This window comes from Myxocyprinus asiaticus, chromosome 13 (assembly GCF_019703515.2).
Source record: "Myxocyprinus asiaticus isolate MX2 ecotype Aquarium Trade chromosome 13, UBuf_Myxa_2, whole genome shotgun sequence".
In the NCBI taxonomy this organism is placed as follows: Eukaryota; Metazoa; Chordata; class Actinopteri; order Cypriniformes; family Catostomidae; genus Myxocyprinus; species Myxocyprinus asiaticus.
The window spans coordinates 51,133,497-51,201,089 of NC_059356.1; the positions used below are offsets into that span (position 1 = coordinate 51,133,497).

General features: G+C 41.7%; 2 protein-coding genes and 1 long non-coding RNA gene across 4 annotated transcripts; 1 reads left to right on the forward strand and 2 right to left on the reverse strand.

Annotated features, from left to right (window-relative positions):
* The first annotated feature begins 29,249 nt into the window (after positions 1-29,249).
* Positions 29,250-54,991, forward strand: LOC127450070 (uncharacterized). The gene is made up of 3 exons (XR_007898905.1): positions 29,250-29,359; positions 54,306-54,371; positions 54,906-54,991. It is a non-coding gene; the product is annotated as an uncharacterized LOC127450070 (long non-coding RNA).
* LOC127450063 (G-protein coupled receptor family C group 5 member B-like) lies at positions 31,962-45,402 on the reverse strand. 2 transcript variants are annotated; one of them, XM_051713788.1, is made up of 4 exons: positions 45,342-45,402; positions 36,182-37,273; positions 34,064-34,098; positions 31,962-33,968 (listed from the first exon to the last, which is right to left on the reverse strand). In XM_051713788.1, the coding sequence occupies exons 2-4, from the start codon at positions 37,185-37,187 to the stop codon at positions 33,876-33,878; spliced, it is 1,134 nt and encodes a 377-aa protein (XP_051569748.1). In that variant the 5' UTR covers positions 37,188-37,273; positions 45,342-45,402; the 3' UTR covers positions 31,962-33,875. The 2 variants fall into 2 exon arrangements, with proteins under 2 accessions (XP_051569748.1, XP_051569749.1); XM_051713789.1 differs by having other exon boundaries at positions 36,182-37,341; positions 45,342-45,392.
* LOC127450069 (retinal cone rhodopsin-sensitive cGMP 3',5'-cyclic phosphodiesterase subunit gamma-like) lies at positions 45,949-48,720 on the reverse strand. The gene is made up of 4 exons (XM_051713798.1): positions 48,666-48,720; positions 46,804-46,961; positions 46,673-46,713; positions 45,949-46,504 (listed from the first exon to the last, which is right to left on the reverse strand). The coding sequence occupies exons 2-4, from the start codon at positions 46,947-46,949 to the stop codon at positions 46,428-46,430; spliced, it is 264 nt and encodes an 87-aa protein (XP_051569758.1). The 5' UTR covers positions 46,950-46,961; positions 48,666-48,720; the 3' UTR covers positions 45,949-46,427.
* Positions 54,992-67,593: the final 12,602 nt, after the last annotated feature.

Consider the following 67,593-nt stretch of genomic DNA (forward strand, 5'->3'; position numbering starts at 1 on the left):
AATACTGTATACTAATATATATATATATATATATACTGTATATACTCTGGCAGCCAAAGGTTCAGAATAATGTAAATGTTTTGCTGTTTTGGAAGGAAATTGGTACTTTAATTCACCAAAGTGGCATTCAACTGATCACAAAGTAAAGTCAGGACATTACTGATGTAAAAAACAGCACCATCACTATTTGAAAAAAGTCATTTTTGATCAAATCTAGACAGCAGCCATCACTCCAACACCTTATCCTTGAGTAATCATGCTAAATTGATCATTTGGTACTAGAAAATCACTTGCCATTATATCAAACACAACTGAAAGCTATTTGGTTCTTTAAGTGAGGCTTAACATTGTCTTTTTGTGTTTTTTTTTTTTTTTTTTACAACAATGACTTTTATTTCCCTTCAAACAAATAACAGTAAAACAGCAGATTATCAGTTCATAAACATTTCTCACTCTGTTGCTTGCACAATTCTATCTTATGACATCTAAACATTTTTTTTTTTATATTAACATTTTATTGATTCAAAAACAGGATTGAAGAAACAGAACATACACACAGAGTATCAAATTATATCAAATTGTAATGTCCCTCCCCCTGAACAGTAATCACCACTCCCAGAGTATCTGCCGCTTTAGGGGGGTGTATGCTACTTCCAAAAACAATACAGAGGAGGTGGTGCAGCTGTAAATACCTAAAGAACTGAGATCTGGGAATCCCAAAATGTTGAACCATATTTTCAAAGGATCTCAACACTCCACTCTCATATAGGTCACCGAGTGTAATAACCCCCCTCACAATCCACTCTGACCAACAGAAAGGGGACTTATTAATACATAATTTTGAGTTCAGCGATATGCTCGAGGCAACATTTAAATAAATGTCCAAATTAAACACTCTGGACACTTTTGTCCATACCGAGTGTAAATGCGAGATAACGGCGTGTAACTTAACTTCTCTGATTAGTTTGATAGAAATGCTTTGCAATGGCAGAATATGGGCAAGAACATCCTGTTCAATACAAAACCAGGGAGGGGCTCTCTCAGGTGGAAGAGACCAATGAGCCAAATGTCTGAGACCGAATGCATAATAATAAAACTAAATCTTGGGTAGGTCTAGCCCTCCTTTGTCAATTGGCCTATGCAACTTATTGAAATGTAATCTGGGACGTTTACCATTCCAAATGAAGGACTTTGCTATAAAATTTTTTGAAATAAGAGAGGGGGATATCTACAGGGAGAGATTGTAACAGGTAGTTGAATTTTGGAATATAATTCATTTTAATAACATTAACCTTCCCAATCATAGATAAATGTAATGAAGCCCACCTGTGCACATCGCTCAAAAAACATTTTATTAAGGGGTCAAAATTAACTCTAACTAAATCACACAAATTTGCTGGGAATAAAATGCCCAAATACTTAATGCCCTGTTTGGGCCACTGGAAGGCGCCCGGCTGAAAAGCCGTTACCGGGCAGTACACTGTCAGAGCCAAAGCTTCGGATTTAGACCAATTAACTCTGTATCCTGAGATCTTATAAAAGGAGTTAATAATTCTGTGGAGGCAAGGCATAGATCTAGTGGGGTCCTTTGGGACAAATGGATTCCAGAAAACTAGTATGACATTAACACGGCATGGCAAGAAAGTACTGGTCTCACCCCTGCTGAGATTGCACTTGGATGCAAGCTAAAAGGTCCAATAGTGCAGCTGATTCACAAACCACCAAACCCGGACCATGTAGCCTACTGCACTGTTGAATGACAGAAAGATCTCATCAAGCAGGTGAAACAACGGACTAGCCAAGCTCAAGAGAGACAAGGCAAGTACTACAACATGCGGAGAAAACTAGTGTGGTCCTTACTCACCCTCTGTCTTGTGCTGCAGATTCCTTTATAGCCAAACTAGCACCCAAATGGCAAGGACTGTCCGAAGTCCTGAAAAGGGTTAATACTGTCAATTACCAAGTAGTAACTCTTGACAACCCAGATCAAATAGATACTTACCATGAAGAAAAGTTTGAGTTTTTTGGAATGATTTAACTTACTTTTTAAGGGGAGGGGTGTGTGAGTTTCACTGTCCCATGAATCCCAGTGACCTTTTCTATGAATATACCTGTAATTTTTAACCTGATCACCAGGGGAATGCTCCAGTGTTAATCAAGCAGTCAGTCAGCCTATTAAAGGGTAAGAGAAGCAGTGTTAGGTAGGAAGTCAATTTCTATGCAGATGGAGAAACTTTCTCACCCTTGCTGTCTAATACCAGTGCCCTGATTTTGAGGAACTTGTTTGTTCTTACACTCAAATGTAAGTACTATCCTGAGTACTCTTTCTATGTATATATTTTTGGTTTGTAACTATGGTTTCTTAGCACAGAGCACATGTTTATCATCTGTTTGTTCTATTACATGCAGAGGGAGTCTGTCCGAGGAAACTGAATGGCTTTATATCAGCTGGAAATTGTTTTGTGGAGGAACACACCTTCAATTCTGTGAATGAATCTACATGTTCTTTGTGTTTATTCTGCCTGTTGGCTGGGGTCTGTTTTACAAAGCATTTTCTGTTATGTAATTTTGCCTCAAAAAATTTGTATAGAAGCACCGGACTTGAGCAGTCTGATGGCAAAGTTGTCACGGGGGTTCTCGTATTCGTACATGGACCTTTTGAGTTTAGAGGGATCGACGCTGGTTGGCGCTGTCATGTGCGGGGTTAATGCGCACGTTTTTTTTAAATTTTTTTTAGTGCTCACTCAAGTAAGAGCAGGGGAGTCATTACACTGATAAGTAAACATCTACAATTCAAATGTCTCAAACAGATTAAAGATAAATTAGGAAGAGTTATTCTTTTTTTAGCAGAAATTCAGGGGCAAAGGTTGATTTTGGTTAATATATACGCACCTAACGCTGATGATCAGGGCTTTTTTGTGGATCTTGAAGGGATGTTGCAAGCCACTGACACCCCTCATGATACAATATTGGGAGGAGACTTTAATCTTTTGATGGACTCAGTCCTTGATCATAGTGAAGCAAAAGTGTGTAAGCCCCCTAGAGCAACATTGATGCTTCACAGGATGTGTAAAAATCTTGGTCTTACAGATATTTGGAGACTTTTGAACCCATCTGGTAGGGACTATCCATTTTTTTCATCAGTTCATAAGATTTATTCTAGAATAGATTTTTTTTTTATATCTAAATCCCATAGTTTCACTGTTGTTGATTGCTCAATTGGAAACATTTTAGACTCAGATCACACCCTGGTGTGTTTAGAGGTGTTGCAACATATGGAGAAAAAGAGATCATATAGTTGGCGCTATAATGTATCCCTTTTGCAAAATACTGATTTCCAACAAATGTTAAAGACTGAAATCAATGTTTATATGGAGACCAAGTGGTCCTCAGTATCCTCTGTGGGCGTGGCTTGGGTGGCACTTAAAGCGGTTCTTAGGGGTCGGATCATACAGTATGCCTCATTCATCAAAAAATCCAAAGCACAAGAACTAGTGGAATTGGAAGGGAATATTAAAAGTGCCGAGGCAGAGCTGAAGCGCCGAATGTCGTCTGATGGCCTCAGAGAATTGACCCGATTGAAATACAGATATAATACTATTTTGTCGTGGAAAGTGGAGTTTTGGTTTTTCAGGGCAAGACAGTCATACTTTGAGTCAGGGGACAAAGCAGGGAAGCTTTTGGCTAGATACATAAAACAGAGAGAGTCTTTTTCTACTATTCCCTCAGTGAAATCTGCTGGTGGTGAAATATTTACCTCGGCCATTGATATTAATAATGCTTTTAAAGAATTCTATCTTGATCTCTATAGTTCCATGTCTTCGTCTACTGATGAGGATATTAGAAACTTTGTGGAACCATTAGAACTTCCTAAATTGACACCCAGCAGGGTTGCCCTCTTTCCCCATTATTGTTCTGTCTTGCCCTTGAACCATTAGCAGCCACGATAAGAAAGGAGGAGGATTTTCCAGGGGTGATGGCGGGAGGTGTGGCGCATAAGCTTTTGCTTTATGCAGATGATATTTTATTATTTGTCTCTGACCCTACTAGATCTATGCCTTGCCTCCACAGAATTATTAATTCCTTTTCCAAGCTCTCAGGATATAAAGTCAGTTGGTCTAAATCCGAAGCTTTGGCTCTAACAGCGTACTGCCCGGTAACAGCCTTCCAGCCGGGTGCTTTCCAGTGGCCCAAACAGGGCATTAAGTATTTGGGTATTTTATTCCCAGCATTTTTGTCTGATTTAGTCAGAGTTAATTTTGACCCTATAATTAAAAGATTTTCGAGTGATGTCAGCAGGTGGGCTTAATTACATTTATCGATGATTGGGAAGGTTAATGTTATTAAAATGAACTGTATTCCAAAATTCAACTACCTGCTACAATCTCTCCCTGTAGATGTCCCCCTCTCTTATTTCAAGCAATTTGATAACATAGCGAAGTCCTTCATTTGGAATGGTAAATGTCCCAGACTACATTTCAATAAGTAACATAGGCCGATTGACAAAGGTGGGCTTGGCCTACCTAAGATTTTGTTTTATTACTATGCATTCAGTCTCCGGCATCTGGCTCACTGGTCACTTCCACCTGAAAGAGCCCCTCCCTGGTTTTCTATTGAACAGGATGTTCTTGCCCTTATTTCGCCATTGCATTTCTATCAAACTAACCGGAGAAGTTAAGTCACACCCCGTTATCTCACATTTGCACATGATTTGGACAAGAGTGGCCAGAGTATTCAATTCGAACATTTATTTAAATGTTGCCTCGAGCATATGGCTTAACCCAAAATTATGTATCAACAAGTCCCCTTTCTGTTGGTCAGAGTGGATTGTGAGGGGGGTTGCTACACTCGGCGACCTGTATGAGAGTGGAGTGTTGAGATCTTTTGAGAATTTGGGTCATCATTTTGGTATTCCCAGATCTTAGTTTTATAGGTATTTACAGCTGCGCCACATGCTCTGTACTGTTTTTGGGAGTAGCACACACCCCCCTAAAATGGCAGATACTTTGGGAGAGGTGATTACTGCTTTTGGAAAAGGTCATGAGGCATCAGTGTATTACACCCTGCTAATTCAGAGTCTGGGGGATGGAGCTTTAACCTCTATTAAGAGATTATGGGAGAAAGATTTGAACTTGGTACTGGAGGATGGAGTGTGGACTAAGATTCTGAAAAATGTCAAGTCTGCATCTAGAGATGCAAAGGTTCACCTTATGCAATTTAAGATTTTACAAAGATTTTATTGGACCCCCTCTAGATTATAGAGGCTTGGTCTTAAAGACACACCCACCTGCTGGCGATGCCAATCAGAAGTTGGAGACACAATCCATGTTTTTTGGGGATGTGATAAGATCCAGGATTTTTGGTTAAAGAATTATTTGTGTGACATTCTGGGCACTCAAATTTTATTTTGCCCCAGACTTTGTATTTTGGGCGATGGGGAAGTTATAAATTTGTGGGACAAATATATAAAAAATTGGGTTCTGACTGGTGTGATGATTGGCAGACAAATTATTTTAAGGGGTTGGAAGTCAGACGGAGCGCCACCATTTCCGGAGTGGGGTGCGGAGATGGGGAGGGTGGCGGCTTTTGAGAAGATGACAGATGGAAGGCTGGGGCTGGAGGACTTGTTTTTCAAGAAATGGGGTAGGTATTTGGTGGTTTTGGGGGACTCTAGGGGAAGGGATGAGGAGAGAGATGTTTAATTATGCATGTTTATTACATATTTTATTATTTATTTATTTATTATTTTATTGTTTGTGTGTGAATGTGTACTATTTTATGTGTCCACAGGGGTGATCTTTGGGGTAGGGTGGGGTTGGTGTTTGGGGAGGGACATTAATGAGGGTTAAAAGTTAAATGTTGATTCGGTGTGTATATGTTGTGTTTTTCTCTGTTGTGTTATTTTCTTTGAATCAATAAAAAAAATTTAATAAAAAAAAAAAAAAAAGACTACAAGGACCACATTCCAACATTGGTGCAGCCGTCAAAACCCGAACATCCCCCAGAACCAAAAAAAAAGAAAAACGTGCACATTAACCCCGCGCACAACAGCGCCAACTGGCGTCCATCCCTCCAAACACAAACAGTCCATGCATGCCTACGAGAGCCCCCGTGACAACCTTGCCATTGGATTGCTCAAGTCCAGTGTTTCAATACAAATTTTGTGAGACAGAATTTCACAACAAAAGATAATATATAAAACAAACTCCAGCCAATAGGCAGAACCAGCACAAAAAAAGTGTGCAGATTCCCAAAACAGTCAAGTGAATGTTCAGTGAGCCAGTCCATTTGGCTGCAACATGAGTGCAAGCAAATGACTTACTCCAATGACTTTGCAAGAAATACTCCGCAAAACAAACTCCAGGTGTGTTACTCTACAAAATAAACTCCAGCCAATAGGCGGAACCAGCGCAAAAAAAGCACGTAGACTCCTCAAACAGTCAAGTGAATGTTCAGTGAGCCGGTTCACTTGGCTACAACGTGAGTACAACAAGATGACTCACTCACTCACTCCATTGACTTTATGAAGGATATCACTTGATGTGGGCATGTGAATTGTTTTATGGCCATCCATAGCATCTATTCTCAATTTGGCTGAGAATATCAGTGCAAAAGCAACGTTCCGTTGTTTCTTGCCTGCCTTTTTTTTTTGCGATTAACTTTTTTTATTGATTCATCTATTAAATAATGAACAGCAAAACATATACATACAGAATCAATATTTAATCCGACCCCCAACAACACCCCAATGGTCACATATTTATTGACACACAAAAAAAAAAAAAAAAAAAATATATATATATACTAATCACACATCCACACCTCTCTCCACTGTCTCTCTGTCCCTGAGAGCCCTCCAAAAAAAGAAAGATATTTGCCCCATTTCTCCACAAACAGGTCTAGACACCCCAGTCTTCTGGATACCTCCTCCTCAAAAGCTGCCGCTCTGGCCATCTCTGAACGTCACTCCTGAAATGAACAACTCCTTTAAATAATCTGTCTGGCAATCATAATACTAGTTAGGACCCAGTTTTTCACATGCTTATTCTTTAAATTAATGACTGCCCCATCTCCTAAAATACAGAGTCTGGGGCAAAATAAAATTTTAGATGCCAAAACCTCGCACATAAAACTCTGAATCCTCAACCAAATTTCTTGAATCTAAATACATCCCCAAAAGACATGGGTTGTGTCTCCATCTTCTGATTGGCATCGCCAGCATGTGGGTGTGTCTTTAAGACCAAGCCTATGCAATCTAGAGGGGGTCCAGTAGATTCTATGTAAAATCTTAAATTGCATAAGGCGAACCCTTGCATCTCTAGATGCAGACTTGATGTTTTTTAGAATCCTAGCCCACTCACCCTCCTCCGACATCTAGATCTCTCTCTGACAATCTCTTAAGAGAAGTTGAAGTTCCGTCCCCCAGACTCTGAATTAGCAGGGAGTAATAAACTAATGCCTCATGACCTTTTCCAAAAGCAGTAATCACCATTCCCAGAGTATCTGCTGCTTTAGGGGGGTGTAAACTACTCCCAAAAACAGTGCAGAGCAGGTGGCGCAGCTGTAAATACTTATAGAGCTGAGATCTGGGAATCCCAAAAAGCTGAACCAAACTTTTAAAGGATCTCAACACTCCACACTCATAACCCCTGGGATTTGCTAGTTCGCTATTTCGAATCCCAGGGCATGCTGAGTGACTCCAACCAGGTCTCCTAAGCAACCAAATTGGACCGGTTGCTAGGGAGGGTAGAGTCACATGGGGTAACATCCTCGTGATCACTATAATGTGGTTCGTTCTCGGTGGGGCGCGTGGTGAGTTGAGCATGGATGGTGTGAAGCCTCCACATGCACTATGTCTCCGTAGCGACGCGCTCAACAAGCCACGTGATAAGATGCGTGGATTGATGGTCTCAGATATGGAGGCAGCTGGGATTCGTCCTCTGCCACCCAGATCGAGGCGAGTCACTACACCACCACGAGGACTTAAAAAGCACATTGGGAATTGGGCATTCCAAATTGGGAGAAAAAGGTTGAGAAAAAAATAGAAAATACATAAAAAACACTTCACACTCATAAGTCACCGAGTGTAGTAACCCTCCTCCCAATCCACTCTGTCCAGCAAGAAGGGGACTTGTTGATACATAATTTGGGGTTCAGCCATATGCTCGAGGCAACATTTAAAAAAAATTTCCGATTTAAATACTCTGGCCACTCTTGTCCAAATTCCATGCAAATGTGAAATAACGGGGTGTGACTTAACTTCTCCAGTTAGTTTGATAGAAAGGCTTTGCAATGGCAAAATAGGGGCAAGGACTTCCTGTTCAATAGAAAACCAGGGCTCTCTCATGTGGAAGCGACCAATGAGCCAAATGCCTGAGACCGAACGCATAATAATAAAACAAAAGCTTGGGTAGGCCTAGCCCACCTTTGTCAATCGGCCTATGTAATTTGTTGAAATGTTGTCTGGGACGTTGACCATTCCAAATGAAGGACTTTGCTATGCTATCAAATTTCTTGAAATAAAAGAGGGGGACATCTATAGGGAGTGACTTTAGCAGGTAGTTGAATTTTGGAATACAGTTCATTTTAATAACATTAACCTTCCCAATCATCAATAAATGTAATGAAGCCCATCTGTCTACATCTCTCAAGAATCTTTTAATTATAGGGTCAAAATTAACTCAATCAGACAAATTTGCTGGGAATGAAATACCCAAATACTTAATGCCCTGTTTGGGCCACTGGAAGGTGCCCGGCAGGAAGGCCGTTACTGGACAGTACACTGTCAGAGCCAAAGCTTCAGATTTAGACCAATTGACTTTGTATCCTGTAATTCTGTGGAGGCAAGGCATAGATCTAGAAGGGACAGAGACAAATAATAAAATATCATCTGTGTAAAGCAGAAGCTTATGCGCCACATCTCCCACCATCACCCCTGGAAAATCATCCTCCTCTCTTATCGTGGCTGCTAATGGTTCCAGGGCAAGACAGAACAATAATGGGAAAAGAGGGCAACCCTGCCAAGTGCCCCTATTCAGAGTAAAATAATTTGAAATTAATCCATTTGTTTGTACCGCTGCTACAGGCTCTCTATATAGTAACTTAATCCAACCAATAAATGTACTCCCGAACCCATACATTTCCAAAATCTTAAAAAGATAATCCCATTCTACCATATCAAAAGCTTTTTCAGCATCAAATGAGATGGCAGTGACCGGAGACTGATCATTCGCTACTGACCACATGATATTGATGAAACGCCTAATGTTATCAGAAGAGCTACGGCCCCGAATAAACCCCACCTGATCTATATATATAAGAGATGTCACAACTTTATTTAACTGATTAGCCAAAATTTTGGACAATTTTTACATCTAGTTGGATCAGGGAAATTGGACGGTAACTTTTACACTCGTTTGGATCTTTGTCCTTTTTAAGAATCAGACTGATCCGGGCTTGTGTCATGGTTGGGAGAAGCTTTCCATTCTTTAATGATTCCGTATAAACTTCTAACAAAAGTGGAGCCAGTACTGTAGCATAAGATCTAAAAAATTCAGCGGCAAAACCATCTGGCCCCGGAGCCTTGCCTGTAGGTAAGGCCTTAATTACCTCCTCAAGCTCCTCCAAGGTTATCTCAGAATCAAGAGAATTCTTTTGCTCCGTCGTCAATTTAGGGAGTTCTAATGGTTCCACAATTTTCTGATATCTTCATCAGTAGACGAAGACATGGAACTATAAAGATCAAGATAGAATTCTTTAAAAGCATTATTAATATCAATGGCTGAGGTAAATATTTCACCACCAGCAGATTTCACTGAGGGAATGGTAGAAAAAGACTCTCTCTGCTTTATATATCTAGCCAAAAGCTTCCCTGCTTTGTCCCCCGACTCAAAGTATGACTGTCTTGCCCTGAATAACCAAAACTCCACTTTCCATGACAAAATAGTTTTATATCTGTATTTCAATCGGGTCAATTCTCTGAGGCCATCAGATGACATTCGGCACTTCAGCACTGCCTCTGCGCTTTTAATATTCCCTTCCAACTCCACGAGTTCTCGTGCTTTGGATTTTTTGGTAAATGAGGCATACTGTGTGATCCAACCCCTAAGAACTACCTTAAGTGCCTCCCAAGCCACGCCCACAGAAGATACTGAGGACCTGTTGGTCTCCATATAAACACTGATTTCAGTCTTTAACATTTGTTGGAAATCAGGAATACATTAAAGTGCCAACTATATGATTTATTTTTCTCCATATGTGGCAACATCTCTAAATTCACCAGGGCATGATCTGACACTAAGATGTTTCCAGCTGAGCAAATATTAATAAATATTAGCCAAAACCAACCTTTGCCCCTGAATTTCTGCTAAAACAATTATGATTCTCCCTAATTTATCTTTAATTGTAGATGTTTACTTATCAATGTAATGACTTCCCTACTCTTACTTGAGCCAGCACTAAAGAAGACATGCCCACCCCATATCTTCCCAATTTTTTCAGCTTCCTGCAGGGAAACATGTGTTTCTTGAAGAAACACTATATCACATTTCTTACGCTTCTTTTTATGGGGTGCCACAACCCATTCACATTCCATGTGGAGAAAGATAACCCACTCATATTAACATTTGACATTTTGATATAATGGACAAAATAAATTGTGTGTCAAAAACAAGATTATACAGACCACATTCCTACATTAATGCAACAATCAAACCCCAAACTTCCCCCCGAACCAAACAAACAGAAAAAAGAAAAATGTGCGCATTAACCCCACGCACGACAGCGCCAACCGGTGTCAATCCCTCTAAACTCAAAAGGTCCATGTACACCTACGAGAGCCCCCGCGACAACTTTGCCATTGGATTGCTCAAGTCCGGTGCTTCTGCACAAATTTTGTAAGGCAAAATTACATAACAGAAAATACTCTGTAAAACAAACCCCAGCCAATAGGCAGAATAAACACAAAGAACATGTAGATTCATTCACAGAACTGTCTCGAAGGTGTGATCCTCCAAAAAACAAATTCCAACCGATATAAAGTCATTCAGTTTCCTCGGACAGACAAACAAGTGTTCAGTGAGCCGGCTGTTTATGAGTGCAGCAGATGACGTAATCATTCCAATGACCCACAAAAAGTACTCAACAAAACAAACTCCAGCCAACAGGAGGCATAAGCACAAGGAATGAACAGATTCATCCACAACTGTCCCGAAGCAGTGTTATTCCACAAAACAAACTCCAGCTGCTAAGCGGAACCAGCACGAAAAGAAACAAAACAGGCGTCCCGGTTCCTTGGATGGTCAAGAGTCAAATTCACTCGGAGGCCACATGAAAAAATACACCATGACTTACTCAGTCCGTCAACTTTATAAAAGACATCCTTTGTGTGGGCATGTAGATATTTTGCGGCCATCCCCAGCATCCACTCTCAATCTGGCCGGGAACCCCAGTGCAAAGCGATCCTCCATCAATGCAAAAATTTATTCCACAAAACAAACTCCAGCCGCTAGGCATAACCAACACAAACAGAAACAAAAATGCCGCCCATCTTCCTCCGACAGTTGAGTGTATGTTCAGCAAGTCAATCCACTCACATAAGAAACACCAAATGGCTTACTCACTCCAATGTATTTATGAAGGACAATGCTTGTTTGGGACATGTAAATACTTGAGGCCATCCTTCATATCTATTCTCAGTTTGGCTGGAAACATCAGTGCAAAAGCAATCTTCCATTGATGCAAGAGTTTCTTACACTCCTTGAATTGATCGCATTTCTCTCTTGTCGAATTTGCAAAATCCGGGAACAAGAAAATATTGCGATTCTTCCAAGAAAGCTTTCCTTTGCTGCTTTCCTTGTGCAACACGAGATCTTTATGGGATGATCTCAAAAATTTGGCCAGAATTGATCGAGGCCTGTTTCCCTCAGCTGATCTGCGAACCGGGACTCTGTGAGTTCGCTTGATTTCCAGTGTAACGTCTGTGTAAGATCAGTGATGGCTAATTACACTTTGTTTAAAAAAAACCTTTTAGCCTTTTGACATTTGCATATAAATTACTGACCTGGCCTCCGCGTTTACATTTATATGGGTGCTAAATTGCAGATGGTCTTTATCACTATCAAAAGGATGCTAAAACAGGTCTCCTCTGGAGTGTCTCCATCAAGCTTCAAACACATTCCACAGAAAGGGAGGTGACCCCCGTGCCAGGCACCAGAGCAGCTGTCTGTCTCCACCAATTCCAATACACGTCACACACACACATCTAAAGACATTTTCTCTATTTAGGCCATAGTAAGCAGTTATAAATGTATCTGCTATATGCATGTGTTGTATGTATATTCCCCTATTATATTAACTTAGTTAAAACCCTTTACTTGTATTAGTTAGATGTTAAATGCCTATATTCAAGTGTATGAGTGTATCTCTGCTTTAATATCGTCTGGAGGTTACCTTCTTGGTATCAAAATGATCTTCTCTTTATTTCTCACACAATAATGTACACCATGTGATCGTGAAATGCATCGAACAATTCTTACTATGTTTTGAATTAAAAGCTGCACTAGCGGTCCAGATCAGCAATAAAATGCGAATGGGCCATAAACGGAGACAAAGGATGTCTCTCCCGCTCAAAATGCATGCCTCTGATTGGCCACTCCACCCACAAAATGGGTGCGGCAATGAACTATTAAAACTCCAGAACGCAGACTAATCATCGCTCAAAACTCTTCTTCTTGTGACCAACACACTCCAAAACTCTCCTCTTGAGTTTAACCTTCTGGCAGTGTTTACCTTCAAGTAACTGTGGATTTGCTGTGGACTTCTTCAACTCACTCCTAAAGAAATCGTCGAGAACCTCATCTACCGCATCAAGACTCTTATTCAGCAACAAACCAATGCAAGTAACCATTTACAACTGATTAGATGCGTGTTTAAGTTTGAACCCCTTTTAAGGTGAGTTGTGCCTCTGATGATTCTCATTTAGGTTGTGGTTAATTGATGTGAAATACTGCCATTCTTTGCTCTTCTCTCTCCTTTCCTTACTTTCCTTCATTCTATATATGTATGTTTTGCTTAGTTTGTTTGTGTGTTAGTTATAGTTTCATTTATTAAATCCCTTATATTCACAATTGATTGTCTCTGTGTTCCGCTCACAATTCAAAGTCACTGAATGTTGCTCCTTGCTACATGCTAAACTACTGCTAGCACTGTATAAGTAGGAAGGCTATTGTTCCTTGGCCAGGAAAGTAATCTTCCTAGAATTGATAAATAATTATATTGTCTGCTCGGTGGACAGACAGATCAAATAATTGTAATATCGATTCTGCTACAGTTAATTCTAAGATCTAATCTAAATATTTATTATTAATTATAACCAGTTATAATTAATTATAAATAATTCCCTTTTTAAGCTAATTTGCTACACCAGCTTATGGCCTGTTATGTCGAGCAGACTCGGGAAGAGCTTGTCTAGGAATTTCACCATATCTCTGCCTTCTTCATGCTCAGGAATTCCAACAATCCGTATGTTATTTCTTCGGCTCCTATTTTCAAGATCTTCCAGTTTTCCCAAAATATTTCCCACATCTATTTTGGTTGCGAGCACATTAGCAGATAATTCTCTTTACGATGACTCCAGATAATCTATCCGTTTCTCAACATCTGCAACTCTTGTAACCAACTCAGAGAATTTTTTTTCTATTTTTTCCAATACGTCGATCGATTAAAGCGAGATCTTCCAAGTCAGCAACAACCTTTGTCAGCATCACAGACATGTTGGACAGTTGATGCTGGATTTCTTGTCCCGCTGCGCCATCCAAATCGAGTCCGTGGTCAGCAGACCCATCAGAGGTTTCATCTTGAGCATGTAAGTGTCTTTTAATGTCTCCAGAGCCCAAGGATTTTGACTTGCCAAGTTTACCTCAAAGAACAAAAATGTAACTGGGTGTATCGAATCTCACCAGATTATAACATGAAAATAATAAAAAAACTAGCAAAGTGCACAGAGCTCGTCGCTCACACGTCTGCTGCTTGCATGGCATCATGTGACTTCTGTTTCTTGCATTCCTTGAATTGATCACGTTTCTCTCTTGTCAAGTTCACATAGTCTGGGAACAAAAAATGCTGTGGTTCTTCCAAGAAAGCCTTCCTTTACTCCTTGCCTCGCATAACACAAGATCTTTATCGGATGATCTCAGAAATTTGGCCAGAATTGATTGGTGCCTGTCTCCCACTGCGGGTCGCCGAGCAGGAACCTTATGAGCTCACTCGATTTCCAGCTTATGGCCTGCTATGTCGAGCAGATTTGTAAAGAGCCCATCCAGGAATTTCACCATATCCTGTCCCTCTACTCCCTCCGGGATGATACAGATGTTATTCCGCCAGCTATGGTTTTCCATGTCCTCCAACTTCTCCCAGACACGCTCCAAATCCACCTTGGTTGCTAGCGGATTAGCAGATAATTCCCTCTCCAATGTCTCCAGGTAATCGATCCATTTCTCAACATCCCCCACTCTTGTAATCATATCAGTGAACCTCGCCTCCTTGGCGGTGATCGATCGACCTCCAAGTCAGCAACGACCTTTGTCAGCATTGCCAAAATTTTCAGCATCTCCTGCCACATTTCCTGCACCTCTCCGACCAAGTTGACTCCCAGGCCCGCGGCCTGCTCAGGGGCGTCATCTTGAGCATGTAAGTGTCTTTTTTTTAAAAAAAATTTATTTTTATTTGGAATGCCCAATTCCCAATGCGCTCTAAGTCCTCATGGTGGTGTAGTGACTCGCCTCAATCTAGGTAGCGGAGGACGAATCTCAGTTGCTTCCGGGTCCGAGACCATCAATCCACACATCTGATCATGTGGCTTGTTGAGCGCGTTACCACGGAGAATAGCGTGAAGCCTCCACACGCGCTATGTCTCCATGGTAACGCACTCAACAAGCCACGTGATAATATGCACGGTTTGACGGTCTCAGACATGGCATCCACGCATAACTTACCACACGCCCCACCGAGAGCGAGATTCACATTATAGTGACCATGAGGAGGTTACCCCATGTGACTCTACCCTCCCTAGCAACTGGGCCAATTTGGTTGTTTAGCAGATCTGGCTGGAGTCACTCAGCATGCCCTGGATTCGAACTCACGACTCCAGGGGTGGTAGTCAGCGTCTTTTATTTACTTCTCTATAACATTAGCCTGTTGTAGGTTGCACTTTACCTTGCACATGTACATATTGCCAGTCAGCTGTTGCTGCTACCACCTCTACATCTGTCATTATGCACTATTTCATATTCATATGCATACTTTTTACATACAGTATATTTCTTCTTTCTCCTATTTTATTGTGTATTTTATTGTGTTTTTAATTGTTTTTTTTACTTCTATTTCTACTCATCTATATATATATATATATATATATATATATATATATATATATATATATATATATATATATCATTTTATCGTAAACTGTAAAACTGTGGGGAGAAAAGAATTTCACTACATGTCATACTGTGTATGGTTATGTATGTGACCAGTAAAACTTGAAACTTGAAACTTTACTTGCTGAGCTACCTAGGCCCCATTTAAGTGTCTTTTTATGTCTCCAGAGCACAAGCTTTTTCAATTCTTTGACATATTGTCCTCCTAGAACAGTTGTGGAACAAAGTGTATCAAATCGCACTGGTTTATGTCATAAAAAGTATTAAAACTAGCAAAGTGCGCAGAGCTCGCCATTCACACGTCTGATCCTTGCATGGCGTCACGTGACTCCCTTCTGTGTTTGTTTTTGAGTTGCCACAGTATGCAATAGACTGGCATGTCTTAAGGTCAATATTAGGTCAAAAATGGTCGTCAGTCAATCAGTGTTTTGAGGAATAAAGGCTATACAATGCTTGAAATTGAAAGACTTCATACAAAGGTGTACACTACAGTCTTCAAAGAAAAATGATTACTGGCTCTGACAAGGACAGAAAGAGATTGTGGAAGGCCAGATGTACAACTAAACAAGAGGATAAGTGCATCATAAGTACATAATACTCTTGTTTGAGAAATAGATGCCTCACATGTCCTCAGCTTCATTGAATTCTACCCACTCAATGCCAGTTTCATGTACAACAGTAAAGAGAAGACTCAGGGGTGCAGGCCTTATGGGAAGAATTGCAAAGAAAAGGCCACTTTTGAAACAGAAAAACAAGAAGAAAAAGTTAGAGTGGGCAAAGAAACAGACATTGGACAACATTGGAAATGAGTGTTATGGATCTTAATCCCATTGAGCTTTTGTGGGATCAGCTAGACTATAAGGTGTGTGAGAAGTGCCCGACAAGAAAACCACATCTATTGCAAGTGCTACAGGAAGCGTGGGGTGAAATGTCACCTGAGTATCTGGACAAACTGACAGCTAGAATGCCAAGGATCTGCAAAGCTGTCATTGCTGCACGTGGAGGATTTTTTTATGAGAACTTTTCGAAGTAGTTTAAGAAGTTTTGAAAATTTTTTCAAATTGTAATAGTCATTTTTCATGTTATTAATGTCCTGACTATATATTGTGATCAATTGAATGCCACTTTGGTGAATAAAAGTACCAATGTCTTTCCATAAGAGCAAAATCTGTACATTATTCCAAACGTTTGGCCACCAGTGTATATACACCGATCAGCATTAAAAACACCTGCCTAATATTGTGTAGGTCCCCCTCATGCTGCCAAAACAGTGCCAACCCGCATTTCAGAATAGCATTCAGAGATGATATTCTTCTCACCACAATTGTACAGAGAGGTTATCTGAGTTACCATAGACTTTGTCAGTTTGAACCAGTCTGGCCATTCTCTGTTGACCTCTCTTATCAACAAGACATTTCCATCCACCGAACTGTCGCTCACTGGATGTTTTTTGTTTATGGCACCATTCTGAGAAAATTCTAGGGACTGTTGAACGTGGAAATCTCAGGAGATCAGCAGTTACAGAAATACTCAAACCAGCCCATCTGGCAACAACAAACATCCATGCGATTATCTAATCAGCCAATAGTGTAGCAAATGTGCAGTGCATAAAATCATTCAGATATGGGTCAGGAGCTTCAGTTAATGTTCACATCAACCATCAGAATGGGTTTTGGACTGTGGTATGATTGTTGGTGCCAGTTGGGTTGTTTGAGTATTTCTATAACTGCTGATCTCCAGGGATTTTCACGTACAACAGTCTCTAGAATTTACTCTGAATGGTGCCGAAAACTAAAAACATCCAGTGAGGGGCAGTTCTGTAGATGAAAATGCCTTTGTTGATGAGAGAGGACAACAGAGAGTGGCCAGACTGGTTCGAACTGACAAAGTCTATGGTAACTCAGATAACCACTCTGTCCAACTGTGGTGAGAAGAATAGCATCTCAGAATCATCTACATTTGATACATTGTTACATTTTCAATACTCTTCATGAATACTCATTTGCATCCTAATCTATCTATGCTATAGTATTCCATTTATTAACTTATTTATTTATATTGATTATTATCCCATTGTATTGTTTTATTGAAAGATTATTGTCAGAAAATTAATTTATTGTCAAGTCAATTTTATTTGTATAGCGCTTTTCACAACACACATTGTTTTAAAGCAGCTTTACAGAAACTGGAATATCTATAAAGTCTTAGAGTCATCATTGTGTAGTTTGATTAAAATATGATTGTAAACTGTGTATAAAAATAAATAAGTAAATAATAATTGTATATAGAACCCCCGTGAACAAGCCAAAGGCGACTGTGGCAAGGAACACAGAAGTTCACATAGATGCAATGTACATTGTTATTTGGCTGATCAAGGCTTTTGTTGGCAATTAATTGAGGTCCATCCTAAGTCCAAGGTTCAGGCAGTGGCATATGAAGTATATCATGTCTTATGGTTGGAGTTGGAATAACTCATCCTCTATAGTCCATAGTAGTAGATTGAAGTGATGTCTGGATGGAACCGGCTGCAGTTAGTCGTCATCACTCAGCAACAAGCAGAAGTGGAGTCTGACACCAAGCAGGAATGGAGCTGGATCCAGCCGGTTCTGGTAACCTCAGGATAGGAATCCTGAGGTTGAGACAGGGAAACAAAAATATTAATATTGGCGTAGATGCCATTTAATTTATTGCAGAATTATAGATTATGAGAAGTGTTTCCAGTTCCAACAGACCTAACTAAAGCAGCCTAATTATGAGTTGATGGATAAATTATGTGCATGTCTGGCTAAATAGATGAGTCTTTAGTCTAGACTTAAACTGAGAGAGTGTTTCTGAGTGCTGCACTGTGTAAGGAAGACTATTCCTTAGTTTAGGAGCCAAATAGGAAAAGGATCTACCTCCTTTTGTGGATTTTGATATATATCTGGTTAAGTCGAGGATTTATTCCTAACCAATTTAGCCACAGTACTGAATAAACACCTAGGATTGTTGTGGTTATTTTCTAAGAGTTTGCTAAAATATGCTGACCTTGTCGTTTTTAGAGCCTGTCTGTAGCTTCAGACACTATCCTTCCATGCAGCGTGAAATACCTCTAATTTTGTATACTTCCACTTGCACTCCATTTTCCGAGCTGCTCTCTTGAGAGCATGAGTGTGATCATTGTACCATGGTGCAGGGCTTTTTTTAATTTACTTTAATTAAAGGGGGCTACATTATCAAATGTTAGAGAAGACTGTATTTATATTTTCTGTTATTTCATCTAGTTCTTCTAGACTCTTTGGTTTACTGAGTATATGAGATAAATCTGGAAGATTATTAGTGAAGCTGTCTTTAGTGGTCAAAAGAATAGTTCTACCTGAATGATAACATGGTGTAGATTGAGTGACATTAACTAACTGCAGAATACAAGAGACGAGGTAATGATCTGAGTCATCACTCTGTGGCAGAATTTCTATAGCATCAAAATCAACTCCATATGACCTAATTAAATCTAGCATATGATAATGATGAGTTGGTCCTGTCACATTTTGTCTGACTCCAAGAGAGTTGAGAATATTGATAAATGCTACTCCCAATGTGTCATTTTCATTATCTATGTGAATGTTGAAGTCACCAACAATTAAAGCTCTATCCACAGTAACTACTTGATCTGATAGAAAATTTGCAAATTCACTAAGGAAATCAGAATACAGCCCAGGTGATCTGTATAGTGTTGCAAGGGCAAAACATGTCTGAGATTTTTTATTCATATCTGACGATGCATTATTAGTTCAAAAGAATTAAACTTGTATCCTGTCCTCTGAATAACACCAAAAACTTCACTGTAAATTGTAGCAACACCTCTTCGGCCCTTCAGACGAGGCTCGTGTTTATAACAATAACCTGGGGGAGTAGACTCATTTAAACTAATATATTCAGTCAGTTTAAGCCAGGTTTCAGTCAAACAGAGTGCATCCAAACTATGATCTGTAATAATTTCATTAACAATTAGTGCTTTATTTGAAAGACCTTTATATGACGTTAATCTTCTATTTTTTGTTATTTTCAAGTTTGACCTTAATCACATTTTTCTAAATGATTTAGTGAGGGGTTTGTGTTTGTTAGTTTGTGGAACAGACACAGTCTTTATATGATATCTAGGTGATACACTCTCTATGTGTTGTAGTTTATGTGACCTGTGTGACGTCTCAAGGCACCTAGCAGACTGATGGTTCAGCCATTCTGTCTGCTTCCTATTGACATGACAACTGGGGTTACAGTAAAGCAAATTGAGAATTTATCTTCTGTTCATCAACTTGTTACTGAGGGAGCCACGCATAAGGGTTAGGATATACTGAGTATCTTGTGTCCTTCCAATATGTTGTTTATTTGTCTTCTACCATTCATCAACTTGTTACTGAGGTAGCCACACATAAGTGTTAGGATATACCGGGTATCTCATGTCCTTCTAATATACTGAAACACCCAAACATACAATACTTAGTTACACAACATATTGGAAGGACACAAGATACCCAGTATATCCTAACACTTATGCATGGCTACCTCAGTAACAAGTTGATGAATGGTAGAAGACAAATTCTCAATTTGTTTTGCTGTTACCCCAGTTGTCATGTCAGTTGTAGAAATGTTCTGAAACATCTGGTCATACTTGCTGGAAAGTTCACGGATAGCAGCTGAAATTTCAGCAGATGTGTCACCGCTCTCCCTATTTCCTCATTTTTTATTTTTTTTTTTCCGGATGGGGCTTCAAGGGAGTATCAAGTAAAGGAGTAACCAGGACATCACTCAAATTAGGGTGTAAATCAAACCAGTTACTCATTGCCTCCGCACTCTTAGATGCATTCAAATCCACAGACAACAATGTGCTGTCTATCGTGCAAACACATTAAACAGGCTCCATTTTTAGTTGGGATGGAAGCTTGTTTTACTGTTCTTCTGCCCATAAATTCAGCTCAAAGTATGTGATATACAACAGAATGTATCACTTACATATTCGTTGACACTGAATACTTAATATATGTAGGTTGCAGATCGCTGATAAATAAGACATTTATACTGAATGACTTTTTTACCTCACGCAGCTTGGACCTTATGTTTGTGACTGAGACCTGGTTACAAATGGGGGATTCAAGCCCTTTTCAGAACTCGTACCCCAGGACTGCACATTTTTTAAATTCCCTCTCGGACCATGGGATGTGGTAGAGGGTTAGTAACTATTTTTAAAACTATATTATGGTGATTTAGTGAGGGGTTTGTGTTTGGTAGTTCAGGGAACATAACTATATGGAGCTATATGGAGATTCTACTGTAAGGAATGTGGAAATAGAGACTCCAGCCACTATTGTTAAATGCATTTCGGGGGCTCAGGCATCTGAAATCAGATCAAATTTACAAGTGCTGGCTAATGATAAATGTAGATTTTCTGAAATTGTTATTCATGTCAGCACTAACGGTTTCCGGCTTCGCCAGTCGGAGATCACTAGAGATAATGTTAAAGAGGTGTGTGAACTTGCAAAAACAATGTCAGACACTGTAATATGCTCTGGCCCCCTCCCTGCTCATCGTGGTGATGAGGTTTATGATAGATTAGTGTCACTGAATGGCTGGTTGTCTGAGTGGTGTCCGGAGAATAGCATAGGATTTATAGACAATTGGAAGAGTTTTGGAAGTAGGACTGACCTGCTAAAGAGAGAAAGACACCGTCCCTCCAGAGAAGGTGCTGCACTCCTCTCTTGTAATTTGACTGATTGTCTTAATAGTGATAGTATTTGACTAACTGGTGCCGAGGTCAGGAAGCAGACAAACTGGCTAACCTGAATGTCTGCTAGCTGGCCTTGAGACATCACACAGGTCACATAAACTACAACACATAGAGAATGAATCACCTAGATATCATATAGAGACTGTGTCTATTCCCCGAACTACCAAACACAAACCCTTCACTAAATAATTTGTGATTAAGGTAAAACTTGAAAATAACCAAAAAAACTGAAGATAAACATCATACAAAGGTAAGGCTACTAATCATTAGATCTCTTTCAACCAAAGTGCTAATTGTAAATGAAACGATTATAGATCCTAATTTGGATGCGCTCTGTGTGACTGAAACCTGGCTTAAACCGGATTAATATATTTAAATGAATCTACTCCCCCAGGTTATTGTAATAAACATGAGACTCGTCTAAAGGGTCGAGGAGGAGGTGTTGCTTAAATTAACATTGAAGTTTTTGGTGTTGCTCAAGAGTACAGGATATAAGTTTAAGTCTTTTGAGCTAATAATGCTTAATGTGACACCGTCAGATACAAATAAAAAATCTCTGTCATCTTTTGCCCTTGCTACAGTATATAGATCACCTGGGCCATATTCTGATTTCCTTGGTGAATTTGCAAATTTTCTATCAGATCTAGTAGTTACTGTGGATAGAGCTTTAATTATTGATGACTTCAACATTCACATAGATTATAAAAATGACACATTGGGATTAGCATTTATCGATATTCTCAACTCTCTTGGAGTCAGACAAAACGTGACATGACCAACTTATCACCATAATTACACGCTAGATTTAATTCTGTCATATGGAGTTGATGTTGATACTATAGAAATTTTGCCACAGAGCGATGGCATCTCAGGTCATTACCACATCTCTTGTATACTGCAATCAGCTAATGTTACTCAATCTACACCATGCTATAATTCAGGTAGAACTATTCTATCGACCACTAAAGACAGCTTCACTAATAATCTTCCAGCTTTATCTCATATACTCAGTAAGCCAAAAAGTCTAGAAGAAATTGATGTAGTAACAAAAAATATAAATACAGTGTTGTGCGTTACGTTCAGGAGCAGGTTTGTTTATTATCAATAATTAATAATTATCAAAGATAACTATTAATTATTAAAATCAATAGAACATTGATTAGAATCAATGTTAGCTTTTAAACCCTTTAAATCAATAATCATCACAGATAACTATCAATTATCAAATTCAATAGAATATTAATAAGGATTCAAATAGCCGGAGCACCACCCTGGAATCAGGGACTAATAACCAGACAGTATAGCAGTCTCAATATAGGATTGTTCTCTTAGGAAAGTCGACATCCGGAGAACATCGACATTCAAAAGGAAAACAATGAAGGCTTGAATCCGAGCACTGACATCCCCTGCCAGCCCTTGACACAGATGTATGCAAAACAAACAAAAACACTTCTCTTTAAAGTATAACAAAGTTTATTGATGCAGAAATAACAATTAATAATCAATACAATGCAGTCAATAAACTTCCGACTTACAACTTCAAACTAAACAGTAACATGGTTAGATATGGTAACAAAATAAACTTATAATACATGAGAGGAAGGTATGTGTGTGTGTGTGTGTGTGTGTGTGTGTGTGTGTGAATGGATGTCTGTGTGTGTGCGTGCGTGTGTGTGTAAGGAGTGGCACAAACAAAATGGTGGATGTGACTCTCGTGGAGAGTACGTCATGCGAGGTTTCCGGCCAGAGAATATGGCCGCGAATGTGGGTGGAGAGAAGCCGGTTAATGGCGTCTGCCCATTTAACGCGTCTCCGCTTGTACGATAACTTAGGGACAAAGCTGAGCTTTATCGCCAAGTTATCTACTAGCCAAATGTGTGTGCGGGTATGTTTGTGAGAGGTTGCATGTGTGTGCATTTAGTACAAGAGAGAGAGAACAGAGTGACTGCACTGAAGCCGGTTTCGCGATCGTGGGAGAGAAAACAACTGTTAGTTTATCACTCAGAAACACGGCGAATGGCTCGTAAACCATCCCGTGGTCTTTGTTCTTTAATGAATAAACTCATTGTGCCGTTTTTCACCCGCGATGGCAGAAATGCACAACAGTCCAACGTGGTTGGACGACAACACAGCAAATCTCATTCATGGTAACAGTACGTTACAGTAATACCTTGAGTATTATTACCAGCAATGAGCAGACTCAGCGGTCCGTAAACTGTACAAGCAATAACCTTGATACACAAGAATAACACACTATAATAATCTATCTCTGCCCAGACATAAACCTCTTACTTGAATTGTGTGAGGACGCAGGTAGAATGTGTGTTCGTCCGTCATTTGATTCCGACTCAGTTCCTCAAAGCTCGGGTGATGACGGGAGGCCGTTTCCTCGCTCTGTCTGCGGGCGGTACGGCTGCTGATTCTCGGCTGGCTGGCGGAGAAATCAGCAAAGTCGAGAGGGTTGAAGAGGGAAGAGAAATCTTCTTTCTTCACTTCTGCAGGCAAACGGGTGAAGACGCAGATTGCTAGGCGGTCTGCTTCTGATCTGTTTGCGTGTTCGGTGGAACACTGAGAAATCTCGACAAGATGGAGATTGTATGGCCACAGTTTCAAGTCATAAGTTACTTCCTTGTGCAACAAGGCTACACCTGAGAGCAGCAATGAGCTGCGTCTAGACATGGCACATAATGTTGCTGGAAGCAACGGCCAGAAGGATCTCAGAGGTTTTTCTTCTCCTGATGACATCATGGGTGAGGGCGCGTTCTGTAGTGCACCTCATCCAGTAGGAGTTGAGAGTTCGATCCTTCAGAATTTCACACATAGGTGTAAAGTGAGCAAGGCTTCATAGGATTTGTAGTCTATTTTGGACTCCCTTTGTTTGATTTTGGCACGGTTGTTATCAGTAAGGTTTTATGACTGTGTGTAGGCCTCAGTCAGACTTTACGGCTGTGTGTAGGCCTGCCTTTGTCTTATATCTAAATACATGAGGCACAACACAGTCTTCTCTAGCACTCTTGATAGTGTCGCCCCCATCGATTAAATAAAATTAAAGAAAAAAGCCCCCCACCATGGTACAATGATCACACTCATGCTCTCAAGAGAGCAGCTTGGAAAATGGAGTGCAAGTGGAAGAATACAAAATTAGAGGTATTTCACGGTGCATGGAAGGATCGTGTTTGTAGCTACAGACAGGCACTAAAATCTGCCTGGTCAGCATATTTTAGCAAACTCAAAGAAAATAATCACAACAATCCTAGGTGTTTATTCAGTACTGTGGCTAAATTGGTTAGGAATAAAGCCTTGACTGAATCAGATATTCAGTCACAGTACAATAGTAATGAATTTCTTTACTGATAACTTTGAAATCATCAGAAATAAAATTGGAATTATACAATCAACTGTCACAGCACTCTCATAATTTTCCACACAAGCAACTTCAATCCTTCACTGTCATAGGTCATGAAGAGCTAACAAAATTTATCGAAACATCTAAAGCCACAACATGTATGTTAGGTCCAATGCCAACTAAGTTCTTAAAAGAAGTATTCCCTGTAATCTCAGAACCTTTCTTAATATTATTAACTCCTCACTAAATAGAGGAGTCTTTAGTCTAGACTTAAACTGAGTGAGTGTGTCTGAGTCCCGAACCACAGTTTAGGTGCCAAATATGAAAAGGATCTACCACCTTTTGTGGATTTTGATATTCTAGGAACTATTAACAGGCCAGAATTTTGCGATCGTAATGAACGTGATAGAATAAAGCATGGTAGAAGGTCACTTAAATACTGCAGAGCTAGACCATTCAAATCTTTGTATGTAGTTAAGACTTTTTTTAATTAATACAAAATGTAACAGGTAGCCAATGTAATGACGATAAAATGGGGCTAATATGATCATATTTCTTGACTCTAGTCAGCATTCTGGCAGCTGATTTTTAATCAATTGATGTTTATTTATTGAACTTGCTAGACTTCCTCCCAGTAATGCATTACAATAATCTAGTCTTGAGGTCATGAACACCTTGATTAATTTTTCGGCATCAGTAACAGAGAGCATGTGTCATAATTTAGCAATATTTCTGGAGGTGGTATAATGCTGTTCTACAAATATTCCAAATGAGATTTTCAAAGGACAGATTCAAAGTTCTTCGCTGTAGAAGATGACGTAACAGTACATCCGTCGAGAGTCAAATTATATTTTAGTGGCTTATTTTTAGAGGTTTTTGGTCCAGTAATTAGTACCTCTGTTTTGTCAGAATTCAGTAGAAGGAAATTTCTGGCCATACAATCTTTGATTTCATTGATGAACTAATTTGTTTAAAATTACATTAATTTGGAGAATTGTGAAGTTTCGTCTGGTTTTGAAGAAATATAAAGTTGGGTATCATTGGCATAACAGTGGAAACTTATTCCACAATTCCTTATAATATCTCCCAGGGGACAAATATATAAGGAGAAAATCTAAGGCCCTAAAACTGATCCCTGTGTCACTCCATACTTTTGTTTGATTTGACAATTCCTCGTTTACACAGAGAAAGTGGTAGCGGTCTGCTAAATAGGACCTAAACCATGCTAATGCAAGTCCACAAATGGTAACATAATTCTCTAGCCTATTCAAGAGACTGTCGCGATCTATTTTGTCGAATGCAGCACTAAGATCTAAAAGCACTAGAAATGAAATGCAGCCACGATCAGATGATAAGAGCAAGTCATTAGTAACTCTGATAAGTGCAGTCTTTGTACTGTGATGGGGCCTAAATCCTGACTGAAATTGTCCATATATACTATTTCTCTGTAGAAATTAACATAGTTGGGAGGACATTACCTTTTCTAGTATATTCTACATAAAGGTGAGATTTGAAATCGGTCTATAATTAGCCAATCAATCAAATCACTTTATTGTCACACAGCCATATACACAAGTGCAATGGTGTGTGAAATTCTTGGGTGCAGTTCTGATCAACATAGCAGTCGTGACAGTGATGAGACATATACCAATTTACAATAACATCAAATTAACACAACACAATTTAAACATCTGATATACACATAATTACATTCAACAATATACAAATAATAACATACACTGTACAGTATACAATACACACTATATAGATACACATTATTCAATAAAAAAAAAATATATATATAAAAAAGTATATATAGTAGTATATAAAGAATGTACAGTAGGTTGTATTGTACTGTATTGACATTCAGGCTGTCGGTTGATAGTCAGTTGTTAAGAGAGAATATAATATAATAATAATATAATTTAGACAGTCCGGTGTGAGATATAAGAGTAAGGGTAATAAAGCGCAGTGCTGATGTATTTTGATCGTGGGAGATCAAGAGTTCAGAAGTCTGATTGCTTGGGGGAAGAAGCTGTCATGAAGTCGGCTGGTGCGGGTCCTGATGCTGCGATACCGCCTACCTGATGGTAGCAGTGAGAACAGCCCATGGCTCGGGTGGCTGGAGTCTCTGATGATCCTCCGAGCTTTTTTCACACACCGCCTTGTATATATTTCCTGGAGGGAGGGAAGCTCACCTCCAATGATGTGTCTGGCAGTTCGCACCACCCTTTGCAGTGTTTTGCGGTTGTGGGCGGTGCTATTGCCGTACCAGGCGGTGATGCAGCCAGTCAGGATGCTCCCTACAGTGCAGGTGTAGAACCGTGTGAGGATGTGGCGGTTCATTTAAATTCTCCAGGATCAAGCTGTGGCTTCTTAATAAGTGGTTATTGTCCTAAAGATAGCTAGGCATACACCTAATTATCCATCAACTCACAATTAGGCTGCTTTAGTTAGGTCTGCCAGAACCAGAAACATTTATCATGATCTATAACTGCAAAAACTTTAATGGCATCTACGCTAATATTATTCGATTTGTTTCCCTGTCTCAACCTCAGGACTCCTATCCTGAGGTCAACAGAACCGGCCAGATCCAGCTCCATTCCTGTTTGGTGTCGGACTCTACTGCTATGTGTCTCTGAGTGATGATGACTAAATGCAACCGGTGCCAGCCAGACATCACTATAGTCTATTATGATGGACTTCAGAGGATGAACTGATGCCAACTCCAACCATAAGACATGGGATACTTCATATGCCACTGCCTGAACCTTGGATTTAGGATTGACCCCTCCAAACCTCACCAAAATCACCGGCCGGTTGAACTGCGATGCACCTCAATGATCTCTGCCTGCATCACCTTGGTCTAATAATGGATTACACACTTAAAATGGTATACATAGACAAACAATTAATTGCCAACAAAAGCCTTCATCAGCCAACTAACAAAGGACAATGCATCAATGTGAACTTCTGCATTTAATCCAGGATGAACTGCAAAGACATTAGTCATTTATCTTATAGTTTATATGAAATCTTTATTTAAACACTGACCCTTAACACTTACTTAGCTTTCTAAATTTAAACCATGACTTGCACTGCACATAAATAACTAATATTGTCATTATATTCATGATGTTAGTCAGAGGGGAACTGGCCCCCACAGTGAGTCTGGTTTCTCTCAAGGTTATTTTTCTCCATTAATCAACATCTTATGGAGTTTTGTGTTCCTTGCCTTCAGCTTGCTCACTGGGGTTATAAATACAATTATTATTTAATTACTTAATTTTATACACAATTCACAATCATATTTAATCAAACTACACAATGATGACTCTAAGACTTTATAGATATTACAGTTTCATTTTCTGTTAATGCATAATTTTCTGTAAAGCTGCTTTGAAACAATGCGTGTTGTAAAAATTTGCTATACAAATAAAATTTACTTGACTATATTGCACTGCCACACTCTACATAATGATATTTGATACATACGGAGCTTTGAAGTACAACTGTTCCAAATGGACTTTGTTAGCCCAGTGGTGTTGGCGGTGGTGTATTACGACAGCATTTTAATTATGGGGGATTTTAACATACATGTCTGTTTTGCCTCCAATTCTCTAACCAAGGAGTTCTCAAACAATATTGACTCTTTTGATTTTGTCCAGTGGGTGAAAGGGCCCACACATTCAGTCTTTAGATCTGAATTTATCACATGGCCTTTCTGTCAGTGAGATTTCAATTTGTGATGTGTATTTCTCTGACCATAGCCCCGTGATGTTTACTACCTCTGTCTCTGACCAAACGGTTAAACCATGCACCCCGACCCGTTGGTCCTTTATGCTTTCTTCTCACTCCTGCGATAATTGTTCTAATAATTTCTAATATCTTAGACTCAATTGCTCCACTAAGAGTCAAGCATCCTAAACCTTAACTGGAGCCTTGGTTTAATGACACTATCCGCTCACTTAGACAAATCTGTAGAAGAGCAGAGCACAAATGGAAAAAAGACAAACTACAGGTGTCTTATGAGATCCTGAGGAACCCACTGTCTACCTTCCAGAAAGCGGTTAAAGCCGCAAAGACTAAATACCTCTCTGATGTTACCACTAAAAACTCACAGACCTAAAAAAACAATTTCCACTATTAACTGTCATTAATCCCCCTGTTAATGTATTTCCAGAGACTTCAACTGTGCTCTGTGAAAGCTTTTGTTGATTTTTTGTTGATAAGATTATTCTTCAGATCTCACCCCGTTCATGATCCATCTGAGTTTTCAAACCTGTCTGTTAAATGGAGTGAGTTTGAACCTGACTCTCTCCATATGCTTAAAGAAATAACTGGTCATATAAATTTCACTTCCTCTCCACAAGACATGCTTCCTGCTTTGCTGCTGTTTGGATGCTTTTGCGTACAGCTCCGTGCTTTGCTACCTTTATTTTGCTGTTTAACCTCTTATTTTCATAACAGCAATTCAGCACAGTGTTCAGATGTCCTAATTTGGCACCCACATTAAAACCAGAGACTTTTGGGACTGAAATATTACTACAAAAAGTGGATTTTCTGTCAAAGCGGTCTACCGGCCTCCTACTACCAGCAGTTTACATTCTTGAAACAGGACAATACAACTGTCTTCACACAGACAGACGAGAAAGAAAATGCCTCCTTTTGGCTAAAACTCCACTTGCTGCTCAAACTGCCACAGACTTCTACAAAAGATTGCAGTTCTTGAAACAAAGTTACTTGTGGTTCTGCCACCCCTGAAGGAATACACAGGAGAGCATCTCCATGGATCCCCAATGCCTACAGCCGGTGAGTCCTGTGAATCTAATGTTCCCTGACAGGATAAATGGAGCCCAGATTAACCAGCAGTACAGGTACCAAAATAACTGGTGAAAGTAATGTGTCGGGTCCTCGCTACGGTAACAGCAACATTCACAAATGTTTACAAAACAAGCAGGAACCCGATGTGCCTGTAGCTTTTTCTATATCTGTAATGTTAAGTGATAGAAAGACTAAGGCCTTCTCAAGATGTATGGCAAACCTATCTATCTGTTGCCAATTAGATGTCAGTCCGAGATTGCTGTGGGGCCAAAAACAAATACTGTCAAGTAAGCACTTTTAAACATCCACTCACTAAAGAACAAGTCATTTTTAGTCAATGAACTCATCACCACAAACAACCTGGATTTTATGTTTCTAAATGAAACTTGGTTAGAAAACAGTTGCAGTGCAACAGTCCTCAATGAATCAGTCCCTCCAAACTTTCATGAGTGTCTTCAGAGCTGTTAGCAGAGGTGGAGGATTAGCTGTGATTTATTTAGAGATGTCTTTCAATGCAAGCAAGTGTCACTTGGTGATTACCTGACCTAAGTATTGTACTAAAAGGTGCTCCACGCATTCTATTTATAATAATTTATTGGCCTCCAAAATACTCTCCAGCCTTTGTTTATGATTTTATAGAACTGTTATTAGCAACTTCCTTTGAACTTGACTGTTTTATTATTGCAGGGGATTTCAACATTCATATAGATAATCCTGAACACAACACTGCAAAAGAACTCATAGCAGTTTTAAACACTTTTGATCTGACTCAGCATGTAGATGGACCCACACACAATCGTGGACACACTCTTGATCTGCTCATTAGTAAGGGCCTGATCATTTCATCCATTCTAATTATGGATGTAGTGCTACCTGACCATTTCTGTATTTCCTTTGATATTGATTTCTCCTGCCACTGAAGTTAGATCTGTCTCTGTCAAAAAGAGGTACATAAATGAGAATACTAGTGTACAATTTATGAAGGTTATATCTATGACACCAAGTATATCTGCAGCCTGTGTTGATGTTCTCTTCGATGACTTTAACTCAAAATTTAAAAATGCTGTTGATGGTATAGCTCCTGTAAAGGTCAGGACGATCACTGGCAGGCATAAAGCACCTTGGAGAAACACAACAGCATTACAAAGCATGAAAAGGTAATGCAGGAAAGCAGAATGAAAATGGTGGGGAAAATAACTTGAAGTCCATCATAACATCTACAAAGACAACCTTCATACTTTCAGTGTGGAACTAGGCACAGCTAGGCAGACTTTCTTCTCAAATTTAAAAAAAAATATTGTTATCCCCTTTTCTCCCCAATTTAGAATGTCCAATTCCCACTACTTAGTAGGTCGTCGTGGTGGCGTGGTTACTCACCTCAATCCGGGTGGCGGAGGACAAGTCTGAGTTGCCTCCACTTCTGAGACAGTCAATCCACGCATCTTATCACATGAGCCATGTGATAAGATGTGCGGATTGACTGTGCATGACACCGCGGAGACTCACAGCATGTGGAGGCTCATGCTACTCTCCGTGTTCCACGCACAACTTACCACACACCCCATTGAGAGCGAGAACCACTAATCATGACCACGAGGAGGTTACCCCATGTGACTCTACCCTCCCTAGCAACCGGGCCAATTTGGTTGCCCACCACAAAAACTTAAGAAATTAGACACTAAAAAATGTGTTTAACTGTTTAGAAAAAGATCTGTTAGAAATAGTCAATGCCTCACTCTTTTCAGGTACTAAAGTCCCTGAAAACTACAGTTGTTAAGCCCCTTCTAAAAAAGAACAATCTTGATAACTCCATTTTAAAAAACTACAGATGTTTAATAGGCAAAATCATTAAAAAATTTGTTTTCAATCAGCTGAAAAAATTCTTAATCTCGAATGGCTACTTGGACAATTTCCAGTCTGGTTTCTGACTGCATCACAGAACAGAGACGGTGCTTATAAAGATACTTAATGATATTCGGCTAAACACTGATTCAGGAAAAATATTAGTGCTGATATTACTAGATCTCAGTGCTGCTTTTGACACTGTTGACCACAACATTCTCATAGACAGACTGGAAAACTGGGTAAGGATCTCTGGGATGTTCCTCAGCTTGTTCAGGTCATATCTAGAAGGGATATTATGTGATCATAGGCATCTAGAAGGGATAGTATGTGAACACAGGTAACTATGAATCTGAGTGAACATCCATGACGTGTGGAGTCCCACAAGGCTCAATTCTTGCACAGCTCCTGTTCAACCTGTATATACTCCCACTAGGCCAAATTATGAAAAAGAACAAAATTGCGTACCATAGCTATGCAGACAATACCCAGATCTACCTAGTCCTATCACCAAATGACTACAGTCCCATAGACTCTCTGTACCTGTGCATTGACAAAATTAACAGTTGGATGTGTCGAAACTTCCTTCAGTTAAACAAAGACAAGACAGAGGTCATTGTTTTTGGCCCCAAAGTTGAAATTCCCAAGGTGAACACGTACTTTGACTCCAAGGATCAATCTCAATTCTGGGATCACAACAAAAGAACGGACACAATTATAAAAATAGTAACATTTTACTTTAGGCAAGGCAAGTTTATTTATATAGCATATTTCATACACAATGATAATTCAAAGTGCTTTACATAAAGAAAATGTAAAACCAATTAAGAACAAGAAATGAGAAAAGTAATAAAATAAAAAAAAATCTATTGAAAGATTATTAAAATAAATAAATAAATAAAAATAGTGCAGGAATAAAATGATACAGTTCAATCAGTAAGTATAAATGCACAGCTAAGCAGATGTGTTTTCAGTCTGGACTTGAATGTGGCTACTGTTGGAGCACATCTGACCTCTTCTGGAAGCTGGTTCCAGCTGCTGGTGGCATAATAGGTAAATGCTCTCTCACCTTCCATTTGACTTGAGCCCTGTTCACACATGCAGTGGCTTCCAGCGACAAAGTGACATGATCTAATTTATTTTCAATGAGAGCTAGTGACTTCCGGCGACACGAGCGAGAGTGTCCTCTGGCAACTAGATGTGGGCATGTCCAGAGACTTCAGAAAGTTGAGAAAAGTTTAACTTAAGGTTGCTAGGGTGGGTAGAGTCACATTGAGTTACCTTCCTCTTAGTCGCAATATGGGGGTTCTCGCTCTCGGTGGGGTGATTGGTGAGTTGTGTGTAGACACCAAAGTGAATAGCATGAGCCTCCACACACACTAAGTCTCTGTGGTAACATGCTCAGCAAGCCATGTGATAAGAGACACGGGCTGACTGTCTCAGAAATGGAGGCAACTGAGGTCTGTCCTCCGCCACCTGGATTGAGGCAAGTAACTCACCACCAGAAGGAAGTAGAGAGCATTGGGAATTGGCCATTCCAAATTGGGGAGAAAAGGGGAGAAAAAAACAACTAATAGGAGTGAAGACTGAGTCAGTGGAGCTCACGTCATCCATCTCTCAAGTGCAGACAAGACAGAGAAGTTTTAGTTGATGTGAGTGATTTCACTGTTCAAAATTATTTGTCTGTGGCAACATACATAGATATAAAAAATTATGCATGGAAAAGAAATTGTGTGCAGTCTGAATGATTTTTATTTGTACACTGATCTTATACAAATGATATCTTAGTTTTACCAGCAATATGCCTCATCTGTGATCAGACATGGCCAGACATGTGGTCCGCCAATAACATTAGAGCCACAGCAGTAGAAACGTGCACTAGAGACTTCACAGGACAGAGACTAGCAACATTAAGTGATAAAGTTGCTGCATGTGCAAATGGAACTTTGAATTAGACACACCCCCTCTTTCCAAATATACACACACAGATACACTTGGAGAGAGAGATGGACTGGCTATTGGGAGAACCGGGATTTATCCCGGTGGGCCTGCCACGATATGGGGCCGTGATATGCCAAAGTGGGCCACGATATGATGAAGGGGGCCTTGAAATGGTGCCGCGACATGCAAAAGGGGACAGCAAAACACATTGCCACATTTTATTCTGTGTAGCTGACAGAACATGACATGCAACATGCCAGTGGCAGTGCGCCCAATAGCAGCAGGTGACTGTATAGACAGTATTTTCACATTCTGCTGGCACTGAACGCATTACTGAACTGGCTCCCCCGGTGAGCCTGGTTTCCCCCGAGGTTATTTTTTCTCCATTAACTAACATCTTGTGGAGTTTGTGTTCCTTGCTAAAGTTGCCTTTGTCTGCTCACTGGGGCTCAACAAACAATTTTTGAAGCATAATTTCGAATTAAGTTTTTCAATGAAACAATGTTGTGAAAAGAACTATACAAATAAGCATGACTTAACCTGGAAATATCCTTGAAGAAAACTTGTCAGGTATTTTCACAACATTTCCACAGCTTTTATTTTGGTGGCATAAAATGCAAGACACACTTGTGGGCACTAAAGGATGATGAGACAAATTGGTAAACTGTATGTTAGGGTTTCATGATTTGTTTGCTAAAGTTATAGAGCAGAACTGAATGTGTCAAACTCTGTGTATGTAGTATTCGTCGTATGGTTTGTTGATGTTGGTGGTTGTTGGTCGTGGGATGCTGTAATCTTTCTCAGTGCTGATCTCCTGAAACATTTAAACACACGACAGACTGATCACATGACAGTGACATCATCACCCATCCACTGCTGAAAGATTGTGATTGGATGATCAGAACTCACTGTCATGATGATTCCAGGGGACTCCACGTCTTTACCTGCAACACAAAAATGTGACCTTTAACCTGTGACATAACCTGTGTTTTCTCTCACAACTACTGTACACAGACATGGATAGCATGGAAAAACAACCGTATTAAAGTTACTTAATTGTAAATGGTTCCCTGAGCTTGTTGAGACACTGTATGATTGTTTATTATTTTTCAGTATCTCAGACCGTCATAGGGTGTTTTCAGACCTGTAGCTCATTTGATTTGCTCCGAAACAGGGGCTAAAGTTCTTGCAATGTTGCATTTTCTTCATGGTTAGGTGTGCTTTCAAAAGGGAACATTTAAAACAAACCAAAGCTGTGTTAATAAAAGTCACATGTGAGCAAACAGTCCCCTTATTGCTCAGAATGTTTGTGCGCTACCTTACAAAATTGCCCAACTTTGCTGCAAACTTTCTGCAAATTCACTACTCATTATTTTCACTTGCAAAAGAGCTTGTTATTCGCCACAAATGTTCCCCAGAAGTTTGCAGCTCTTCAGTGGTAATGGTGAACCTGCAGCAAACCTTTGGTGACAATGAAGAGTTTGCCACAAAGCTCATTTGCATGTGAAAATTAACGAGTGATGAACTTGCAAGTTTGTAGCAAGTTTGCGGCAACTCTAGACTTTTTGTAAGGGCTGTTTCGGTGTTTAGCTCAGAAGGGTGGGTGATATACAGTAGACATACAGTAATTGGTACAACATTTCGAGTGTTGTTTAAATTGCAGTTATGCAAAACGCAGCCACATGGTACAGTTTACACTTTACAAGTGGAGCTCTAAATGAAGACTGCTCTTCCTGCATCCCTCCTGTCTCATTTTAACCATTCATCACTAACTTCACTTGTTAGGTAGTTCAGGGGGCCTTAGTGCTCGAGCCGAGTCACCAGCTCTCTTCGGCAGCTAGCAAATCTGTCGAACTTCATCGTATTCAAGGATTTTATAAAAATGCGAACTTGTGAATCAGAGGTTTTGCTACAATCAGAAAAGCTATTGTACTAAAATTACTTTAAGAATAATTAAATAACACCTTTATTAAATATACAATTATACCTAAAATAGTCGCCAAAAAGGTTTCCACTATTTAAAAGAAGGCTAAATCCAACTGGGGGCCTGGGTAGCTCAGTGGTAAAATATACTGGCTACCACCCCTGGAGTTCACTAGCTTGCAAGTTCAAATCCCAGGGCATGCTGAGTGACTCCAGCCAGGTCTCCTAAGCAACCAAATTGGCCCAGTTGCTAGGGAGGGAAGAGTCACATGGGATAAACTCCTTGTGGTTGCTATAATGTGGTTCATTCTCAGTGGGTGCTTGGTGAGTTGAGCGTGGTTGCCACAGTGGATGTCATGAAGCCTCCACACACTATGTCTCCATGGCAACACACTCAACAAGCCATGTGAGAAGATGCATGGGTTGATGGTCTCAGATGTGGAGGCAACTGGGATTCATCCTCCACCACCCAGATTGAGGTGAATCACTTCACAACCACAAGGACTTAAAAGCACATTGGGAATTGGGCATTCCAAATTGGGAGAAAAAAAAAAAAAAAGGCTAAATCCATGTTTTGATGATAAATTACAATGACAAGCTGATGAAGCAAATGTCCCAAATGAGCCGGCTTTGAAAACCCCCTTAAATAACATTTCTTAGCATGCAGAAATTATTTGATGCACATAATGTAAGCCAGCTTCCTGTCAGAAGGGATGTATTAGATTTAAAGCTGAAGTGTGTAACATTTTCTGTGTTAAAATACTCTTAACATGCAGAGAGAACTGTAAGTAATTCGTAAGTTAGGAAAACTGTAACACTGTGTCTCTGTGGTGCTATAAAAATGACCTAACCTATCCAGCCAGACACAACAAAATTGACTCAACCAGTGGCATGAGTTGGGGGGCGGGACTATCTGTTTGTTTGATCAATAGAAGATGAGGGGCGTGTTAAGAAACCTGTTTGAAAACAATGTTTATTTTTGCAATTCCACACTGTGGCACAGAAATGACATACTTCAGCTTTAAATGGAAGAAAAGCATTCCTTTCTTTTATTTCCTTTTTCCTTTTAATTCCTTTTTTTCAGTGTGTCTTTGTCTATGTTACCTCTCCTCTCATCCGTATCCATCTGGAAGCCACTGTTGTCTCTTCCTGTTTTTGTTTCTTCTGTGACCGCTGCTGGTGTTTTTCCAGGGCTTGTCCACCCTGTGAAGTGCAACGGCGGATCTTTCATACGTGCTTCACATTGGCACATAAAGTGGACCTGAGAGAAACCATGCCCCAGCAGCAGCACCCAGCCATTAGCAGTTAGTGCGATGCTAATCACGGGGTCGTCCCAGTCAGGGCTGTGGCCCATCGCACGGTTCCCATATATGAGCAGTGTAATCCACACGATCCAAACACACACGCTCAGCAGCAGCGTCAGGACAAGCAGTGCCGCCTGCAGTTTGGTGTGTCGATGCATCTGTCGGCCCGTGTAGCTGTAGCTGTAGGTGATGTATGCATTGCAGAGGAAGCGCAGCGCTGTCACCAGCGCAGCAGCTAATAGCACCATCACGTAAATCTGCAGCATGACAAATTCTGCTTGTGAAAACTCACATGTTCTCTCGTCCCGGATCAACACAACCAGGAGCCACTCCACGGAGATGATCACCTGCACCAGCACGAGTGTCACAGTCACGCCTGCCTCTCTCCAACCGCGCACCAGCCCCACATCCATTAGGACGAGACCACGAGCAAGCAGAGCGCCGAACACAATGCAGAACAACATCCCAAACAGAAACACCCGCACAGGGCACGTTTGTGGTGACAGCGAGATGACAAACGAGAAAGGAAGAGCAAACATGCCGGCTGTACCCAGCAAGAACAGCAGCAGTGCTGCCACCGCTGTCGTGCTGACTGGTCGCCCACACCGACAGGATGCGCACACCAGCCACAGAAGCAGAAGCGATGCTAGTGCAATGCAGCTCACAAAGCCCAACGCCGCTGCTGCCTGCACCACGATGCCCCAAATGTCGCAGAGCTGCCAGTACAGCTGATCCAGAGCTGATCCACAGCCTGCAGGACGCGATCCGTTTGACCTCTCGACTCTGACTAGGAACTCCATGGACATTTGTTGGCCGGAAGTGGCCGTCTTTGGTGGCAGATTTGATTGGCAGCTCCAGATGCAGTTTGACAGAAATTTATCCTGATGATGATCTGAGGAGGAAGAGTGATGATGAAAATAATTGTATCTTTTGCAATCTTTCAATCATCCACAGAGTGATCTACAGGAAACACAGAGGGGCTCAACATTCAGTTACATTTTTTTTTTTTTAATCTCACAGAACTATTATCACATAGAAACGTGCTGCAATATGAATGTGTATGAGGTCTGCAACTGAACCTGAGCCCAACAGGACCTGACAAGCTGGGTTCGGGTGGGTATGTAATTATTGGGGGAAAAAATTTAATTAAACTAAACAGATTATTATTATAAATATTTTATATAATATATGCTACATTTTTTTAATTTATAATTTTTTACTTGTTTCGTGCACACGCATGTGTCTGCACTTTTTTGAAATTGTTTTTCTATGTAAACATGCACAGGACTGCCACAGTTTTAGACACTGTGTCAAGTTAAAAAGAACTTCAATATTTATAAATGCATCTCAAGACTTCTGTTTCATGTGCTATCTTGTTTTTAGTGCAGGTGTCACAAAGATTCAACCTTCAGAAGAAGTCTAGGTGTCAAAGAAGACTTCATGTGACTGTTACACTCTTACACATGATTCCAAATTGTTCCTCAATCACTAAAGTTTCAGCATTTGATAAACAGAAAGTCTATGTTTTTTTCTGTCTACTCTGGTGTGCTGAGGAGATGTCATGTCTTGTTACAAATGTAAACTATGATGTTTACATAAAATACAGCTACTGCAACAAATTTACTTGCTAGGAGAAGAAATTAAGCGAAAGAGAGAGCAATTTCAGTTTTGGGTCAAGTTTGGGCTTAAAATCTGATGGTACCAATCGGGTCACATGGTCTCAGGTAGTGTTCGAATTGAGTTTGTGCTCTTGAGGTTAGACTAACTTCAGGACCTTACACTGACTTTTAGCCATAAAAGCACAAGTCTGTCTACTCTGTTTGAACTAAATGATGATGTGAGATGCATGCATGACTCATCACTACAGGAATCCCTACCAAAAATTAACAATAATTCGATAGGTTGATTAAAAGGAGTCATTTTGATATTTTATTGAGTTGTAAGACAAAAGTAAGATGGTAATCTAAATATAGAGACATTTTTAGAATTTAAATAGTGGCCTCCGAGGCTGGGATGCATAGTGTATGGAAGAGCTATAAATAAGACGTAGCTCAGCTCTTCTCATTACCATATGCCTTATTGTGTTTTTCTGTTATTGTTTGTCATCATGGACTGCATACTGAGGTAGATATTGAGGCAGGGGTGCTCGTCATGGGTGCAGCATAATAAATGAACAAAGGTATTTCTCCACATAACATCCATTTAATAACTTTTGAACTGTTTTATAGTGAGCTAACATGTAGTGTTATATAAATACTGGCAAAACTACTGTACGTGGTTATTAACTGCATACAATACATATTAATTAACCTCTAGTGTTGGGAGAGTCACGTGATGCCATGCGATGAGCGAACGTGCAAACAGCAAGCTCTGCACACTTTGCTAGCTTTTAATTATTTTTATGTCATAAACCGGTGAGATTCGATACACCCTGCTATATATCTGTTCTTTGAAGTCAACATGTCAAAGAATTCAAAATCCTTGGGCTCTGGAGATATTAAAAGACACTTATGTGCTCAAGCTGATACCTTAGACAGGCCCGCAGGCCAGGGACTCGGTTTGGACGGTGCAGCGGGAGAAATTCAACGCCAACTGGCGAGCATGACTGTGATGCTGACGAAAGTTGTTGCTGACTTAGAGGATCTTGCTGTACTACGTCGATTGATTACTGTGATGGAAATGAAATTCTCTGAGTTGGTTACAAGAACTGGGGATGTCAAGAGACGGATCGATTATCTGGAGTCATCGGAAATGGAATTAGCTTGGAATGCATTTGGGAAAAACTGGAGGATTTGGAGAATTGTAATTGGCGAAACAACGTCCGAATTGTTGGAATTCCTGAGCATGAGGAGGGCCGAGATATGGTAAAATTCCTAAATGAGCTCTTCCCGAGTCTGCTTGACATAACTGGCCATAAGATGGAAATTGAGCGAGCTCACAGGGTCCCGGCTTGCAGATCCACTGAGGGAGACAGGCCCCCATCAATTCTGGCCAAAGTTTCTGAGATCATCCGATAAAGATTTCGTGTTACGTGAGGCAAGGAGTAAAGGAAAGCTTTCTTGGAAGAATCACAGCATTTTCTTGTTCTCAGACTTTGCGAATTCAACAAGAGATAAACGTGATCGATTAAAGGAATGCAAGAAACTCTTATATCAATGGAAGATCGCTTTTGCAATGATGTTCCCGGCCAAACTGAGAATAGATACTAAGGATGGCCGCAAAATATTTACATGCCCATAGCAAGCATTGTCTTTCATGGAGATATATATATATATATATATATATATATGGCCTCCAAGGGAGCTTGTCTTGCTGTACATACACTTGACTGTCTGAGGAAGCTGGGCACCATTTTTGTTTCTTTTTGTGCTAGTTCCACCAGCGGCTGGAGTTTTTTTTGTGGAGTAACACTCCTTCGGGACAGTTGTAGATCAGTCTGGCCTTCTTTGTGCCTGTGCCTCCTGTTGGCTGGAGTTTGTTTTGTGGAGTATTTTTTGTAGGACATTGGAAGGATTAAGTCATCTCATGAACAGACAGCTCACTGAAGATTCGTTTGACTGTCTGAGGGTTCCGCTAGTGGCTGGAGTTTGTTTTGTGGAGGAACACACCTTCGATACAGTTTTGTGAATGAATCTTCACATTCTTTGTGTTTATTCTGCCTATTGGCTGGAGTTTGTTTTATAGATTATTTTCTGTTATGTCATTCTGTTTCGCAGAATTTGTATAGAAGCACCGGACTTGAGCAATCTGATGGCAAAATTGTCGCAGGGACTCTCGTAGGCATACATGGACTTTTTGAGTTTAGAGGGATAGACGCCAGTTGGCACTGTCGTACATGGGGTTATTGCACATGTTTTTCTTTTTTCTGTTTGTTTGGTTCGGGACAAGTTTGGGGTTGGACTGTTGCACTAATGTTGCAATGCGGTCTTTATAATTTTATTTTTGACACACAATCTATATTTTCTGATATGCCAAAAGTTCAAATGTTAATATGAGTGGATTATTTCTCTTCACGTGGAATGTGAATGGGTTGAGGCACCCCATAAAAAGAAGGAAGGTTATTTCTTTTTTTATATTTCTAAGAAATTCGATATAGTGTTTCTTTAAGAAATGCATCTTTCCCAGCAGGAACCTGAAAAATTTAGGAAGATATGGGGTGGACATGTTTTCTTTAGTGCTGGCTCAAGTAAGAGCAGGGGAGTCATTACATTGATAAGTAAACATCTACAATTTAAATGTCTCAAACAGATTAAAGATAAATTAGGAAGAGTCATTATTGTTTTAGCAGAAATTCAGGGGCAAAGGTTGATTTTGGCTAATATTTACGCACCTAACGCTGATGATCAGGGCTTTTTTTATAGATCTTGAAGGGATGTTGCAAGCCGCTGGCACCCCTCATGATATAATATTAGGAGGAGATTTTAATCTTTTGATGGACTCGGTCCTTGATCATAGTGAAGCAAAAGTGTGCAAGCCCCCTAGAGAAACATTGATGCTTCACAGGATGCATAAAAATCTTGGTCTTACAGATATTTGGAGACTCTTAAACCCATCTGGGAGGGACTTTATATTTTTTTCATCAGTCCATAAGATTTATTCTAGAATAGATTTTTTCTTGATATCTAAGTCCCTCATTTCATCTGTTGTTGATTGCTTAATTGGAAACATCTTAGTCTCTGATCACACCCTGGTGAGTTTAGAGGTGTTACCACACACGGAGAAAAATAAATCATATAGTTGGCGCTTTAATGTATCCCTTTTTGCAAAATCCTGATTTCCAACAAATGTTAAAGGCTGAAATCAGTGTTTATATGGAGACCAACTGGTCCTCAGTATCCTCTGTGGGTGTGGCTTGGGAGGCACTTAAGGCAATTCTTAGAGGCCGGATCATACAGTATGCCTCATTCATCAAAAAATCCAAAGCACGAGAACTCGTGGAGCTGGAAGGGAATATTAAAAATGCCGAGGCAGAGCTGAAGCACCAAATGTCATCTGATGGCCTCAGAGAATTGACCCGACTGAAATACAGATATAACACTATTTTGTCACAGATGGTGGAGTTTTGGCTATTCAGGGCAAGACAGTCATACTTTGAGTCGGGGGACAAAGCAGGGAAACTTTGGCTAGATATATAAAGCAGAGAGAGTCTTTTTCTACCATTCCCTCTCTGCTGGTGGTGAAATATTTACCTCAGCCATTGATATTAATAATGCTTTTAAAGAATTCTATCTTGATCTTTATTGTTCCACATCTTCATCCACCGATGAAGATGTTAGAAACTTTGTGGAACCATTAGATCTTCCTAAACTGACGAATGAGCAAAAAAATTCTCTTGATTCTGAGATAAACTTGGAGGAGCTTGGCGAGGTAATCAAGACCTTGCCTATAGCCAAGGCTCTGGGGCCAGATGGCTTTGCCGCTGAGTTTTTAAGATCTTATGCTACAGAACTGGCTCCACATTTGTTAGAAGTTTATACAGAATCATTAAAGAATGGAAAGCTTCCGCCAACCATGACACAAGCCTGGATCAGTCTGATTCTTAAAAGGACAAAGATCCAAGTGAGTGTAAGAGTTACTGTCCAATTTCCCTGATCCAGCTAGACGTTAAAATATTGTCAAAAATTTTCGCTAACCGATTAAGAAAAGTTATGACATCTCTTATTCATATAGATCAGGTGGGGTTTATTCGGGGCTGCAGCTCTTCTGATAACATCAGGCGTCTAATTAATATCATATGGTCAGTAGCGAATGATCAGACTCCGGTCGCTGCCATCTCACTTGACGCTGAAAAGGCGTTTGTTATAGTAGAATGGGATTATCTTTTTAAGATTTTGGAAATATACAGGTTTGGGAAGACTTTTATTGGATGGATTAAGTTAATTTATAGACACATGGTAGCGGTGGTACAAACAAATGGACTAATTTCAGATTATTTGACTCTGGACAGGGGCATCCGGCAGGGTTGCCCTCTTTCCCCATTATTGTTCTGTCTTGCCCTGGAACCATTAGCAGCCGCGATAAGAAAGGAGGATGATTTTCCAGGGGTGGTGGTGGGAGGTATGGCGCATAAGCTTTTGCTTTATGCAGATGATATTTTATTATTCGTCTTCGACCCCATTAGATCTATGCCTTGCCTCCACAGAATTATTAACTCCTTTTCTAAGTTCTCAGGATACAGAGTCAGTTGGTCTAAATCTGAAGCTTTGGCTCCGACAGCGTACTGCCCAGTAACGGCTTTTCAGCCAGGAGCTTTCCAGTGGCCCAAACAGGGCATTAAATATTTGGGCATTTTATTCCCAGCAAATTTGTTTGATTTAGTTAGAGTTCATTTTGACCCTTTAATTAAAAGGTTTTCGAGCGATGTAGACAGGTGGGCTTCATAACATTTATCTATAATTGGGAAGGTTAATGTTATTAAAATGAATTGTATTCCAAAATTCAACTACCTGCTACAGTCTCTCCCTATAGATGTCCCCTCTCTTATTTCAAGCAATTTGATAGCATAGCGAAGTCCTTCATTTGGAATAACATCTGGTAAACATCCCAGATTACATTTCAATAAGTTACATAGGCTGGTTGACAAAGGAGGGCTAGGCCTACCCAAAAACATTTTTTATTATTATGCATTCGGTCTCAGACATTTGGCTCAATGGTCGCTTCCACCTGAAAGAGCCCCTCCCTGGTTTGGTATTGAACAGGAAGTTCTTGCCCCTATTTTGCCATTGCAATGCCTTTCTAATAACTAACCGGAGAAGTTAAGTCACACCCCGTTATCTCGGTATGCATGCGGTATGGACAAAAGTGTCCAGAGTGTTTAATTTGGACATATATTTAAATGTTGCCTTGAGCATATGTCTAAACCCAATATTAACGATTAATAAGTCCCCTGTCTGCTGGTCACAGTGGATTGAGAGGGAGGTTAATACACTTGGTGACCTAAATGAGAGTGGAGTGTTGAGATTGTTTGAAAATATGGTCCAACATTTCAGGATTCCCAGATCTCAGTTCTTTAGGTATTTACAGCTAACCTGACCTAACCTGCTCTGTACTATTTTTGAGAGTAGCATACACCCCCCTAAAGCAGCAGATACTCTAGAAGTGGTGATTACTGCTTTTGGAAAAGGTCATGAGTCATCAGTGTATTACTCCCTGTTAATTCAGAGTCTGGGGGACAGAGCTTCAACTTCTATTAAGAAAGATTTAAACTTGGTATTGGGGGAGGGAGTGTGGGCTAGGATTCTAAAAAACGTCAAGTCTACATCTAGAGATACAAGGGTGCATCTGATGCAGTTTAAGATTTTGCATCGATTATATTGGACACCTTCTAGATTGTATAGACTTGGTCTTAAAGACACACCCACCTGCTGGCAATGCAGTTGAGAAGACGGGGCCACAACCCATGTTTTTTGGGGATGTGTTAAGATACAAGGGTTCAGAGATTTATGTGTGGTGTATTGGACACACAATTTTCATTTTGCCCCAGACTCTGCATCTTAGGTGATGGGGCGGTCATTAATTTTGGGGATAGCATCTTAAAAATGTGTGTCCTAGCCAGAGTTATGGTTGGCAGACAAATTATTCTTAGGGGGTGGAAGACAGCTGGGGCACCCTCGTTTCGGGAGTGGTGCGGGGAGATGGGCGGGGTGGAAGCACTTGAGGAGGCAATTTTTAGAAGTGTGGTGGATATTTCGCTTTTTTGGAGGGTCCTCGGGAGGGTCAGTGGAGAGGGATTTCTAATTTTTTGTTTGATATGTATGTGCATTCTTGTTTTTTTAAAGTATATATTTTTAGGTTTAAAAAAAATAATAATAATAATAATTTTATAATTGTAAGTGACCATTGTAGTGCGTGTTTGTGTCGGGTGGAGGATGTTTGGGGTTTAGGTCTAAGATAAAAGATGATTGAATGTTAGCAATTTTCGAGAACCAACAATCATATATCAAAGAAGAATTTTATTTTACCATTATTGTGAGATGAAAATGAGGATTCACTCTGTCAGTGTCACTCAGTCACCGTAAGTTCCTTTAGAAAAAAAAAATCTAATTTGGATTGTTTATGAAAACTGCATCAGATAATGGACAATGTCGCGTTGTGTCACCGCAAACATTTGAAATAGAAAAAAATCTAGTTTTATGTTCCTAATATTCTAGTTTTGATGAAACACCAGAGGACCCCCCAGGTTACATTATTTTGGCCTGGGACTAAAAAAATTATATTGGCATAATTATCTCACACTGGCATGAGTTTTATCTCACAATATTGAAATAAAATATTATACAATTATTTCATGCAACTTTTAGTAGTACTACCTTTGTTTACTCACTGTTACTTATTTTGCTTTGGCAATGCAAATGTTCAGTTTGTATCATATGAACCACACTAAACTGAAACTGGATATCATGTGCGCGCGCGTGAGAGAGAGATTTATTCTTCTGATAGTTGAAGGATATTTCCTCTCCAGGACAAAAGTGCAGTTGTGAAACGTTTATCGTTGATGTTATCTCACTGAGTTTAACAAATGTCTTTCCTGCTTCATACTGTCCTATTTAGAACTTTTACACATTTTCACATCCTCTTCTTGCAGCAGGTACTAGTAATTTATTCTAATATTTTCTGTTTTCTGATTAATAATCTGATGGCTGTGTTTGACAGATCTGAATTAAAAGAGGCTTCAACTCTTAATGACTCAAACTGATTTAAAATGTACATGATAAAATGTGTCATCTGATTGAAGGAAATACTTGATTTTCTTGAGCAGCAGATTATTTAATGAAGAGGGTTTTGAGATCAGTTTGTAATTTGGTGTCTAACACAACACACACACAATGCAAACATGACATCTGTAAAACAAGTTTATTAATACTGTGACCTTCTGATGTTGTTATTAACTGAATTCCATAAAATAATTTAATGATTTGTTTGTGTTATCTGTAAGAAATTTTTAGATAAAAGTTTCTCACCTGCAGCTCAACGAGACGAACACCATCAGCTCACTGCCGCCTGCCTGCCTGCCTGCCTGCCTGCCTGTCTGTCTGTCTGTCTGTCTGTCTTTCAGGTGTAATGGGGGAGTGACTGATGGAGTCAATGGATTTGTTTCAACTCTTCCTGATTTTCCATTTACTGTGTGTGTGTGTGTGTGTGTGTGTAACAGCCAGAGGCTACAGAGCAAACTCTCTCTCTCAATTCAATTTCAGTTTTAAAGTACTTATTTGATTGTGTTTACATACAATATTGCCAAAGCATTAATCACAAATCTCTCTCTCTCACTCTCTCTCTCTCTCTCACACACACACACACACACATTCAACACAATGACTCAAACACTCATTCTGATGAATCATTTCATCATGATTCTTCACATGAATGGATATTATTGCCTTTCTATTTTTTTTAAACTGTTTGTTTTTTTATGCGTGTTGTTGTGTGTGACGTTCATTAATATTTTGCATCCTGAAGTGTGATTTCATGAGTTCTGCTGCAGATTGTTTTAATGTCTCATGTGTTTAATCATATTTATCATTCTCTTGAGATATTTGTTTATATTCCTGTACAATAAAGTCAACAGAGTTACTGAAAATATAAACTTTAATTACATTTCTACTCCAGTAATTACAGTTTGCACATTTAATAATATAAATGTGTTTCTGGAACGAACTCTACGAGATGTGTAAGACATGGGAAGTGATGTCATTAGTACAAGAAACACCTTCTATAACAGGTCACAGTTAGGGGTGGAGTCACGGCTAGGGGGCGTCTCTTCATCTTTATGACTAGGTTTCAGTAAATTGATTGACAGCTGGGATGTGGATTGGGAGAGGAAGTGGAAATATTTGTTGTCGTCTTATCACAAAAGATACAAAATATGAAATATTATTATATAATAATAATAAAAAATAACAATCATATTAATAATGACAATGTCCATGTGTTTGTATAATCCTTTACCATTAAACATCATCATAACCACACGACAACATCAAGTACAAGGGGCGGGGTCATGGGAAGAAAGGGCAGAGTCGAAGGCGGTGACATCCAGGAGGTGGAGTTTAGATAATGCCGTATTTGGCCAGATCGCTGAGCTCCATATCACCAAACGCCTCCCAAGGGCAAACCACAGTGATGTCTGTCACATGACCAACAAACAGAATGTGTGTTAGTGTGCTGGAACATATGTGTGTGTGTGGTAGAACATGAACGCACAGCTATATAGTTATACATCAGATTGTATTATCATACATGTTAATTGTGATGAAGTCAAAGCATTGTGGGTTAATTTAGTAATTGAACTCACCTGTGCCGAGACCTTCCATACCAGGAATATCATCACCGAACCTGAACACGAGACAAACAAACACACTCAGTGACGGACACGTTCACATGCACTAATATAGTGTGTCTGTGTGTGTGTGTGTGAGTGTGTACCCTTTCTGTCCAGGTTTGGGTGCTTTGCTCTTGAATGTGCGTGTCTGTCTTTGTTTGAATTTGGGCGGTCCCTTCTTGGGCGTGGTTGGTCCTGCAGTGCCGGCGGGCGTGGCCAGAGCACTTCCTGCGGGAGGAGCAGCGTTCATGTCTGCGTTTCCCTGAAACAAACACACACACACAGAAGAAGACACGTGATGCTTATTATTAGCTCATCTGAGAGACTCATGGTAATCTCAGATTATCAGATTAAACTGTCACTCACTGGAATTAACACAATCCAGAGATTTCCTCAGTGCTCTTTTATTCTGTTGTTTGATTGTTGTGTCATGATCATAGATCAGATCAATATAACGTGTGTGTAATCATGATTTACTATACAGCTGTATCACGCCTCACTCGCTTTCACCTCTCAGAATAACACCATTCATATGCAAAACAATATTTTATCTCCATTTATTGATTTATTTGCTGAGTAACTGTGTAAAAAACAGGATAATATCCAGTCTATATGTCTCTCTCTTATCTGTCTGTCTTCATATGTCTCTCTCTCATCTGTCTGTTTCTCTCTCTGTGTTTTATCAGTCTTCATATGTCTCTCTCTCTCATCTGTTTGTCTCTATATGTCTCTCTCTCTCTATCTCTGTGTCTTATCTGTCTCTATATGTCTCTCTCTTATCTGTCTGTCTTCATGTTTCTCTCTCATCTGTCTGTTACTCTCTCTCTCTCTGTCTTGTCTTCATATGTCTCTCTCTCTCTCTCTCTATCTGTCTTATCTGTCTTCATCTGTCTCTCTCTCATCTGTCTGTCGCTCTCTCTCTCTCTCTGTCTTATCTTGTCTTCATATGTCTCTCTCTCTCTCTTATCTGTCCGTCTCTCTCTCTCTCTCTCTCTCTCTCTGTCTTATCTTGTCTTCATATGTCTCTGTCTCTCTCTTATCTGTCCGTCTCTCTCTCTCTCTCTCTGTCTTATCTGTCTTCATATGTCTCTCTCTCATCTGTCTGTCTTCATGTTTCTCTCTCATCTGTCTGTCACTCTCTCTCTCTCTCTGTCTTATTTTGTCTTCATATGTCTCTCTCTCTCTATCTGTCTTATCTGTCTTCATATGTCTCTCTCTCATCTGTCTGTCGCTCTCTCTCTCTGTGTCTTGTCTTCATCTGTCTCTCTCTCATCTGTCTGTCGCTCTCTCTCTCTCTCTCTCTCTGTCTTATCTTGTCTTCATCTGTCTCTCTCATCTGTCTGTCACTCTCTCTCTCTCTCTCTGTCTTATCTTGTCTTCATATGTCTCTCTCTCTCTCTTATCTGTCTGTCTCTCTCTCTCTCTCTCTCTCTCTGTCTTATCTTGTCTTCATATGTCTCTCTCTCTCTCTCTTATCTGTCTGTCTCTCTCTCTCTCTCTCTCTGTCTTATCTTGTCTTCATATGTCTCTCTCTTATCTCTTATCTCTTATCTCTTTCTCTCTCTGTTTTGTGATGGTGAATCTCTGACCTTGTTAGCAGCATGTAAATTCAAGTTCAGAACATCTTTATACTTTCATAAATTACGATCTGATCTTAATATAATAAACATTTTCCTGATTTTTTAAGCAACAGTTTACACCATAAGAACAATGTGGAATAGAAACCAAAATAAAATAATAAACAAAACAACAACAACATAATAAACTGAACTAACCCATAAACTAGAGTAGACCTCAACAGAACAGAACATAGTTTTATGTTTCTAATATTCTAGTTTTAATGAAACACTAGGGGAGCCCCATAACTAGATATCAGTTCAATAATAAACAGTGTAATAAAATAAAACACTATTTGATTGTAAATGAGTGAAACAATGAAATGTTTTGAAGATAAATGCATGTTTACCTGTGTGTCTTTGTGTGAGCGGCGTGTCTCTCTCTCTGTCTGTCTATAGAATGAGTCTGTCTCTCTCTCTCGCTCTTTTAAAGTCTCACTGAAGTGTAGCTCCACCAATCAGCTGTCGGCATCCCGTTAAGGAAACACTAATTGATTTAAGACTCTTTACAGTTCATTTTGTGTGTGTGTGTGTGTGTGTGTGTGTGTGTATTTAATCTCAAGGATCTCATTTCCTGAACATGTGAGAAGATGCAGAATCTCACTGAACACACACAGTAAAACGTGTTCTTGTTATTCTACGCAGTAAAACTTTCCCATCTTTCTCCACATGTCAAATAGCGCTCTTTTACTGTCTTCTATTAGATTGTGAGAAATATTGTCTTCGTGCACTTCGAAGGATCAGGTGGAGTTAATACTGAGACATTGATCTGATCAGACGTGTCCTGTGATGTCACAACACTCGACGTGTCTGGAGTCAGTTTATACAAAACAGACATGAACGCACTTACAGTTCCATTGTGTTTCATTACAATCGTAGTCACAAACATTTCTAACACAAATACATATATGTTAGGGATAATCCATAGCTAAATGTGCGTTTAACGATTTAAATGCACAACAAAGGTGAAGAACCATCCAACGTGAAGCGGAGGTCAATTCAAATCGTTTAATGCACATCTAGCCATGGATGTGTGCTAAACTTAAACACACCAAAATATTTACTTTATTCAGTTTAGATTTACTGGACATTTCACATTAATATCAGTTTCTTTAAATGTGCCAGTCGACCCATTACTGTCAAGATCCTGCCTTCAGTCTGGTTCATTTCTCTCTTTAGAGGCAGAATCCTGACCCTAATCTTAACATAACCCTATATCTGACAGAAAAATCCTGCCAGATTTTGAACCCTTTCTTCATGGGGCTGTTTCTCCACCCAACATCATCCGGCATGATTCGGTCTCCTGAAGCACAGCCTCTAATACCAAGCTTTTGAACTGTTCCCAGGGTGGTCGGCCTATACTGAGGGATGCCATGGTTTTCCTCGATGCGGCCGAGGAGCTGTTCTTGGGTGAGACCCACTTGAAACACCTGTTCCTTGGACTGGACGAGCCTCTCGTCATGTTTGGCCCTATTTGGGGCTGGTAAATCACGCCTGCCACCTCAAAGAGATTGAGGTCCCTCCAGGTTTTATTTAATGAAGAAAGAGACAAGATTCATCACACTCAAGACAAGATTATATGAACATGTGAAATCATTTCACACAAACAGACACAACACAGTCAACTACAGATCTCCTGATGGGTGTTATATAATGCATGTTTGTGATCGCTGAATGTCTGACAACACGCCTCATAATCTGTTTTAATAATCTATGTTAATCTGCCCTGAGATCTGAATGGAAACAATCTCTGAGCTTTAACAGGGACATGAAATTCCTAGCCCCCTGTTGTGTTTACAGTACTGTCGAGTACATCTTACTGTACTTCTCTTCATTGTCATCTGTCAGTTTTGCTGAAATACACAACATGTAAAAAAGCATTGTTGGGGGGGGCCTGGGTATCTCAGCAAGTATTGACACTGACTATCGCCCCTGGAGTCACGAGTTTGAATCCAAGTTGTGCTGAGTGACTCCAACCAGGTCTCCTAAGCAACCAAATTGGTCCTGTTGCTAGGGTAGAGTCACATGGGGTAAACTCCTCGTGGTCGTGATTAGTGGTTCTCGCTCTCAATGGGGCGTGTGGTAAGTTGTTTGTGGATCGTGGAGAGTAGCATGAGCCTCCACATGCTGTGAGTCTCCGCGGTGTCATGCACACGTGATAAGATGCACGGATTGACGGTCTCAGAAGCGGAGGCAACTGAGATTCATCCTCCACCACCAGGATTGAGGTGAGTAACCGCGCCACCACGAGGACCTACTAAGTAGTGGGAATTGTGCATTCCAAATTGAGAGAAAAGGGGATAAAAAAAAAATTTTAATTAAAAAAAGCATTGTTGGTTTAGACATAGATGATACTCATTTTCAGTAATTATCAGTACAAGTGTGATACTGTGTTTTGCTTTTTCAAAGAAAGATGAGTGGGTCACGTGACGTCATGCTAAAATATGTGCTGTGCAAAATTATTAATAAATTATAAAAAAAATTTAAAAAAAGGAATTGAGTAGAAGGAAATTTCTAGTCATCCACACTTTGATATAATTTATTAACTGTTCATTTGGAAAATTGTGAATTTTGGTCGGGTTTCGAAGAAATATGAAGTTGGGTATCATCGGCACAAAAATGAAAACTAATTCCATGGTTCCTGATTATATCTCCCATGGGAAGAATATAAAAGGAGAAAAGCAGAGGCCCTAAAACTGATCCCTATGGCACTCCATACTTTTGTTTGATCTGACAGTTCCTCATTTACATGGACAAAGTGGTAGCAGTCTGATAAATATGACCTAAACCATGCTAAAGCAAGTTCACAAAGGCCGACATAATTCTCCAGCCTGTTCAAGAGAATGTCATGATCTATCATGTCGAAGGCAGCACTAAGATCTAAAAGCACTAGAAGAGAAATGCAGCCACGATCAGATGATAAGAGCAAGTCATTAGTAACGCTGATAAGTGCAGTCTCTGTACTGTGATGGGGCCTAAATCCTGACTGAAATTCTGATTCTGAGTAGACTCATTTAAAATAATATATTCCTGTTTTAATGCAGGTTTCAGTCAAACAGAGTGCATCAAAGTATAATCTGTAATAATTTCATTTACAATTGGTGCTTTGGAAGCGATCTAATGTTTAGTTGCACTACCTTTATATGATGTTTATCTTCAGTTTTTTTTTTTTTTTCAAGTTTGACATCAATAAAAACATTTCTAAATGACTTAATGAGGGTTTTGTGTTTGGTAGTTTGGGGAACAGACACAGTCTCTATATGATATCTAGGTGATACAGTATCTATGTGTTGTATTTTATGTGACCTGTGTGACATCTCAAGGCAGCTAGCAGACGTTCGGATTAGCCAGTTTGTCTGCTTCCTGACCTGGGCCCCAGTTAGTCAAATACTATCATTATTAAGACTATGAGCCAAATTACTAGAGAGGAGTGTGGCACCTTCTCTGGAGGGATGGAGTCCATCTCTCTTTAGTAAGTCAGGTCTACCCCAAAAACTCTTCTACTTGTCTATAAATCCTATGCTATTCTCCAGACACCACTCAGAGATCCAGTCATTCAGTGACACTAATCTACTATAAACCTCATCACCACGATGAGCAGGGAGGGGGCCAGAGCATATTACAGTGTCTGACATCATTTTTGCAAGTTCTGTGACAAGATTAATTGCAAGTTTTTGCAAGTTTAGTTCTGTCAAACCCCTGTTAAGCTAATGGCAGCATTGCAGTTTTGGTTGTTTAAATGTCATTTTCCGAGCATCTGGCAATGGAATTCCTTTATGGTCAGAGATCGGAGAATTTAAGTAGGAATATCCAACATCTGACTTGAATGAAATGCAGCATGAGTCTCTCGCTAAACTCCGCCTCTGACATTGGCCCCGCCTCAATCCAAGTTGGCCTTCTTTGGCCCAAGGGTAATCAAACCAAATGCCATTGGCTCCGAATAAGCCCAGAGAAGGCACAATGAAGCCTCGGAAGTGACAGTGGGAACGCATCTGGTCCTGGCACGCACTAGCATGCCCTCATTTGGCCTGAGAGTGGAAATGCGGCTAATGGGGCCAAAACGCACGTTTCAAAAGTATAGACACAAGACACAAACAATATGCGTGTAAACATGATTTTACTGTGATAAAATCACTTAATGTGTAAAGTAATTTTGCAACTTTGTTGCCATGACGATGTAACACTGTATACTCTAAAACCACAATAAAAATTATTATTTAAGCAACTTCACAGCTCATATAACACAGAGTTTTAACGGAAGAATTAATGTAAGTGCTTTTATAAAATTATAAGCTTCACATTTCTGCCTTTAAACCCTCCAAATATTGGCCCCATTGACTTCCATTGTAAGTGTCTCACTGGAACACAGATTTGTGCTTTTGTTTTTTTAAGAAAAGGAGGGACAGGTCGAAATTAGTTTTTGTGGTAATCAATATTATTTCACAAATGCTGTCGATTGAACTTAACTTGTACTGAACCCGGAATATTCCTTTAATGTGTTGAAACTTCATCTGTCAGAATCAGAAGATTTTGTGAATTTCAGCAGTTTTTCACTTGTGTAGTAATTGTGTCTGATGATGTTTAGAAACAGAAATCTTCAGTGTCTCCGTTAATGCACATTCATTATATTCTGACCTGAACAAAGTTCCCTGTTTCTCATCTAGAAGGTTCTCTGCAGAACTGGACATGAGAGAGCGCCGGTTTAATCTGGTTTAGAGCTTTAGATGCTGGATTGACCTGCAGGAAGTCACACTGCATGCCTCAAGAGGGGGATTGTGGGTAATTGGATGTGACTCAATGGGGCCTGACATACAGTAAAACATGACGCACATGTCACATAACAGTCTTAACATGGTAAACATGGTAAACATCACAGCAGAGGTCTGTTTCCCTTCACAAGAGGAACTTTGACTGAGTTTCTGAAATACTTGAGTTTACTCAAGCACTGTTCACAATAAAAAATGTATTTCTGTAAAATACTGATGAGATCAGTTTCTAATGTTTACTCATATAAAATACAGATGCATTTCTCTTCTGTATTTCTATTCTCAGATGCATTATCTAGAAAGATCTAGCGCATCAAATGAAGAATCTTTTTCTATAATCATTAGTTTATTTGATGACATTTTATATATACAGCAAAGTACTAATGTGATTATTGCTGACTGCTGATCCAATCAGGAAACAGATTAAAGGAGATCACAGTGGAGGCTGACATGACATCATCACAACACTTGATTTCTCATGAGTTCATATTCCTCATTTTTCTGTTTCTTCTTCTGTAATGAGTTCAGAACTGCACTCAGAAATGTATTCCTCATTAAAACAATGCTTGTATTAAATTCAAATAAATGATTGTGTTGCGGACTGTTGCGTTATGCTGAATGACCAGCATATGTTAACATCCAGCGTGACATGAATAAAAACTACTGAACGCACCTCGAAGCTCAAACAGATCTTTACACAGTCATCAATACTAACACATGTTTTCTTTAATGTCGCTGTGTGTAATTTCTGCATCATCAGACAGAACTGGAGTCCGTTTGATTTGACTCAATAATGTGTTTGTGGCAGAACTATCTGTCTGACGAACAATAGAGAACAGTGTTTGGAAACTCTGTATTTATTTTTTATGCAGTACTGTTTGCTGACTCTAATGGTGCAGAAATTACACACTTCAACTTCAGTGATTCATTATTTATTTATCATGAAAAACAGTGCTGATCTAAGAATACTATGTGTTTCTACAGTCAAACTAGGGATGTAAACAGAATAAGTGTCAATATCAACTGGTTATTAACCGTTAACTGACAACCAGAAATCAAACCGCTTACATCCCTAATGCAAAACACAATCAAACATATAAGTGAGAGAAACGTTGAGTGACCTAACCCTGTTGCAAACTGTGTCAGATATTATTTGCACCCATATTGAAATACTAGCATACAGTATATGGGCATAACTGCAGTGTGTTTATTGTGTTTATTTAGAGTCCCACATACACACTTGTGGCAGCGGGGGCGTGGTCAAGCGTTCGTCCGGAGAGAGAGAAAGCGGTAAGGGCGCTTGCACCTGAGCTAGATTATGTGTAACACCTGTCTCTAATTGCAGTGAGCATGGAGAGAGCGGCATATAAACAGCCATGCCACCAGAGAGAGAGAGAGAGAGAGAGAGAGAGAACTATGGGCAGCAGCCCTGCATGTGTTTATGTTTGTGTGTTTTTGTTTAAATTTTATTATTAAACTATTATTTATGTTGTCAAGCCGGTTCTCGCCTCCTCCTTCCCCTATAACCCCTTTACAAAACTATATTAACCTCTACCCCTAAACCTAACCTTAACCTTACCTTAGAAAAAATGACCTTGGTTTTACTAGAGTAACCAGTTTCACTATGGTATTTTGTTATAAATTTAGAGTTGCCACCAAATTAACCATTGTTACACTATTACCACCATATTACTGTAGTAACACCATGGTTAACTGCATTAATAACATCTATCATGATCTATAACTCTGCAATAAATTTAATGGCATCTATGCTAATATTATTCTATTTGTTTCCCTGTCTCAACCTTGGGATTCATATCCCAGATCTGGCCAGATCCAGCTCCATTCCTGCTTGGTGTCGGACTCCACTGCTACGTGTCTCTGAATGATGACGACAAACTACAGCCGGTGTCAGCCAGACATCACTTCATTCTTTTACGATGGACTTCAGAGGATGAACTGATGCCAACTCCAACCATAAGACATGGGATACTTCATATGCCACTGCCTGAACCTTGGATTTAGGATAGACCCCTCCAAACCTCACCGAAATGACCGGCCGGTTGAACTGCAATGCACCTCAATGATCTCTGCCTGCATCACCTTTGTCTAATGATGGACTACACTCTTATAATGGAATAATATAAACCCTTCATCAGCCATCTAACAAAAGACAATGCATCTATGTGAACTTCTGCATTTAATCCAGGATGAACTTCAAAGACATTAGTCATTCATCTTACAGTTCATATAAAATCTTTGTTTTCAACATGGGCCGTTAACACTTACTTAGTTTAATAATCTTAAACCATGACTTGCACTATACATAAGTAATATTGTCATTATATTCATGATGTTAGTCAGAGGGGAACTGGCCCCCACAGTGAGTCTGGTTTCTCTCAAGGTTATTTTTCTCCATTAATCAACATCTTATGGAGTTTTGTGTTCCTTGCCACAGTCACCTTCAGCTTGCTCACTGGAGTTATAAATACAATTATTATTTAATTACTTATTTTTAAACACAATTCACAATCATATTTAATCAAACTACACAATGATGACTCTAAGACTTTATAGATATTACAGTTTCATTTCCTGTTAATGCATGATCTTCTGTAAAGCTGCTTTGAAACGATGTGTGTTGTGAAAAGAGTTACACAAATAAAAATGACTTGACTTAAAACTGGTTTCTGCCAAAAAACATGGTTACTACAATATTATGTCATGGTTACTGGTGTAACCTCCGTTCCCTGATGGAGGGAACGAGACGTTGGTGTCGATGTAGTGACACTAGGGGTCACTCTTGGGACCCTGAGACACCTCTGGTCTTTGATAAAAGGCCAATGAAAATTGGCGAGTGGTATTTGCATGCCACTCCCCCGAACATACGGGTATAAAAGGAGCTGGTATGGAACCACTCATTTAGGTTTTACGCTGAGGAGCCGATATAAGGTCCGGCCATTTCAGCGGGTAGTTCAGCGTTGTGGCAGGAGGGACCAACGTCTTGTTCCCTCCATCAGGGAACCGAGGTTACACCAGTAACCATGACATTCCCTATCTGTCACTCACTCGACATTGGTGTCGATGTAGTGACACTAGGGGTCCCTATACAAAACGCCACAAGGCTGAACTGTGTTACGTGAACTGGTGGTGTGTGGTGGGCAGACTTGCTGCGTGCCTCATAGCCAGCACACCAGGTCGACATGTAACCTCCCCCAACACAGTTATGAGTGTCGAACGGCCCTTTTTGGGGACAAGTCGACTACCCAGAGATAGAGACAGGCTTAACCCAGTCGTGGCCTCTTTCCCCTTCTCTTTTTCCACTCCCTAAAAAAGAAGGGGGATTATCCAACTGGGCCGCCAGGTCTAGTCAGGGGGTGTCCCTCCCAAGGGGAGGACACCACGGAGACCACACCTCGCCCCAAGAGAGGGGGGGATATTTAAGCGGAAGAATATATCACATGGTCTTTCCAACCATGTGGAGAGCATTCAAGGTAGATCCTGCCCAATGGGGGAGGAGTTACTACAACATGGAGACTGGGGCAGAGGGGCTCTGCCCAAGGAGGACGCAGTTTGCCAGCAGGGAAATGAATTAGCGGAAGATATAGATCGCATGGGGTTAGCCTTACAGGGAACCGCCACATGCGGAGAACCTACCCCAGAACCGGGCTCTTAGCGCGTGTACTGGGCCGGCAGCGAGTCTCTCCGAAAACTCGATTGCCACAGGGCTCAGAGGAAGTCAACCAGGGAACAACTTTTGTGAACACTACTGGGAATTAACAGCATACGTCTTCAGCTCAAAAGGAGGTGGAAGGCGCTATGTGCAAGCGATACACCCGGCCGGCTATCCCGGGCTTATCCGCTTGTGTTGCGTGCCACTACCTGGGACGAAACCGGTTCCACCCGGAGGTTGTAGAACCTTGCAAAGGTGTTGGGTGTTGCCCAGCCCACTGCTCTGCAAATGTCTGTTAGAGAGGCACCTCTGGCCAGGGCCCAAGAAGCCGCTACACCACGGGTAGAATGGGCTCGTAGCCCTACCGGGGGCGGCATGTTTTGGGCAAGATATGCCATAGTTATGGCGTCAGTGAGCCAGTGGGCGATCCTCTGCTTGGAGACAGCGCTTCCTTTTCCGCTGTGCACCCAAGCAGAAAAAGAGCTGCTCAGATGCGTAAAGCGCGCACCGGACACAGCAACGAAAGGGCTGGATCTGCCTCCTCCTGAGGCAGCGCTTGCAGGTTCACCACCTGGTCCCTAAAAGGAGTGGTGGGAACCTTGGGCACATAGCCCGGTCGGGGTCTCAGGATCACGTGAGAATAGCCCGGACCGAACTCCAGGCACGTTTTGCTGACAGAGAACGCTTGCAGGTCACCTACCCTCTTGATGGAAGTGAGCGCAGTCAGGAGGGCAGTCTTCAAGGAGAGTGCCTTAAGCTCGGCTGACTGCAAAGCTCAAAGGGGGCTCTCTGTAGACCCTGAAAAACTACAGAGGTCCGATGAGGGAACGAGGCACGGCCTGGAGGGATTCAGCCTCCTGGCGCCTCTTAGGAACCTGTTGATCAGATCATGCTTCCCTAAGGACTTACCGTCGACTGCGTCGTGGTGTGCTGCTATGGCAGCAACGCACACCTTCAAGGTGGAAGGGGACAGCCTCCCTTCCAACCTCTCTTGCAGGAAGGAAAGCACTGATCTGACTGCGCATCTCTGGGGGTCTTCCCAATGGGAAGAACACCACTTAGCGAACAGACGCCACTTAAAGGCATACAGGCACCTCGTAGAGGGAGCCCTAGCCTGAGTGAACGTGTCTACTATCGCAGGTTGGAGACAGCTTAGGTCTTCCGCGTCCCATCCAGGGGCCAGACATGGAGATTCCAGAGGTCTGGGCGTGGGTGCCGGATGGTGCCCCTTCCCTGAGAAAGAAGGTCCTTCCTCAGGGGAATTTGCCCGGGGGGAGCTGTCGCGAGGAGCATAAGGTCCGAGCACCACGTCTGGGTGGGCCAGTAGGGTGCTTACCAGGACGACCTTCTCCTCGCCCTCCCTGACCTTGCACAGGGTCTGTGTGAGCAGGCTCACTGGGGGAAAATGCATATTTGCGAATGCCAGGGGACCAGCTGTGTGCCAGCGCATCTATGCCGAGGAAGGCCTCGGTCAGGGCGTACCAGAGCGGGCAGTGGGGAGGATTCTTGGGAGGCGAACAGGTGCACCTGTGCCTGTCGAATCGACTCCAAATCAGCTGGACCACCTGAAGGTGGAGTCTCCACTCTCCCTTGAGGGTAACCTGTTGTGATGGCGCATCCGCCGAAGTGTTGAGGCGAGTTGTGACATACAGCGGGAGCGCAGACCGCCTTGGTGGTTGACATATGCTACCACTGCCGTGCTGTCTGTCCAAACTAGCATGTGCTTGCCCTGGATCAACGGCCGGAACCTCCGCAGGGCGAGCAGAATTGTCAGTAACTCGAGGCAGTTGATGTGCCAATGCAGCCGCGGACCCGTCCAGAGGCTGGCGGCTGCGTGCCCGTTGCCAACAGCGCCCCAGCCCATTTTGGAGGCGTCTGTCGTGACCACGATGCGCCTGGAGACCAGTTCTAGGGGAACACCTGCTCGTAGAAACGAGAGGTCGGTCCAAGGGCTGAAAAGACGGTGACAGACCGACGTAATGACCACGCAGTGTGTCCCGTGGTGCCATGCCCATCTTGGGACTCGAGTCTGGAGCCAGTGCTGAAGCGGCCTCATATGCATCAACCCAAACGGGGTGGCCACTGCCGAGGATGCCATATGCCCCAGGAGCCTCTGAAAAAGTTTCAGTGGAACCGCTGTTTTCCGTTTGAACGCCTTCAAACAGGCCAGCACCGACTGGGCACGCTCGTTCATAAGGTGCACCGTCAAGGAGACTGAGTCCAACTCCAAACCGAGAAAAGAGATGCTCTGAACCGGGAGGAGCTTGCTCTTTTCCCAGTTGACCCGAAGCCCTAGTCGGCTGAGGTGTGAGTGCACCAGGTCCCTGTGTGCGCATAACACGTCTCGAGAGTGAGCTAAGATTAGCCAGTCGTCGAGATAGTTGAGAATGCGAATGCCCACCTCCCTTAACGGGGCAAGGGCAGCCTCTGTGATCTTCGTAAAGACGTGAGGAGACAGGGACAGGCCGAAAGGGAGGACTTTGTACTGATACGCCTGACCCTCGAACGCGAACCGCAGGAAGGGTCTGTGTCGAGGAAGGATCGAGACGTGAAAGTACGCATCCTTCGGGTCTACCGCCGCGAACCAATCTTGATGCTGGACGCTCACTAGAATGCGTCTTTGCGTCAGCATCTTGAACGGGAGTCTGTGTAAAGCCCGGTTCAGTACTCGCAGGTCCAAGATTGGCCGCAACCCACCGCCTTTTTTCAGTACGATGAATTAGGGGCTGTAAAACCCTTTCTTCATCTCGGCTGGAGGGACAGGTTCTATCGCACCCTTCCGTAGGAGGGTAGCGATCTCCGCACAAGGTAGCAGCGTTTTCGTCTTTCACCAAGGTGAAGTGGACACCGCTGAACCTGGGCGGATGCCCGGCGAAGTGAATCGTGCAGCCGAGTCGGACGGTCCGGACCAGCCCTCATGACGGACTGGAAGGCGCAAGCCATGCGTCCAAGTTCCGCGCAAGGGGGACCAAAGGGACAACGTCATCAGATGTACCGGCAGGTGGGGCCTCGCGGCGGGGCGGAGCTCGAGGTGCCACACCACGTCATGGCCGTGCTGAGTCCGAGGACATCGAAGCACTTACCTGGCTCCTTGTGACCACCCCCGGAACAGCCTGGGACGGGGGAGGAAGAGGCCTGTCCTCATGACCTGTGGAGACTGTCACATCAGGGGCGGATTTGTGCCACAGCTGGGCGCTCAGGGCGGGAGACCGCCGCTGGAGCGCCAACCTGCCAAATGGAGTGGTGGACGATGGTCGTGATGCCAGCCGTACACACCGGATACGTGACCCAGGGAACAAGGAAACCACTCTTGCTGAGCTCTTGAGTACTGCAGCCACTTGGGCATGCAGCGCAATTAAATGCAAAAGGTAACAAAAAGATGAAGATCTGCTTACCAGCTCCAGAGCAGCGGGTTTTGTTGTCCCTGGATCGCCCGTCTCAAGGGCGCTTTGAAGCCTTTCACGGGTTCTGGGCGGCCGCGAGACGGGTGGCGTCTGCTTCCTGTGGTGGGCTCCACGCAGGGGCCAGGACGAAGGGGCGGGCTGCGGCGGAGCCGGTGCAGTCACCGCAGGGGGACGCCCTTGGCGATGAGTAGATGGGGTGCGGGATCTTTTAGCCGTGCCGGGGCAGGATATGCCGGCTAGCATCCATCTACTGCTCTACCATTGAGAACTGCTGGGCAAAGTCCTCGACGGTGTCGCCGAATAGGCCTGCCTGGGAAATGGGGGCAGCAAGGAATCGTGTCTTGTCGGCCTCACCCATCTCGACCAGGTTGAGCCAAAGGTGGCACTCCTGGACCACTAGTGTGGCCATCGTCCACCTGAGAGACCGCGTCGCGACCTCCGTCGCTCGGTGAGCGAGGTCGGTTGCCGAGTGCAGTTCCTGCATCAATCCCGGGGCAGAGCTCCCAGTTCCTTTAGCGCCTTGGCAGACTTTCAGAAGAGCCATGGCGTGCAGGGCGGAGGCGGCTTGTCCAGCGGCACCGTAGGCCTTGGCCGTCAGAGACTACGTAAACCTACAGGCCTTGGACAGGGGCTTTGGGCACCCTCGCCAGGTGGCAGTGCTCTGCGGGCATAGGTGCACCGCGAGCACCTTTATCCACCGGGGGATTGCCGAATAACCCTTGGCCGCCCCACCATCGAGGGTAGTGAGAGCGGGGAAGCTGAAAAGATCGGGACCGGGCAGTAAAAAGTGCCTCCCGCGACCTTGTCAGCTCTTCATGCACTTCCGGGAAGAAAGGAACGGGGCGGGGCGTGGCTTTGAGCGGCGCCGCGAGCCCAGGAACCAATCACTGAGCCACGAGGGTTCAGGGAAGAGCGGTGAAATCCACTCTAACCGACGCTCGCGGCTGCCCGGGAAAGCATGTCGTCATCTCCGCGTCAGCCTGTGACTGGGCGATCGACCCCGAAGGGAGGAGCCCAGCTGAGGCTTCCGACTGGACGAGCCCGCTCTCCGATGCTGCGCTAGAGAGCTCACCACTTTCGCGGGCTCCGAATAAGAGGTCGAACTCGCCGTGAGACGAGCCGGCGGACTCACCCGGAAGCCCGATCGGGGCAGACGAGCGTGCTGGGTAATGGGAGGTCTGCGGGGGATACCCGGCGGAGGCGGTCCCATTGGGGTCCCCAAATCACCCCCAGTGCTAGCCGCGCTGGCCTCAAACCCGTGGGTAAAAGGACCGAGGTGGGACCGCAACGTTGCCATGGACATATTCTCGCAATGAGAACATGACCATCCACGAATGCTGTCTCCGCGTGAGCAGTGCCCAGACACGAAAGACAGTGATCGTGACCATTAGAAGGCGAGAAATAAAAAGCACAACCAGGAATAACACACAATCGGAAAAGCATCTTTAAAAAGACGTGTCTTTAAAAAGACGTTGCATGTGTGCGCTCTTTTAGAGAAATATATACTCTATTAGAGGGGAAAAATGCTCTTTCAGAAAATATACTCTCTAGTTTTTCTGCCGAAGCGCCCAGGGGCATTCTCTGCAGTGCACCAGTGCAGAGGAGGGAGAAGCTGCTGAAATGCGCCGTCAGATCCAGCAGAGGTGTATGAACAGTAGTATTCAGCTCAGTGAGCATGACCGTTCGGCTCTGAAGAGAAAATCTGAATGAGTGGTTGCATACCAGCTCCTTTTATACACGTATGTTCGGGGGAGTGGCATGCAAATACCACTCGCCAATTTTCATTGGCCTTTTATCAAAGACCAGAGGTGTCTCGGGCTCCCAAGGGTGACCCCTAGTGTCACTACATCGACACCAACGTCGAGTGAGTGACAGATAGGGAACTACAGTAATACAGTAGGACTGGGTGATATGGCAAAAACTATATTCTCGATTTTTATGAAACTTATGGACAATTCACAATTTGATTTTTTTAACTTTGAAATGTACTCAACATGATTCAAATTGTATGTTCTTTATTAGAATGCAAGGCAACGTGGTAAGCGAAATCCAAGTTATTTTCATTAAGATGTGCAAAAAAATTTACAAACTCACCAAATGCATCACAGGGGGAAGTTGTCAACATAGTTTAAATGTAAAATAAATTTGTAAGGGGGTTTAGTGGAAAGGAGGAGGCGAGAACCGTCTTGACAACTTAAATAACAATTTATTTACCAAAAAACACAACCAAAACACACAACTAAAAACACACAGTACAGCTGCCTGCAATTCTCTCTCTCTCGAACTGTCGTCCCCGGCCGCCTTTATCCCTCGCGCACCCCATCAGGCTGATTGGGGACCGGGTGTGTCTCATTCCAGCCCGGCCCCGCCCTCCTCGGCTCTACAAAATTAAAAACTAATACATCCATATTTTCAGAAATAAAAGAATAAGAAAACTGCAAAATAATTCTTACCCAGTGTAGGTATTCGTTGTATCTAAACCAAGTCAATCTAGAAAGTTATCTAGAAATAAATATCTATAAATTATCAAGTTTATCTATAAAGTACTCATTGTATATCAAACAATTTGTGTGTATATTCATAAACCACTGCAGACAGAGATGCGCCATCTAGCGGTTCATGCCAAGCAGCGCAGCAATATTAAATAATTTATCATAACGATTCAACTCGTAAAGTTTGTCCAAATGACAGTTTGCCAAATGTTAGCTATACATGCAGTACACTTGAAACACTCACAGAAACAAAGAAAAATCGGAAACAATTCCCAGCCCTATAATACAGTGATGCAATATACACACAAGTGATGGTAAGCCGCTGGAACAAGTACAATCGACAGACCCTGCTGCGGATCAAACTCTTCTCTGCTCTCCCTGACATTCAACGTGACCAAATCACTGCAATGAACTCAACATTTATATAAATTTTTATTTATCATTTTAAGTAGTATTAAAGGAAATATTAAGAGTGGAAACAGGAAATCAGATGGGAAAAAGAGTGGTACAAAAGGCGGAATCAAACCAAGGTAAATTCCTGACCTGGGCCGCAGTTAGTCAAATACTATCACTATACTATCTTTTTTATTTTTTATTTTTTATTTTTTTGTGATTAACATTTTTTTATTGATTCATATATTAAACAAAGAACAGCAAACCATATACAAACAGAATCAATACATAACCCCCAATAGGCCTCAGTCATCAGTTTAGGAAGATCTAATGGTTCCACAAAGTTTCTAATACCTTCATCAGTAGATGAAGACATGGAACTATAAAGATCAAGATAGAATTCTTTAAAGGCATTATTAATATCAATGGCTGAGGTTAAAATTTCACCACCAGCAGATTTCACTGAGGGAATGGTAGAAAAAGACTCTCTCTGCTTTATATATCTAGCCAAAAGTTTTCCTGCTTTGTCTCCTGACTCAAAGTATGACTGTCTTGCCCTGAATAACCAAAACTCCACTTTCCATGACAAAATAATACTATATCTGTATTTCAATCGGGTCAATTCTCTGAGGCCATCAGCTGACATACGGCACTTCAGCTCTGCCTCGGCACTTTTAATATTCTCTTCCAACTCCAAGAGTTCCCGTGCTTTGGATTTTTTGGTGAATGAGGCATACTGTATGATCCGGCCCCTAAGAACCACCTTAAGTGTCTCCCAAGCCACGCCCACAGAGGATACTGAGGGCCAGCTGGTCTCCATATAAACATTGATTTCAGTCTTTAACATTTGTTGGAAATCAGGATTTTGTGAAAGGGATACATTAAAGCGCCAACTATATGATTTCTTTTTCTCTGTATGTGGCAACACCTCTAAACTCACCAGAGCGTGATCTGAGACTAAAATGTTTCCAACTGAGCAATCAACAACAGATTAAATGAGGGACTTGGATATATATATACATACATATATATATATATATATATATATATATATATATATATATATATATATATATATATATATATATAAATCTATTCTGGAATAAACCTTATGGAAAAAATGTATAGTCCCTACCAGATGGGTTCAAAAGTCTCCAAATATCTGTAAGACTAAGATTTTTACACATCCTGTGAAGCGTCAATGTTGCTCTAGGGGGCATGCACACTTTTGCTTCACTATCATCAAGGAAAAATCTCCTCCTAATATTATATCATGAGGGGTGCCAGCGGCTTGCAACATCCCTTCAAGATCTATAAAAAAGCCCTGATCATCAGCGATAGGTGTGTAAATATTAGCCAAAATCAACCTTTGCCTCTGAATTTCTGCTAAAACAATAATGACTCTCCCTAATTTATCTTTAGTCAGTTTGAGACATTTGAATTGTAGATGTTTACTTATCAATGTAATGACTCCCCTGCTCTTACTTGACCCAGCACTAAAGAAAACATGTCCACCCCATATCTTCCTAAATTTTTCAGCTTCCTGCGAGGAAAGATGCATTTCTTGATGAAACGCTATATCGAATTTCTTACGATTAAGTAGAGAAATAACCTTCCTTCTTTTTATGGGGTGCCCCAACCCATTCACATTCACATGGAGAGAGTCCCCACGATAACTTTGCTGTTGGATTGCTCAAGTCCGGTGCTTCTATATAAATTTTGTGAGACATAATTACACGACAGAAAATAATCTATAAAACAAACTCCAGCCACTAGGCAGAACCAACACAAAAAGAAACAAAAAAGGCACCCAGTTTACTCGTACAGTCAAGTGAATGTTCAGTGAATCAGGCCCACTCGGCTGTTACATGAGTGCAACAGATGTCCTAATGAGTCCAATGTTTTGCAAGAAATATTCCACAAAACAAACTCTAACCAACAGGAGGCGTAAGCACAAAGAACGTGCAGATTCATCCACAAACTGTCCCGAAGGAGTGCTATCCCAAAAAACAAACTCCAGCCACTAGGCGGAACCAGCACTAAAAGAAACAAAGAAGGTATCAGTTTCCTTGGACGGTCAAGTGAATGTTCAGTGAGTCAGGCCCACTCGGTTGCATAGAAAGTATCAATTCAATCAATCAATCAATTTATTATTTATAAATCACTATTAAAAACAACTACCATTGACCAATGTGCTGTCAGATAAAACATAAATTACCATCAGATACAATCAGAAAGGCACAAAGTCACACATAACACAAAAACAGAGCATATACAGTAAAGCATCACATCACAAATTGTAGGCCAAATTAAACAGAAATGTTTTTAGCTTAGATTTAAAAATAGGTAGTGTGGGGGCAGTTCTAATTTGAATTGGTAGGCTGTTCCAAAGTTTGGGAGATGCTACGGAATGCCCGATCACCCCTAGACTTTAACCTTGATTTTGGAACCACTAAAAGGCTTTGAACGACAGACCTGAGAGCTCTCACCTAACCCTATCACACAATGACTTACTCACTCCATTGACTTTATGAAGGACATCACTTGCTGTGGGTATGTAAATATTTTGCAGCCATCTTTAGAATCTGTTCTCAGTTTCACCAGGAACATCAGTGCAAAATCGATCTTCCATTGATGTAAGAGTTTCTTGCATTCCTTGAATCGATCACATTTCTCTCTTGTCAAATTCGCAAAGTCTGGGAACAAGAAAATGCTGTGATTCTTCCAAGAAAGCCTTCCTTTACTCCTCCCTCAGTGGATCTCCAAGCCAGAACTCTGTGAGCTCGCTCAATTTCCAGCTTATGGCCTGTTATGTCGAGCAGACTCTGGAAGAGCTCGTCTAGGAATTTACCCTCAGGGGAGAGTGGAGACTCCACCCTCAGGTGGTCCAGCTGATTTGGAGTCGATTCGGACGGGCACAGGTGGACCTGTTCACCTCCCAAGAATCCTCCCATTGCCCGCTCTGGTACGCCCTCACTGAAGCTCCCCTTGGCATTGACGTGCTGGCACACAGCTGGCCCCCTGGCCTACACAAATATTGATGTCTCGGACCTCATGATCCTCGCGACAGCTCCCCCCTGGCGAATTCCCCTGAGGAAGGATCTTCTCTCTCAGGGATGGGGCACCCTCTGGCACTCGCGCCCAGACCTCTGGAATCTCCATGTCTGGCCCCTGGACGGGACACGGAAGACCTAAGTGGTCTACCACCTGCGGTCCACGACGCAGTCGATGGTAAGTCCTAAGGGAAGCACGACCTGATCATCAGGTTCCTAAGAGGCGCCAGGAGCCTGAATCCCTCCAGACCGCGCCTCGTTCCCTCATGGGACCTCTCTGTAGTTCTTCAGGGTCTACAGAGAGCCCTCTTTGAGCCTTTGCAGTCAGCCGAGCTTAAGGGACTCTCCTTGAAGACTGCCCCCCTGACTGCGCTCACTTCCATCAAGAGGGTAGGTGACCTGCAAGTGTTCTCTGTCAGCTAAACGTGCCTGGAGTTCGGTCCGGGATACTCTCACGTGATCCTGAGACCCCGACCAGGCTATGTGCCCAAGGTTCCCACCACCCCTTTTAGGGACCAGGTGGTGAACCTGCAAGCGCTGCCTCAGGAGGAGGCAGACACAGCCCTGTCGTTGCTGTGTCCGGTGCATGCTTTACGCATCTATTTGGATCGCATGCAGAGCTTTAGAATCTCTGAGCAGCTCTTTGTCTGCTTTGGTGCACAGTGGAAAGGAAGTGCTGTCTCCAAGCAGAGGATCGCCCACTGGCTCATTGATGCCATAACTATGGCATATCTCACCCAGGACATGCCACCTCCGGTAGGGCTACAAGCCCATTCTACCAGAGGTGTAGCAGCTTCCTGGGCCCTGGCCAGAGGTGCCTCTCTAACAGACATTTGCAGAGCAGTGGGCTGGGCAACACCCAACACCTTTGCAAGGTTCTACAACCTCCGGGTGGAACCGGTTTCGTCCCAGGTAGTGGCACGCAACACAAGCGGATAAGCCCGGGATAGCTGGCCAGGTGTATCGCTTGCACATAGCGCCTTCCACCTCCCTTGGAGCTGAAGACGTGCGCCATTAATTCCCAGTAGTGTTCACAAACTTTGTTCCCTGGTTGACTTCCTCCGAGCCCTGTGGCAGTCGAGTTTTCAGAGAGACTCGCTGCCGGCCCAGTACACGTGCTAACTAAGAGCCCGGTTCTGGGGTAGGTGCTCCGCATGTGGCGGTTCCCTGTAAGGCTAATCCCATGCGATCTATATCTTCCGCTAATTCATTTCCCTGCTGGCAAACTGTGTCTTCCTTGGGCAGAGCCCCTCTGCCCCAGTCTCCATGTTGTAGTAACTCCTCCCCCGTTGGGTTGGATCTACCTTGAAGACTCTCCACCTGGTCGGAAAGACCATGTGATGTATTCTTCCACTTAAATATCCCCCCCTCTCTTTGGGCGAGGTGTGGTCTCCGCGGTGTCTTACCCTTGGGAGGGACACCCCCGACTAGACCTGGTGGCCCAGTCGGATATCCCCCTTCTTTTTTAGGGAGTGGAAAAAGAGAAGGGGAAAAGAG

Excerpts from the sequence above, each read along its gene's own strand:
- LOC127450063 (XM_051713788.1), bottom strand. The coding sequence starts at position 37,187 with ATGTCCATGGAGTTCCTAGTCAGAGTCGAGAGGTCAAACGGATCGCGT. Across the intron at positions 34,099-36,181 it reads GGATACGGATGAGAGGAGAG|GTAAAGACGTGGAGTCCCCT; the intron begins GTAACATAGACA and ends TTTGTGTTGCAG. Across the intron at positions 33,969-34,063 it reads CCCCTGGAATCATCATGACA|GAGATCAGCACTGAGAAAGA; the intron begins GTGAGTTCTGAT and ends TAAATGTTTCAG.
- LOC127450069 (XM_051713798.1), bottom strand. The coding sequence starts at position 46,949 with ATGAACGCTGCTCCTCCCGCAGGAAGTGCTCTGGCCACGCCCGCCGGC. Across the intron at positions 46,714-46,803 it reads CCCAAACCTGGACAGAAAGG|GTTCGGTGATGATATTCCTG; the intron begins GTACACACTCAC and ends TCTCGTGTTCAG. Across the intron at positions 46,505-46,672 it reads TATGGAAGGTCTCGGCACAG|ACATCACTGTGGTTTGCCCT; the intron begins GTGAGTTCAATT and ends GTCATGTGACAG.